The sequence below is a fragment of the Salvia splendens genome, chromosome 8 (assembly GCF_004379255.2).
Source record: "Salvia splendens isolate huo1 chromosome 8, SspV2, whole genome shotgun sequence".
NCBI classification, from domain to species: Eukaryota; Viridiplantae; Streptophyta; class Magnoliopsida; order Lamiales; family Lamiaceae; genus Salvia; species Salvia splendens.
This window is the reverse complement of record NC_056039.1, coordinates 29,040,429-29,101,376: the sequence shown is the minus strand read 5'-3', so window position 1 is coordinate 29,101,376 and position 60,948 is coordinate 29,040,429. Positions and strand designations below refer to the sequence as shown.

The 60,948-nt window shown below is 37.2% G+C and overlaps 5 protein-coding genes and 1 long non-coding RNA gene across 6 annotated transcripts; 4 read left to right on the top strand and 2 right to left on the bottom strand.

Annotated features, from left to right (window-relative positions):
• The first annotated feature begins 1,282 nt into the window (after positions 1 to 1,282).
• On the top strand, positions 1,283 to 2,161 carry LOC121744028. The gene has a single exon (XM_042137472.1). The coding sequence runs from the start codon at positions 1,425 to 1,427 to the stop codon at positions 1,869 to 1,871; it is 447 nt and encodes a 148-aa protein (XP_041993406.1). The 5' UTR covers positions 1,283 to 1,424; the 3' UTR covers positions 1,872 to 2,161.
• A 15,088-nt stretch (positions 2,162 to 17,249) lies between these two features.
• Positions 17,250 to 17,795, bottom strand: LOC121746037. Its single transcript, XM_042139972.1, has one exon. It carries the CDS (start codon positions 17,793 to 17,795, stop codon positions 17,250 to 17,252), a length of 546 nt encoding a protein of 181 aa, XP_041995906.1.
• Positions 17,796 to 22,454: 4,659 nt separating this feature from the next.
• LOC121745412 (autophagy-related protein 8C-like) lies at positions 22,455 to 24,751 on the top strand. The gene is made up of 6 exons (XM_042139304.1): positions 22,455 to 22,614; positions 22,798 to 22,859; positions 23,443 to 23,498; positions 23,589 to 23,641; positions 24,338 to 24,456; positions 24,530 to 24,751. The coding sequence occupies exons 2-6, from the start codon at positions 22,823 to 22,825 to the stop codon at positions 24,631 to 24,633; spliced, it is 369 nt and encodes a 122-aa protein (XP_041995238.1). The 5' UTR covers positions 22,455 to 22,614; positions 22,798 to 22,822; the 3' UTR covers positions 24,634 to 24,751.
• A 1,192-nt stretch (positions 24,752 to 25,943) lies between these two features.
• LOC121744342 lies at positions 25,944 to 28,193 on the bottom strand. The gene is made up of 3 exons (XR_006038568.1): positions 27,974 to 28,193; positions 26,779 to 26,845; positions 25,944 to 26,147 (listed from the first exon to the last, which is right to left on the bottom strand). It is a non-coding gene; the product is annotated as an uncharacterized LOC121744342 (long non-coding RNA).
• Positions 28,194 to 35,149: 6,956 nt separating this feature from the next.
• Positions 35,150 to 41,803, top strand: LOC121743178 (arogenate dehydratase/prephenate dehydratase 1, chloroplastic-like). Its single transcript, XM_042136405.1, has 11 exons — positions 35,150 to 35,790; positions 36,335 to 36,393; positions 36,473 to 36,565; positions 36,645 to 36,845; positions 37,064 to 37,144; positions 37,209 to 37,304; positions 40,521 to 40,598; positions 40,667 to 40,756; positions 40,835 to 40,902; positions 41,273 to 41,354; positions 41,499 to 41,803. The coding sequence occupies exons 1-11, from the start codon at positions 35,484 to 35,486 to the stop codon at positions 41,550 to 41,552; spliced, it is 1,209 nt and encodes a 402-aa protein (XP_041992339.1). The 5' UTR covers positions 35,150 to 35,483; the 3' UTR covers positions 41,553 to 41,803.
• Positions 41,804 to 50,001: 8,198 nt separating this feature from the next.
• On the top strand, positions 50,002 to 52,511 carry LOC121745534 (5'-adenylylsulfate reductase 3, chloroplastic-like). The gene is made up of 4 exons (XM_042139482.1): positions 50,002 to 50,129; positions 50,230 to 50,385; positions 50,469 to 50,613; positions 51,046 to 52,511. Exons 1-4 carry the CDS (start codon positions 50,072 to 50,074, stop codon positions 52,067 to 52,069), a joined length of 1,383 nt encoding a protein of 460 aa, XP_041995416.1. The 5' UTR covers positions 50,002 to 50,071; the 3' UTR covers positions 52,070 to 52,511.
• Positions 52,512 to 60,948: the final 8,437 nt, after the last annotated feature.

Here is a 60,948-nt window from a genome sequence, read left to right as displayed (position 1 = left end):
AGTGAAATAAATTGGTGTAATAGAAATGAAACAAGATACTCACTCTGTACCTGAAAAGTATAAACTATTTTCTTTTTAGTCCGTTTCTGAAAAGTACTCCCTCTGTCCCAAAGAAGATGACCCCTTCTTCGGGCGGCACGGGATTTTATACAACTTTTTTTGTGTGTTTAGTGAAGAGATTAAAGTAAGAGAAAGTGAATAAAGTAGAGATAAAAGTGTTTCTATTTTTAGTAATGAGTCATCTTGGTTGAGACAAATTAAAAAGGAAAGTGAGTCATCTTCGGTGGCACGAAGAGAGTATGAACTTTCTAATTTTAGAAACTCTCTTATCTCTAGTGAAGTGAGACCATCTCTACTGACAATACTATAATTATTTTTTCTTTCTATATCCCTATTACTTTACCAATTATACATTAAAACTCGATACGAATCAAATGTTTAATATTTTTTCAGAGGAACTAAGGGAGTATTTATCTTAAAATGATAATACTACATAAACTTGACTCACTTGGAGTAGTACTACATATAAATTTGAGTCACAATTAAATTAAAAACCTCAAATCTCAATGTGCAATTGCATTAGCACCTTCTCCTATGCATTCTTTATAAAGTTTTCTTTTACAATCTGGATTTCTCAGCTGCAGATCTTGATTCATTAAGTTCGGATAAGCTGTTTGGGGGCAACGCCCAATAGTGTTCTTCCATCTTGCCCAATCAAGTCCCTCTTGTTGAAACTTGTGTAGAAGCCATATTTATGATTTTACACGTATATATATGTAGAGGGTACACCCTTACAATCGATGTAGAAAACCCTAATTCAGAATTCTGACATTTTTGCGGTTTTGCCTTTTATTTTTACTAAAAGTGGAAAATAATGGAATCTACGTATCTTGAAGAGGTTACTTTTCCTTTTGGGTTGTTTCATTTTTATTTTGGTTCTGTGGGCGTTTTGAACTTTATCTATAACAAAAAAACCAAACCTCTTAAATTCAATGTACTCGTGAGTGACTTCTCATGTGAAAATCCCTAGTTTTGTTAATCCATTTATTTTCTAGTTTTGATTATGTCATGTGTATCCCTCTAGAATTTGTCTTTTTCCCTTCTCCTGCTGCATCAAACTCGTGTTTTCACTCCTTGATATATAAAACTCGTGTTTTCACTCCTTGATATATGTAAATTTTGATTTGGGGTTTTGTGGTGGTCCAATTAAATTATAAAAAAAACAAAATAGAAACCCCATTTTTGCACTCCATAATTAATATTGTGGAGTAGTAATTTCAATTTGGAAAACCTCCATTTAAAACTAACCATTAACCAACTACTATATATACCACGCACACGCGCGCATTTACTAAGTAAGCTCTTTTGTTAAACGTCCACTTCAATCAAATTTGAAGCCCTCCTCCTCTCCCTCTCTTGTTGCGATGGCGGATTTTCACGGCGGCGCCGGCGGAGGCATGGCGGCGGAGGATTACCAAGAAGAGGAGATGTGGGCCATGATGAAGGCAAGAGATCAAGGCCCCAAAACAAGAAAGAATTCGCCCGCCTCATCCACGTGGCACTTGACCGCCGCCTCCTCCGGCGGCGCTTCTTCGGCGCCCCTCTCCATCCCCGACTGGTCCAGAATCTTGAAGAAGAAGCCCAAGAAGGGTGGTGCTGGTGCACACAGCCACCACGGTGATGTCATCGACACCGATGATGGCGACGGCGACGATGAGATGCTTCCGCCGCATGAGTATCTGGCAAGGAGGGTGGCGTCGACGCAGATCGCTTCCTTCTCCATGTGTGAAGGAGTGGGAAGAACTCTCAAAGGGAGAGATCTCCGCAACCTCAGAAACGCGATTTTGACGAAAACGGGTTTCCTTGAATAGTAGAGTTGCTATTACTAATCGCCGTTTTTCTACTTCTTGAGTACAAGTGGGAAAAGGGTCCCAATATGGGTTTGGTTTATGAAAATAAAAGGGGAGGGATTTTGCGAGGTAGCAATGTTTTGGACGTCGGAGTTTGCCTTTTTGGGGGGATTTTCGTAGCTAGTGCCTAGTACTAGTATAAAATTGAAACAAGAAAAATGTTCAAAGTGGCAGGGCCTAAGATTTTGTACGGCAAATTTGCATTTTTGGAAAAAATACAATATTAGTAGTAGTACTATTGATTTGTGTAATCTGGGTCCAATTACAAGAATACAATATTATTGATTTGTATAATCTGGGTCCAACAATATGAATACTATAGCTTATCTTAATTTCTAAATTCCGTGTCATGCATTTAATTATTCCAATAAATTCGACACTAACATTTGTCACGCTTTTGCTCCTTTGTAAACAAATGACAAATCTATCTAGAGTTGTTACTGTATTATTTTTGTACGCACGAATAACCTGAGATACAATATTAATCGACACGTATAGAGCTAAAAATTGATCTCGACGGTATGATGGTATGGACTATTTTTTTTGGAGCACTAATAAAAAACATTTTGGCAAATTCAAAAGGAAAAAATTTCAGATGCACAGTGGAAATACTATGCAATACACTCCCGTTACGAATCATGATTAAATATAGAACCTACTCTTGGATAGTTACTTGATTGATTTGATGTAGTAATACTGTTTATAGAGCATCAGCATCCACAACCGTGCTCTTACCAACGAGCACGGTTGTGGGCCCAGCCCCACTTTTTCTGCCTGCTCTTAGACAAGGGCACAACACCCACAGTCGTGCTCTTCCGCAAGGACGAACACAAGAGTCCCACCATTCTATTATTCAATTTAAATAAAAACATTTCAACAATATTAAAATTCATTAAAAAAATCGAAATAATATTACAAATTACAAATAAAATAAAAATTACATAATTAAAATCCTAAAAAATAAAAATTACATAATTAAAATCCTAAAAATTAAAAATTACATACTTAAACTCCTACAAATTAAAAATTACATAATTAAACTCCTAAAAATTAGAAATTACATAATTAAAGGCTAAAAATACCCTCGTGGAAGACTATTCATACGACGGCATTACCCCCAATTGTTTTTGGAGACCCAATATCATGACCTCATGCGATCGAAGTTGCGCGGGGGCCATAGTTGACCTATCGGCCATATTGAGTTGGACCAAAATCGCCCACAACGAGTTGGTGGGGGGTGGAGGTGGCGCATAGGGAACGGGAACGGGAACGTGAGAGGGTTCGGGAGCATCGCCGGATGGAGTCGCGGCGCGACGGCGGTTGGCCGCCGCCTTCTTCCTTCCTTGCGGTCGGCGTTGGGAACCGCTCGGGCCGGCGTCGGGGCTACCCAAGTTAGCTCTGGCAAGTTGGCTAGCCACGTCTTCGGAGCCGGCGTCGGATAGGGATACCGACCTCGACCGTTTGGAGGAGCCGCTAGAGGAGGATGTTACGCATCCCCTATACTTCAGATGCGACCGCGTCTCCTGCCAAATGTTGAGGTACTTGAACGGCTTGTAGTTCATGGATTGATAGGTCGACAAGGCTGAACTGATGATGTCGACCTCATTCCGGCTGCTCCCCGCGGACCGCTCTTCCTGGAGGTAATACCCCTGGAACTTTTGGATTTCTTCGTTGGCTCTGTATATGGTGTTGCGCACCATACTCTCGTTGTGCTTGATTGTTCCCGTCGGTCGGTTTTCATTGTACCGGTGACAGATGCGCCACCAATAATGATTGCCGGATTAGTTCGTGCCAACCTCCGGATCTTCGGAGATTGACAAGAATGCCTTAAACAATTTCTCCATCTCCGCCGGAGTGTACGGTGTGCGGACACCGCGAGTAGGAGGAGTCGGAGTTTGAGAGGGGTCGCTCGACCTCACTCTAGGCTCGGGTGTCCACCCGTATTGCCATTCGGGGGCATCTTGGTCGTCGATCGGGTAAGGCCGGTAGCCACCCGGAACTCCCGAACATTGGGTTTGAGGAGGAGCCGAATATTCCGTTTCCGGACTAGGAAACGGTTGTGAACCGAACCAATCGGGGTTCCAATTGAGATACTTGAACGGTTTGTAGTTCATGGATTGATAGGTTGACAAGGCGGAACTGATGATGTCGACCTCGTTCCGGCTGCTCCTCGAGGACCGCTCTTCCTGGAGGTAATACCCCTGGAACTTTTGGATTTATTCGTTGGCTCTGTATATGGTGTTGCGCACCATACTCTCGTTGCGCTTGATTGTTCCCGTCGGTCGGTTTTCATTGTACCGGTGACAGATGCGCCACCAATAATGATCGTCGGATTAGTTCGTGCCAACGTCCGGATCTTCGGAGATTGACAAGAATGCCTTGAACAATTTCTCCATCTCCGCCGGAGTGTACGGTGTGCAGACACCGCGAGTAGGAGGAGTCGGAGTTTGGGAGGGGTCGCTCGACCTCACTCTAGGCTCGGGTGTCCACCCGTATTGCCATTCGGGGGCATCTTGGTCGTCGATCGGGTAAGGCCGGTAGCCACCCGAAACTCCCGAACGTTGGGTTTGAGGAGGAGCCGAATATTCCGTTTTCGGACTAGGAAACGGTTGTGAACCGAACCAACCGTGGGAGCCCGGGGGGTGATCGCCGTGGCCGGACATTGTTATATTGTAGGAGTGGAAGAAAGATTGAGAATGAAGATGAGAGAATGTAGATGAGAATGAAAATGAGAGAATGTAGATGAGAATTGTGTAGTGTGGTGTGAATTTTTGGGTGTTAAAGTGGGGGTATTTATAGATGAAAATGTGTATTTTTGGGGGGAAAAGAAAAAAAAATTAAAAGTGGGTAGAAAATGGATATATTTTTTTCGGGAAGTGGGAAAATATTTTTTTATTTTTAATCGGTTTTTTAATTAAAAATGAATTTTTTTATAAAAAAATCAAAATTGCCAACGGCTAAGCCGTTGGCCAATCCGCGCCTGGCACGTCACCTGCTCGCTGGCACGGACGTGCTAGATGCATCGAGCAGCGCCGTGCCAGCGGCGCGAGCGCAGTGGCGGACAGCGTCTCCGTGCCGCTGGCACGGATGTACGGACGCCGTCCTGCTCATCGTTGTGCATGCTCTGTGAGAGCCTATAGATTATTCAATAAAATTGTCATTAGATTGTACATTTGTCCTCCTACTACACATGGTAATTAATATTGTAAATTTTGCTATGTAAAGAGTGCAATAATAAATTAATTTGAAGCAAAAATTTTCAAGCCATGGGGTATGAGAGTCGATTGAACTTGTAGATAATAAAAGGGATTGGGAAAAAAGAGTTAAAAGGGATTTAGATAGAACCCGTAGAAAGAAAAAAAAAGTGCTAAAAAGAGAGAAAAAGAAAGATTGATTAAAATAGTGGGATCCCATTAATAAAGAAAAATCGAAGTTTTTGGTGGAAATAGGAATAAAAGAAAGCCGCATAATGTAATTCAATGTGCGATCGTTTTATAACACATCACCATGTGTTGTGTTTCACCTCAAGCAAAGAATCCACGTTCGGGTCTGGATCCTTTGCTACATTGGCGGACACACATGGGACTAAGGAGGGGCTTAAACCCTTCCCAAACTAATTGTTTTATTATTTTAGCTATATTATACATAATTTTGTTAGTATTTTATGTTAAATGATGGCAAAAGCTCCTATAAAAGCAACAAAATATAAAAAATTAATCTCCTCCAAAATTTTGAATATATAGCATTTATTGTAATAATATTCTGTGTCCGCCCTGCTTTGCTATAAAGGGGACAAAGCAGATCGTGCTTGATAGAAATGCCTATGTTTTGTTTAAATTAGAGTGTTTTCTTAATTTCTTATAATTCTTCTCTCCACAAAAACTTCTCACTATTTTAATTTTCCAATTTTTTTCTTTTATTCTTACGCTTGTTCTTTTATCTTTCTATATAATTTTATCTTTAATCCATTTTGTCCATGTTTTCCTCTCCTTTTTTATCTTCAGATCATATCATTGTCTCGTTCCTCATCTCTTGTTCCCTATCTCTTTAACAAATTTACTTCGAACATAATTTATTGAATAAATTTTCATCAAACTAAATTCGTTTTAACACTCTTTTTCTCTCTACAAAAGCACAACAAAAGTGGTATACTTTTAGTTCTCCTACTTTGTACAACTTAGTGATAATTGTATATATATTAAATAATTTACGAAAATCATTAAGTTTCTGTGGAAAATGAAATAAAAGAAGCTGCATTAATTTGATTCAAAGCCGCATGGCCCGCATTAGAACTATCATCATTATTTAAATTATTCGATGTTGATTGGTTTCCATCTCCCTTATGATGACTCGAACCTCTAATCTAATGAATGGAGGATAAACATTTTACTAATTTAGTTGCATTTCATTGTTTTATTTCTAGAAAAAATGTGATGCTAAATTGGGGCACACACATAAAATTTTGGTGATATCGATGAATAGAAATATAAACATCATGCATATAAACATGTATTAGTGTCACTATATGAATGGCTAAACGATGTAATTTTTGAACTTAAACGGAAAGATACAAAATAAAATAAAATAAATTTTTATAAAGTATGAGACAAACTAAAAATGTCATGTTTTTCTCAATATTATAGATAATAACATGGTTACTTTAAGGCACGGTAAAAGTTCAAACTCGATCCTAATCACAACTTTATTTGGGTAGTTTGAACCACCTCCATGGTATGAGCAAATAAATAAAGTGGCTACCTATGCTTAAACATATTTAACAAATATTATTGAAACACTCCATCTAATATATATACTCATCTCATAAAAAGAATATTAATGAAAAAAAATTCAGTTAATTAACTTATTGCAATATAAGACGGGCCCAATAGGCCCGTAAATGCACAGCTTCTAAGGCCGGCCCGCCCAATCCGGTGTCTATTGAGATAGCTCCATAAAAAATATGGAGGGATTCTCAGTGTTGAGTCTTGAGCGAAGGATTTGAAGATTAATGATACTACTCCTACTATTTTAGTAAACGGAGGATTTGAAGATTAATCATGTAGTCATCTTTATGTGAATATGTTGTGGTATTTGGTTGCTATGAAAGAGTTGTGCAAATTTTCCCTAAATCTGTTAAATGATGTGTTGAAGAGAAGATGATGTTGGATATAGCCATGATTCTTTCATTACTTTTGTGAAACTCTGCAGCTACTGCTTGTTTTCTGCTTGCGAGTGTTGCTTTAACTAGATGTCGTCCTATCTTTCTGCTGCACAGTTCCTTGCTCTCTCCCTGTATCTACAATGTTATACTATGTGTGTCAGTTTGTGTGTTTACCGCAAAAGGTCAAAACATGAGCCAAATTGACATAATGTTGTAATGGAATTGTTAAATACTGGAGTACTAGATATGAAACTGGAAAATCTCAGGTGAAATTTTTTTGTTGGTTCACTTCCAAATGAATTCAAAGCATGAACTTTTACCCCCTTCCCAGATGATCTCTTTATTGATGGAATACATTTTTCCTGTCTTTTAGTAATAATTAGAACTGCTTTCGCTTGACTAAGTTGGCTGGCTATTTGGAGCCTGATAAGCCAACAAACTTGCTTCTTATGCGAATCATGCGATAAGTTTCTTCGTTTCTCTCTGGAAAGAGCATCAAACTTTTTTGCTAGCAAAGAGGCTCAATGAGGAGCATCATTTCTTGAATTAATTCGAGCAATGTTATTTGTTTTGCGTCTTAGGATAAGGTTGTGTAAAGAACACTTGTTCTACTATAGTAAATGAAAGCTTCAAGTTTAGTGTTTTTAATCTGTTGCAAATATGTTTTCTGATATTTATTATCTAGTTTGAGAATCTTTAGCCATGGACATGAAACATTAAATATATCAATCTATGGTTAACTAAATATCTGTATGCAACTAATTCTTATGCCAATGAATCCTTGTTGGTCATGGAGAGATCTGATGAATGATTGCTTACTCATTCAATTACATACATGTACAACCTGCAAGTACCAACTCAGAATAATTATCCATTAGGTCATGGAAGTAAATTGTGAGCAATGTTGTGAAGATATAACTGTGCTCTCTAGTGTTTATTTTGGATAAGGCTATTCTTTTCAAATACTACTAGTTTATTTGTACTCCAAGACCTTATCCTATGTTTTTCTAGATATTTGATTTGAAGCATGACTAAGCTGAAAATGACAATTTGCAAAGTAGGAGTAATTATTTATCATTGTGTATTTCATCTTGGGTACATGATGATGCAGTGTTGAAGTTGAGCCTGAAGAGATTAATTCCGTGTCTCTCATTAGGTGGAGCTCGAGTCTCTCGCATATTACCTACTAAGTTAAGTATGTATTTTTCTTCGCCTTCTAATCTGATTCTGCTATAATTTTGAACTAAATATTATCCCTTGCTAGGAACAACATGCATGCGATTCGACTTGTTGTTCCATACATTATCATTTAAATCATCTGCAAACTTCAGCCAGCAGCTTCTGGTTACTCTTAGTCTATACATGATTTGCTTAATTGTGAAGCTTTTTAGAAAGAGAATGAAAAATGTGAACCAACTTGTTTGCTCCTTTGAAATGGCATTAATGATGATACCAAAAAGTAGGCACTCTTGCACCTACCACAAGCACTTCGTCAGAAAAGTAGGAAGCCTTTAGGCAGTGCTCAGTAAATGCAATTCTTCTGCTCTTCTTCCTTTACATATATTGGGAGATAAACTTTTCTTGAACTACCATGCATTGTGATTATGAATCTTGGAGAATAGTTGGTAAGAGAAGAATAATGTAACAATATCATCACTGTAATAAGTTTGGGGTAATATGACTTTGCCTTGTTTGACAAAACTAATGTCCTAATGGGGGCAAAACATAATACAGTATATTTGATGAAACAACATTAACAGAACATGTCCAAGTACAGAATTGGATGATAGTTAGCATCTATCCAGTATTTCTGGTAAAAACACACATAAAAGTAGCATAATTATCTATCTAGCTGTATGATTGCATTGACTGACATTCACCTTATAAGTTTGCATTTTCTCTCTTTTTTGGCCAATGACCACATTTCAACATGAGTTACCTGTTAAATTGCAGCTCTTATTTGCCAAAAATATAGATATTGTTGCCAAAAAAAACATTTCAACATGGAGTTTTTACCTGTTATTGGGATTGCATGGAAGGGGAAGAGAGTGATAGGAAGTACTACTAGCATAATACGCATACGTGATATTGGCACGGCTCAATCAAATAACCGAGCTCTAAGCATATTGAGCGCGGCTTTCAAATTGAACCGCACCAATATCTCGTATCATTAGTATACCACTCACTCTACCAACCCTTCACATTGCAACATGAGATAGATAATATAGAGATGAGAGGAAAGATCAGTGAAGGAGTTTGAATTGTGATTCTCCAAGAGAAATACAAGGCGATATATAAATAAGAGAGAGAGAGAGAGGGATGGAACTTGGAAGTTGGAAGCAACAAGGCATTGAATTTGCCAACAACCCAACAACAAAAAGGAGAGTATATTTACTCAAAAGCTATGTAACGATGAAAAAGGTCACTGCAGCAAATCTGGAGCCTTCAATATGCATTTATGAGGTCGGGGTAAAGGCGTGTTAACACCATCACTACCTGCATTTTGTTTTCTTTTTTTGAATTTCAAACCCGATACATTTTTTGATTTATTCATACATTCATTCATTTCTTTATTTCTTTATCCTATCGAAGAAATTATATCCATGACACTCTTCTTTATCCGTCGTTGTCAAATGTGCATTGATGATCCAGCTTCTAATTTCTTTTGTGGCCTTTTCTTGTTTGTTCTTTTTGTTTTTTTATTGGGATTTCGGTGATCTATTAATTTGTATTTATGAATCGTCAAGTATTTTGGTGAAATGATTGTCGTATTAGGAGTGCTGTAACTATAACTATAAATACCACTGGACTATTAATTCCTTTATTTATGGACCATTTTTTCCATCATTAATTCAACAGTAAATTGTCCTTATGTGCTTCATGCTTCCTATTCTTCCTTTTACATTAAATAAAGTTGCAATCTGTTGTAATTAAAAAAAAAAAAAAGAATCTTCGCCTTTCATCACATTTAGTAATTAATGGTAAATCTATACTCATATATTGCAAATTGTAATGTTAAAGAAACCAAAGAGGCCAACTTCGGCCCTAACTAGATGATTGTGATTAATATATTCTAAATTAATTAATGATGGATGTACCGTACATCCGGATGTATAAGAGTTTAAAATATGATCTTGTAATAGAAGTTTGAATTAACATCATGAATATGGGGGGGTCTCATTGTCGAGTTTCATCAACTCATTTCTTCATGTTTCCTACATTTCTCTTTTACTTTAGGTTGGTGCGTGGTTACAGAATGTGGGAAATTATGAGTGGAATTAAGGATAAGAGACAAAATAAATCTTATAATAGAGCTTTGTGCTCCAAAGAAGCCACCACCAGCCCATGCCCGAATCCCATGCACATTATACTGTTGGGGGAAAGGGCTACAGCCTACAAAAATTGAAACTATATTCAGCTCAAAAAGGTTTCAACAAGTAAAAATAAAACCACATATAGATAATTACTTGCATTGAAAAATAACCACAATTTAGAAGTGTTCTTTTTGTGGATAATTTTAAAGTTTGTAAAAAATACCCAGAATTTGATCAAAGTTCGTGGTTTCAGGGACCAATATTCCTAAAAATATATTGAATGCACTGGCAGATCTAGGGGGTGACTAATTTCCTCTTATCCAGACCCCTCCGTTTGCCCCGATGTTGCCCCGAAGGTCAAAAAAATAGTCATTTCCGCCTTAAACCAATATATTCCGCCCCCTCCGTTTACGATTCCTGAGTTCGCCAATTATTGAATGCAATATGCATATTTCTTCTTTTGCACGTTTTTGTGAGTGCATGTGATATATATTTGTGACATGAGCCAACACTTTAAAGGTTATAGACTTAGAGTAATATATGCTCTTCCAGTGTGTTTAGAGTAATACTTTTTTTTTGTTTTTTTTATCATATATCTACATGAGTTGAGTTGTGATCATGTTATATAATTGTATTTACGCAAGCATGATACTAGAAAAATGTTATGGGTAGGAAAAAAGAAAGTTAGGAATGTAGAGTGTAGAAAGGAGAAATAATTGGTTGAGGAAGAGTCCATCTCTTCATGTTGGTAAGTAATCCATTAAAAACCATGCTGTGTTTTCAACGTACAACATTAAACATCCCCATGACTGTTTTCACGTGATTTTACTGACCCCCTCTTGTCCCTCACGCACCTCACCTAACTCATCTCTCTCTCTACACATTTACACATCAAAATTCAATACATACATATATGTAGCAACGAGATGCAACTTCTTATAAATATGGAGTCTTGATCCCCTGGCTCTTTGTCTATATATGTCGACGGCGACAACGGATGGTATCGACGTTTGTGCAGGGTGGTCCAGAATAACAGTGAACCATTATAGTAGTCGGCTTCACTACAATTGAATAGAGCGCCGATTATTGTAAATTGTAATGACCAAATTTAATTTGGGACCTTATAATAAAGGAAAGGAGGATGGCGTCTACCCTAGAATTAGGGTATGAATATGATTCTATTGATCGATAATAAATGTACAGAGATCATATGCTTATATAGGCTACACTATGATACAAGAAAGGTAAACCTAATTTACATTAATGGTGTCCTATCTTTGGTAAATATTCTCCATATTAATTACTCATTATGCTCTTGATTTCTTTCCTACACTCCCCCTCAAGTTAAGTAACGGGGTTTCCGATACTCAACTTGCCTAGTACTTCTCGGAATGACTTCGAGTTCACAGCCTTTGTCAGAATATCCGCCAATTGATCTTCAGATTTGACATATGACATCTCCACCACCTTAGCTTCAATATTTTCCTTGATGAAGTGCCTATCTACCTCCACATGTTTGGTTCGATCGTGTTGAACCGGATTCTCGGATATACTGATTGCTGCCTTGTTATCACAAAACAACCTACACGGTTGTATAGGTCGCAGGTCCAGCTCGGTCATAAGTTTCCTTAGCCAAAATATCTCTGTCAATCCACTCTTGATTCCTCAGAATTCTGGCTCTGCACTGGACAGTGCCACCACCTTTTGCTTCTTACTCCTCCATGCCACAAGATTTTCTCCCACAAAGGTAAAATATCCGACAGTTGATTTTATGTCATTTGGGTTGCCAGCCCAATCAGCATCAGTGAAACCATGAACTTCTATGTGACCATGTTTCTCAAACATAAGTCCATGTTCGACTGTTCCCTTCAAGTATCGACCTATTCGCAGAACCGCCTCCCAATGCTCCTCTTGAGGTGCATGCATAAACTGGCTTACTACTCCCACTGCATATGCTATTCCGGCCTCGTGTGAGATAGGCAGATCAATTTTCCGACTAACCTCTGGTATCTCCCCCTGTCTGTCTGTCTTGCGCCTTCCTTCAATTGTAGACCATGGTTTTGGATTATGGGGGTATCTGCTGGCTTGCAATCTATCGTCCCATCCTCCGCCAATAGATCTAATATATACTTCCTCTGACAGATGAAGATTCCCCTTTTTGATCGAAGCACCTCTATTCCCGGAAAGTACTTGAGCAATCCCAAATCCTTCATCTCAAAGTCTCTGAACAAGTTCTTTCTCAACTCGTTGATTTCCTCTTCATCATCTCCTGTAATGATCATGTCATCTACATATATAATCAGACATGTGATCTTACCGTCTTTCTTTTTGAGGAACATAGTGTGGTCTGAATTGCTCTGCTTATACCCATATTTCTTCATCACTTCAGTGAACCTTCTAAACCAGGCTCGTGGGGACTGTTTCAAGCCGTAAAGTGTCTTCTTCAATTGACAGACTTCACCGTTCTGGAATTGAGTGTATCCCTTCGCCACGAGTCGAGCTGTATATCGTTCTATCGTTCCGTCTGGCCTTCTCTTGATTGTAAACACCCATCTGCATCCAACAGTTCTTGCCCCTTCAGGCAGCTTGTTTTTCACCCACGTGTTATTCTTCATCGAAGCTCTCATTTCGGTGAGCATTGCCTCTTTCCAGTGTTTATGCCTCGTTGCCTCTTCGGTCGTTTGTGGGATCTCTTCTTCTTCATATAGCGCGGCCGCAAAAGCCCTTGTCATTTTAGATAGATTCCCTTGCACGAAGTTTGCCACTCCATATATGTTATTCTTCCCTATCTTCTCAGGGGAATATCTCTTTGGCGGTATCCCCCTTGTACTTCGGTGTGGGAGTATATACCGTCTAGTGTCTCCATCAATGCCATTCTCCTCTTCTTGAGGTTCTGTTTCAACTGGTTAGTGGAAATATGTATAGAAGACTGTTCTGTGTCAGAATTTACCTCGGATATCTTCGGATGAGGTGCTTTAGTTAGTGGTTGAGACGACTCTTGTGGTAAGACCTGCTCGGCAGTAGTGACAACTGGTTCTATTGGATCCTCAATCCAAGAGATTGACAATGGCACAACCCAACTTAGATAGTCACTAGTACTACCTGATCACTCTCCCCCTGGCTACTAAGGTGGGTTTGGTAAAAGAATTCGGTTTCCAAAAAATTGCAGTTCATAGTGGTGATGATCTTTTTGGTTTGGGGATCAAAACATCGATAGCCTTTCTGGTGTAACCCATACCCCACGAAGACACATTTGGTTGCACATGGGGACAGTTTGGTTCGTTCATGTATTGGAATATGAACATAGACGGTATACCCAACGACTTTTGGTGAGAGGTTCAGGTACTCGGGAATATTGGCAATTTTGGACAAGGTATCAAGGGGTGTTTTCATCCAAAGGATTTTTGTGGGGAGTCGGTTCAAGAGGTAGATAGAGGTAGCAACTGCTTCGGGCCAAAAGGATTTCGGAACTTTGGATTCAATCATCAAGGCTCGGGTCATTTCTAAGTTTGTTCGATTCTTCCTTTCGGCTACCCCATTTTGTTCGGGTGTATAGGGACAAGAAGTTTGGTGGATGATACCATTTTTGGTGCAAAATTGGGTCATGGCACTATTCACAAATTTCCTCCCATTATCAGATCGAAGGGTTTTAATAGTAGTGTGGAACTGTGTTTGGATAAGTTTGAAAAAGGATGTAAATCTGTCAAATACTTCGGACTTGTGTTTCAGAATATAAACCCATGTCATCCTAGTGCAGTCATCAACAAATATCACAAAATATTTAAAACCATTTCCACCCACGATCGGAGCAGGACCCCACACATCAGAATGTACTAAGGAAAACATAGAATTCATTCGAGTATTCGTAGGTGTAAACGACTGTCTGTGGCTCTTGGCCAAAACACAAGTTGCACAATAAAAATCAACAGGAATAGAAAGGTTTGGAAAAAGAAGTTTAAAGTAACCCGAGGATGGGTGTCATAGTCTTCGGTGCCAAAGCCAAGTTTCTTGTTTCGTGGACCTGTGAGCCAGCATCGCACTACCATGTTGAGCTATCTCGTAGTAGAGTCCTTGCTTCTCAGTGCCACGCCCAAGAATCCTCCTCGTCTGAATATCCTGCAAGATACAAAAATCAGGATGCATTAGGAGCGTGCAGTTCAATTCCTTCGTGACATGACTAATAGACATTAGCCGCTGAGACAAAGTAGGAACATATAGACAATTCTTGAGGCGAAGAGTGGGAGATATCTCAATAGTTCCTGACCCCACAACTGTAATTAGTTCCCCATTGGCATTTCTAATGTATGATTTATCAACTTCACAGCTTAGATCAACAAAATAATTTTTTTCTGGAGTCATAGTGTCGGTTGCCCCATAGTAAAAAAATCCATCCCCTCGTATGTATATCGGTCATTTTATCAACATGGAACGCAGCGGAAATTTTCTCTAGGGGTGCAAACGGATTTTTAGACACATAATCAAATAAAACTTGGGCTGATTTGCAATTTTTATGACAATAGGGCCTTATATGAGATTTTGACTTGCAGCTGGGGTAAATTTTGAATTTATACGGATCAGGGGGTTCATTTGTAATTCTACGGAGTGTATTATGTAATAATCGAAACTTATGTGGTGGCAATTCTAATTTGGGTAAATAACTAGGGTTTGGTATTTACCTCCATTTGCGCCGCCACCCCTTCCGTCTGATCCTCCCGTCGCCTCTGCTCGTCCGGCGAAATTGCCTGCCCCCCGTATGTTGCCGCCGCCAGGTTGGACCTCCGAGTTCACCGTCGGCCCATGTCCTCCATTTCCTCCATTAATTCCGGTACCGATTTACTTCGGTACTCCGTCTTCGTTCACTCCCACGGCTAATTTAGCCTGGGATTGGGGTGCTCTCGCCTTCTGCCTCTCTTCCCACCACTCTGGATATCCCAACCTCTTGAAACATGTCTCATACGTGTGTTTCTGCCTGCCACAGTGTGAACAACAGAGTTTTGACGTATCTTGGCGGTTCCCTAGTCGGCCGGTGGCTGCGGGTCGCGGTGGTCCGTGTCGCGGGGATGCGCGTTGGTTCTGGGCCGAGAACCCGCTCTCGATTCCCCAGATGATGTGTCTCCGGCGTAATTGCCGACGGTTTCGGTAGGGGGAGACGACGCCTGTGGCATGATATTCCGTCGAGCCGCCTCCGTCTTCACCCATCCATAGGCCGCCTCAACTGATAGGTAGGGGTCTTTGAAAGAGGGAAAAGATGAGACTATGACTCTGTGTGTGTGTGTCAACTGGCCAGGAGGGTACCTAGACCTAGCTGTGTCGTTGGGTCTGTGTCTATCTTCCCTATAAAAAAAAACATACCTCAACCCACTTCTACTGGCTAGTATAGTGGAGTAAGGGTCGAATCCCACAGAGATGGATGTAGGCGAGATACACTTGCGATGACATTCTGGGAGCGGTTGGTTAGCTACCACGCTTTTTTGGGGTTGAGTTTTACCTAGTCGGAAAATGAAATGGAACCTATACCCCTCTTGACCAGTAGGTCAGGGTGGGCTCTAAATGTTGCGTGCTAAAAGAAATTAAAGTGCGTGTGTAAATTAGGGTACGAGTGTGCATGTGAGAAGCTACTAGACGAAACTTACTAAAAATGGCTAGACAAAAGGTAAAGAGAATCAAAGGACATGCTGACAGACTGTCTTCTGGGTGTGCAGAAAAGCTGAAAAAGTGCAAGTACAAACGCAAAAAGCAACATAAATGTGCCATTCTTTGATTGTGACATTATCTTCTTCACCAAGCTAAACAAACAAGATCTAACAAACTCCATTGATGAATGATCAAGCTTGAAAATTCGTAAATGCAATATTTAACTTGAAATCGAGAACAAAAGCTAAGAAAACTGAGATCTACGCAAACTGGTCAGCGGGACAAGGTGACAGAAGCAAGCAGAAACGATTCCCATGCATTTTTTGAGGAACTTAACCCGATTAAAACTTGTAAACACTCCAAGAAAATATAGATCTAACTAAGCAAAGCAGATTCAAGCACTTAAACAACAGAAATCAACGTAAAACTACAAGATCTAGCTACTAGGCAGAAAGAAATAATAAGCAAGCTGAAACACAAAATAAAACCACAATAAGCTTCATTGCATTCAAGATTATCACCCAAAAGATGTTCCAACTAAGTAGCTAATGGAATCCAAGTCAAAGGCAAGCAAAAACAAGTACTTAAACTAAGAAATCTTAAAAACAAAACAAGTAAAAGATTGTTTGGCTCATCGGAAACTGAAACTGGAGGAATTTCTGGAACTACGGCGGCTGGAATGAATCAGGCATGATGCTCCTCGCTTGCAGGTGGCCGGAATCTTCAAGCTCGGCTGCTGGATTTAGATGGAACTAAGAGCTAGTGGAGCTATTCTCCTCAAAAGTGATGTAGTAGTGATGATAAGTCCTAAGTGAAGTGGTGTCAAAATTCCCCCATTTTCTTTATGTTCGGCTCCTATTTATAGGGTGGCTTGCCCTAATTTCTAGGGCTTTCTCTTCATATGGAATGACAATTTTGCCCTTCTTTAGATAGGTGATTATTCCAAGCAAGTCCTTCCTTCTCGTGTCCAGTTCTGTAGCATCCATCCTGACCAGTTTGCGTATTTTCTGCTCATACTAACCAGTTTGCACACTTTTCGCAGCTTTTTCACTCGAATTCCTTCTGAACCTTTTCTCCTAATTTAGTACTTCAACATGCACACTTTAACAACTATTTTGCAGATATTATCCAATAAAGCACCTTATACTGACCAGTAACCAAGGCCGAGAACGAGACTCATCAGTCTTCCTTGAGGATCTCTCGCTTGATGGAATCACACTCCCGATTCAATCAGGCCAGAAACTTGAACAACCTCTTTTCATTCGAATGTGTTCGGTATTGATTGACGCCCTTATCGCAACAAGTGATGGGCTGTTTCTGGCACCGGTCGATGTTAATCCATAGCCCGTTGATTCTCCGGTAATACGTCTCTAAGTCCAGATCTCCTTGTCTGATTGTGATTGCTTTCTCTTCCAGGTAATATATGAGGTACTTGTCCGCCTTGTTCTCAAACGTTATGACGAGGTTATCCCAAAGAGCTTTCGCCGTTAGGTGATGAGCAAAGTCGGCAATGATTTCATATTCGATATTATCGACGATCCATGAAAACATCACTAGATCGTCTTCCTCCCAGTCGTCATAACCCTTGCTCCTGGGTTCTGGGGGATAGTTTCTGATGTGCGAATATGCCCCTCGGCCTCCGATCTTGACTTTCATAAGCCTCGACCATAATGGGTAGTTCTTTCCATTGAGCTTGAATGCAACGGTGACATTCTTGCTGTTCTTCAGTTTCGCCGGTTGTTCTAGATCGGGTTTGACATCCTCTGTGTCTGACATATCTTCGATTTTGCAGGGTGGGATACTTTGGTTTGATTTAGGCCGAAGGGTCGAGATTGGTTTGGTCTAGGCCGAAAGGTCGGGATTGGTATATCAGGCTATGATGAAAATTTTCTGAGCCAACGAGCAACTCAAGCCTCTTGCTCTAATGCCATGTAGAATTAGGGTATGAATATGATTCTATTGATCAATAATAAATGTACAGAGATCATATGCTTATATAGGCTACACTATGATACCTAATTTACATTAATGGTGTCCTATCTTTGGTAAATATTCTCCATATCAATTACTCATTATGCTCCTGATTTCTTTCCTACTTCTACAAAATATATAAATGAAGATGGACCACTTGCTCACTTGTTCTCTTCCAACTAGGGGTGGGTAGGTACGGTATACCTTACCGAAACCATCATACCGTATATCTTACCGAAAATTCGATACGAGAAAAAAATCATACCTTTACCTTACCAAAATTTTCGGTATACCGAACTTCGGTATACCTTATTTTCGGTATGACAAATTTCAATATCGATGCCATACCTTATTTTCAGTATGTCATATCTAAATTCGGTATACCGTACTTTTGCGGTATACCAGAGTTTTACGGTATATCAGACTACAATACGACATACCAAAATATCATTATTTTGTAAATAATTCTAAATACAAACACAAATGAAAATAAAATTTCTAAAATACTTAGAAAACATGAAATTTAATCAAACACAAACATATTCAATAAAAAACTGCAACAATTAAACTCCACGCAATCACATAACAACGATATTTATTTGGAACTAATTTAACTAAAATCTTATATTTGTTTGACACTAATTGATTTAACGATATCAAGTTTTCCTAATTGAGTTTATTTGATTTTATATTTACATGATTACCCGACAACTATAATGAGGCGAGATTTGATTTCTACATGTAAATATTTATTTGTTTGGTAAAAGTATGAATTTACTTGATATAATTTGGCATATATTGATATCGGTATATACCGAAAATTATGGTATATACCATATTTTCGGTATATACCTAAAATTACGGTATATACCGTATTTTCGGTATACCTCGGTATATGAAAATTCATACTGTTACCGTACCGAAATAAATCGGTAAGGTATGATACCTTACCGAAAATTGCGGTATACCGAAAATCCGGTATTTTTGGTATTTTTCGATGCGGTAAGGGCGGTATTTCGGTATTTCGGTATTTTTACCCAGCCCTACTTCCAACTCCGGTTACTATTTATTATTCCTAAATACTATTTTATGGTAATTAAATTTAAATACTATTAACTTACGGTGTCGGTATGATCTTTGACACGTAATACAGAGTACTAAATATACGATAAAAACTTTCCAAGAATGCCATTATATATGTCAAAATTCTAGCATCGTATTGTCAATATGGATTTCATTTTAGTACACATCACAAAGTACCACCCTTGCTAACGTGTGCTGTGTGTTAAAGTTGAGTACCTAAATTTTAAATTTAAACTCGACTACATATTACAGTAATAATTAACATGAGTGCATGTGATAAAGTTGAGTACCTAAAGTATAAATTTATAACTCAACTACATATATTAATAACTAACATGAGTGTATGTGATAAAATTGAGTACCTAAAGTATAAATTTATAACTCAACTACATATTAACATGCATATATATCAATGTCAATGAGAGGGGAAATATAACTAGAAAATGAAGAGGTGGTCTCATATGAGCAATCGCCCACGATGAAAACCACCTCAATCAGTATTTATTACTTCATAAAAAATAATTAATTAATAAAGGAAGTAACTCAACGAAGCCAAAACAACTTCATTTGATCCATAGCATGCGTCAACATACACAATTTATTCGCCTAAAAGAACGTGTCAACATCAATTTGTAAAACACAAAATCAATGGCACAATCAATCTTTCCATTGTGGAATGTAACTACGGATTTAAAAAAAATTATGAGATTGGACACAGTGAAGAAGGTCATGTCGGCATTGGAAGACAAGTACAATGCAACAGTTATCACTACCAATGAATAGCAAACAAAGAATGAAAGTGAACCCCAACTCTAAGGACCGGAGCGGAGATGCTGCATCATGAGGTCAGCAGAAGATCCAAAGATCAAATTTAGTGGAGTTTTCTAGCCGACTGTGAACTTAGTCGATATTATTTGTCAGTAGTTTTCTTTTTAGTTCATCAATACTTGTCACACTTGCTATTTTTGGATCTCACATTTCATTAATTCATTTACACTCATTTTTATTACAAAATTAATACTATATAAAAATAGAACTCACATATCATAAATTTTTTTAATTCATTTTTTGTTATATTTTTTAAACTTGTACCAAGTTAAAATGTGCCTGATTAATGTCGGACGGGGGAGAGAGTATGATTCTATGTAGTACTAGTAGTGAAATGATTTCTTCATCAACCGAGGAAATAGGTTCATTTTATAAACTAAGAGCATCCACAGTGGGACGGATGTCCCGACGGACATCCCAAAAACACATCCTGCCACGTCATAAGGACATCCCACTGCACAATGGCGGACATCCCCAAGGACATCCCGACGGACATCCACAATAATAAAAATTCACAAATTCACCAAATTAAACAATTTACGAAATTAAAATTTTGACACGAATACGAAGAAAATGCAACCACTTTATTTAAAACAAAAAACACATAATTATTAAAAAAATACATAGTTAAAAAAAATAACCTCAAGCTTCGACAAATGCGGCCCCCGTCTCACTCCTCGTCGTCCATGCCACCAGTCCCGTCGTGCCGTGGCCGGTCCCGGCGTCACTCACGGGCAGGGATGGCATCCCCAAATCGCGACTCATACTGTCGATGACATCCTTCAACATCAACTTGTATAAGGGGTCAGTCGTTGCATACCACTTCTCCATGGTATGTATCAGGGTCTCATGTTGCTGTATGCGGGCGAGTGAGGGGAGCTCGGGATTGATCTGGAAAGGAGCTGCCGATTTGACCTCGGGGGACCCGTTGGCGCTTCCCTTAGCCATCCGCATCGCGGTCTTTTGCCCAACCGAGCGACGGCGTCGGGAAGACGATTGAGGGGTCGGGAACTCTGCCTCGGCGTTAGGGAGTTCGTGGGAACCGGCACTGCTGTTGTACTCCCCGGAGGCGTTGATCTTCGTCCGCTTCGGCCAGCCAGCTTAAACATCCGAACTAAACTTGGCGGAAGTCTGCACCACAAGATAGACCTCCCAATATTTGAATTCCCCGAAACCCAATTCACTGTCTGGGAACTGCTGGTGAGACAGAAGCTTCACATTATCGGCGGAGATGCCGCTGGTTGCCGTGCCGAGGTTGTTTTGATAGATGCCGGCAAATCGGCTGAGCTGCCTCCTTAGTCGCTCCCAGTGTTTCCGACATTGCTCTCCATCGTGAGGCTTCCCACCCGGCGGTTTGAATTTGAGGTAGCTTTGGCTAATGCGCCATCACATTCTGTTGATATGCTGGTTAGCCCCGACGCAGGGATCCTCGACTACACTGATCCAGGCCTTCGCCAGCTCGACACACTCCCTTATGCTCCCGATGGTCCTCTTTCTCCCGCCGGCTTCCTCCCCCTCCTCCTCGGCCCCCGCCCCACCCTCGTTCCCCGCACGCGAGGACGAGGTAGTGCCCTTGCCCTTCTTTCCCTTCCCCTTGCTTCCGCGTCCTCCCTGCCGCCGGTGGCATCTTAGTGGGAGACTCCCTGACCGGAGATAGCCCCAACTCCTCAAAAGAGAGTCTCAATGCCGGTGAACTGAGTCTCCAGAGGAGTACTCTAGGGGAAATCACTAGACAATAAATCCATGTAGGGGCGATAGACATTGTCCTCAAGTGATTGGGGGACCCCCTGCCTGCTCCCCCATGTAGCGGCAGGCATGCCCTGCATAATCCCGAGCATTTCGGGCATCATCCCCTTCATCGCGGCACTCATCCCGGGCATTTGGGGCATCATCCCCGTCATCGCGGCACTCATCCCGGGCATTTGGGGCATCATCTCACCCATCCCTGCACACCAAGGGGGTACATATTGTAGTACCCGAGCATCATCCCCGCCATTTGGGGTTGGGGCATCATCGACGCCATTCTGGGCATCATCCCGGACATCGGTGTACTTCCGCCGGCATTTCCCCCAACTCTAACGGGAAAAGTCACCGTTTGTGACTCGCTCGTGGTGGGGGAATCACTATCGTGGTGCTCTATTTATCTTCAAAAGAAATGAAAGTAGAGAAAGAGAAACTCGTTAAAACAAGTGGTGCGAATGAAATGAAGTTCAACGAGCCATATATATAGAGTTTTTTTTAAATAAAAAATAAAAAATAAAAATCGGGACGTCCGTCGTGGCACCGCAATGGCGGACGTCACGACGGACGTTGTCGGAAAGCAGTGGAACACCGGTGTCCGCAAGCGACGTCCGCGTCCGCCGGGTTTATGCCTAATGGTTGACGTCCCGCGCGCACGCCGGTCCAACGTCCGCTGGGATACCCGCCGCTGCGGATGCTCTAAGCCCTAAGGAATTGCAAATAGTCATACATTAAAATTTACAAAATGTTAGTATTAATATTAATAAAAAGAAAATATGAGAATTTGTTAATTATGATTTCGTATACGAATTGGGCACCTAATTCTGTATCCTTCTAAAATAAGTAGTGGAATAAGCTTCATCCCTCTGATCTCTGCTTCAGATTCTTTATCCCATATTCCTTGTTTCTACGTCCCAAATTATATCCCAGTCACCCTTTCAAGCTCCAATTACCGTTTGTTGTTGCGTCTTAGGTAAGTTTCCGAGTACCTCTCTGCTTGAATTTGTGTTTTAGTTGCCCTCTTCACGCAAAACTACAGCCCGTGATTGTTTTAAATATAGTTGTGTTTGCTGCTCTTTCGGGTTTTCGGTATTTGTGAAGTTAAGTAATTCCTTTCCCTGTTTCTTGATGTTGTTTACTTGTCTGAAATTCGCAGTTGGACAAAAAAATCAAATCTTGCGATGGCCAAGAGTTCTTTCAAACTAGAGCACCCTTTGGGTATGCTTTTTCCCCTTGACCTATTTTGATTGATTTAGGTTAATGGTCGCCCTTCTATTGACTGATATCTTTCCCAAACTGAAAAGTTTCTGTTTTGTTCATCTGACTGTGGTTAAATTTCTCCCTTTATTTGACTTTTCCCCTCTCTGACTCTGGTTAATTATGTATTGATTGAATAACAGTGGCTATCTGATTATAATTGGTTTTGTTTTTGGTTGAATACATCTTGATATACTGATAATCAAACTATAACAGTCAGATTGAAAGCTCTCCCTTAATTGCCTGACATACTTCCCGGGATGTAATGGATAGTGCAACACCACTTTCTGAATTAGAGTTCTTGAAGCATTTACTTTGCTGATGTGTCTATCTTTGATTGTAAGCAAGAGTTAACTGTATAAAATTACATAGTCATGAACAGCCGGCCGTTGTTCTGTAGGTATTGGATAGATTCAATCTAGTCAATTCATCAGCTTTGTTTTACATATTTCTACATGTATAATGTTTTTGCTTGCCCAGCATTTCATCAGAATACCTCCTTATTCATCAGTAATCATTCATGTTTTGGTATCCATTACTGCAGAGAAAAGACAGGCAGAATCTGCGCGTATCAGAGAGAAATATCCGGATAGAATTCCAGTGAGTTATAAACAATTTATTCTGTGGTTGAGGTCTAATTATTTGCTGTCTTTGTGTTTGTAATTCTTATTTCCTTTTGCTACGATAAAGGTCATTGTGGAGAAGGCAGAAAGAAGTGATGTACCTGACATTGATAAGAAGAAGTGAGAGCAGCAACTTTACTGTGGTGTAAAGAGCTCATTAATCTAATTTTCAATATATTCATCTTTGCAGAACTTGGCGTAGAGTATCATGTCTAATTATTGGTTACAGCTAAATAAGAACTACTAGTATAATTTGTAGATGCTTGTTGATTAAGAACCATAATGAGTAGTCACTTCTGGGACACAGAAGTGTGGATCCTCCCCTGTGTAAAAGGGAGAGGTCTCAAGCTCAATCCCTCCCCAGCAGCCAGAGAAAAGAAAAACAAAGGAAGATAAAGAATAATACCTACTCCTATAATCAGTAGGATTTTCTCTTTTTAGCTCGGATAAGGCTTAGTAGACTATCTGTGTTTATCTTTGCCTTACTTTTCAGTGTATGTAATCAGCAAACTTGGGATATATGCTAAGTTGATCTTAAGGATTAATTATGCGGTGTAAGGTCCTTGTTGGAATGACTGCTCATCTGGTGCATAAGCTTTAATGTGCTGAACACTGGTCTCTATAGAGATTGATTTTGATTCAGACATTTTTGGCTCGGTCCCATTTAGTGATACATACTGCTTAAATGTATGTTTTTAAACCTATATCTTTCTCGGGTTGCAGCAAAGCCTTAGTTTGTGGCTGTTAGGTTATGCGAATAATAGATTCTTATTTCTTACTAGAGTGCATCATCACCCTGGTTCATATGATTTACAGATATTTGGTTCCTGCTGATCTGACTGTGGGGCAGTTTGTTTATGTGGTTCGGAAGAGGATCAAACTGAGTGCTGAGAAAGCTATTTTCATCTTTGTCAAGGACGTGCTGCCTCCGACTGGTGAGTGGGCTCCTTATGATCAACTGTGTATTCGTATTTGTAGTTAGCTTACAATGTGGCTTCGTTGTTATAGCTTCGTTGTTATCAGAAATCTATGATGAATACAAGGACGAGGATGGGTTTCTCTACATGACTTATAGTGGTGAGAACACCTTTGGCTTTAATGAAGGGCAGTAAACATATGCTATTTCTTCTGATATCATTTCAATTGTAAATTTATCTTCAGTCCATTACTTCTAACTGCTATGTTCATCAAAACTTACCTGCACAATAAATCTCTGTTTATATTACTCCATTTAAACGAGCCATTTCATTGTGTATATAAGTGGGATCCACATTCCACTATCTTATTTAATTCACTTGTCTTTTCCCAAATCAAATTGGACTCCGATTGTGGGACGGAGGGAGTACTAGTCTAGCTTGACATAGAAATTTGACAGTAAAGCTTCAACAAGCGTGTCATATAAACAATTTTCATTTTGAATGTAAAAAACTCATGTCTCTAATTTCACCTCCTATTGGTATACTCATCCGGCTCATAAAAATATATGTACTTTCCATTTTCATCTCTTCCATAAAAAGTTGAGCATTTCCATTTATGAAAAGTTATCTTAATATATTACTCTAGGCATCAAGTTATTTACAACTTATACCACTATTGAAATACCAATAATAATGCAATAATAATGAGGGTCTCACTATTCACTAAGACAACTTTAACTACTATTTCCCTCATCTCTCTTACCAATTTTTTCTTAATTCCCGTGACATATCATATACTCATATTTTTATGGGACGTAGGGATTATTTCTATCTAAATTCAGACTTGCTTACTTTAATAATTCTAATGCTTTTGATTGTTTGACGAAGAACTGAATGATTTGTTAAGTTGTTAGAAGACTTATCTAAGAGATGAGTAATAATGTATTACTAGAAATAATTAACACCTTAGGTCAAATAATAAGGATGCTTGAGACTAAGTGTGAGATCAATAGATCATTTGAACTGTTGGTGTTACAAGCAGAATTGTTCCAGTGTGTTATCCATTGTTTGATTGCTTAGAGGTGGTTTATGGTTATATTTGAGATCATCCTAATACGACTTTTTTTTTAATTTCTTTTTTTAAAATTAACTCCTATATAAGGGAGGAAATCACAAATAAACTCCTATACTATAGATAGGAGGAAATTACAACTAATGTCAAGAGGGCACGAACTCGGCACCTCATGCAATAATGTCTAAGCTCTTTGGCGCTAGGACAAAGGCTCTGGACTCATCCTAATACGACTTGAATTATAATTGGATGTTGATTTTATAATTAAATTAATAGAACTGTCACGGCCGCACTTTGCTAAGGATAGCAAAGCTCGGAAATCATGACAATAAATGGGGAATAAGAGGGGAATAAAAAGGGAAACCAATTGTCAACCAAACATCCATTTCATTACAACAGGTATTAGGACTTCCAAGGAATTTGCATGGTCATACAGACTCGAAAAAGATTTCATTAACTAGTACTTCACATTCCTATCATAATTCTCACCAATAAGTCTATCACAAGACAAAGATAAAATGCACAGTGGAAGAAGGTTTGAACGCGGCAATATGTATGGAGACATATGTCTTCGAGGGTCCTAAAAAGATACGGAAATCACCAATCTCACTCAGCACCACTTCATCCACGGCTCAACCTGCACATTTAGAAATACATGCACGACTGAGTATGAAAGTACTGAGTGAACACTTTGCCAAAAGATACACATATACATAAAAGATTTATTGTCATGCCATCACAGTAACACTCGGGGTTTTATCTTAAAAGGCCCGAGTTTACTAAGTTTTTTGTGAGCTTAAAGTTCGACCGCAGTCTAAGTTCTTTCCATCAATCTGTCATATCTGTACATTCCTTTTTGTGCACACTACTCGAATAGGATTTTCAGTCCTATTGGAGTTCGTAATCATTCCATTCATTGCTGACCGGCCAACCCTCTCGATGACACACGGTCCGTTCCTTTTGTGCACACTACTCGAATAGGATTTTCAATCCTATTGGAGTTCGTAATCATTCCATTCATTTTGGCAAAGCCAAACAGATAGGCATCTCGATAAAACAAAAACATTTATGACATTGACAATACTTTGAAAGAAATGAAAGTGCGATTTTAAATAAACATCATTTCATAAATCATTCATAGCATTTAATAATTTCACCCACATAGTAGTGTAAGATAGAAAAGCCCATACACAATATCATTATCACTATAAAATAGATTTGAAACATAATTCACAAAGCCACGTTAATATATAGGTTAGAAAGTCCACCTCGATGCTTCCAAAAAAAGTCTCTGAGCAAAGATCCACTTCAATAAATTAAACTCCTCGAAAATTCCTTTTTGAAAGAATATTACGAGCTAATTAGTTAAAGAACATTAGTAAAGAATGAAATGCAATGATCCAACTGGGGGCATGAATCCTACGTTCTTATCTTGCTCGGACTACTTCAATTCTTCACAGAAATTTAACTTAGTGAATTAAATTTCTTGATCTAGTACCTTAGTGCTTTCTTGAAAGTTTGAAGGTTCAATTAATTAATCAGGGGATTAATTAAATTCATAGATTAATCAGGAAACACTTATTTTTTTTACTTCCATCCATTAATTTGTGTGAGTCCAAGACAAATAAATAAAACCCACAACATCTTCTTTTTCTTCCTCAAAAACGGCACACGCACACAGTCAAATTTTGAAAACAAGACGGGGGGCTGCCTCTTTTTTCTTCATCCACCTTCCTCACGTCAAATACCCTCTCCTCTCTGTCTCTCTCTATCTCTCTTCTCCGAGCTCATTGCCGTCGCCGTCCTCAGGTACGTCCCTCTTTCCTTTTTTTTTCCTCTTTCTCTTTTACACACTCTTACACACATACACACACTCGCGTTTACTCCGGTTAAAACAGGCACCGAGCTTGGCGTCGCGCAAGCCCAGCTGCTGCTGCGTTGCTGGGATGCCGCTGATTCGGGGTCAGCAAGCGCGGGTCGCGAGGCGTCGCCGGACAGCAGCGGTGAGGGCAGGGGCAGCGGCGTGCGGTCGTGTGTGGCTGCCGAGCGCAGCAGCTGCGCGGGTGTGGGTGGCTGCTTGAGACAACAGCAGCGGTGGTGGCTGCCGCCGAGTAACAACAGCAGCGGTGGCTGCCCCGGGTGACAGCAGCGGCAGCGGCGCTGTTCGATAGCTTGGTGCTCAACGATGCACTCTTAAAAGCCAAGTTCTTATTTATACTTCATCCCCGATTATGATTATTACTTTTATGGTTATCGCAAAGGTCATGATCTACTTGATTGAGTTTTGAGGATTTGAACGTGATGGTCTTCTCTAAATTTTCGCATGCTTGGTTGTTTCACTAGAAAATGCATTGAGATACCTAAGTTCAAGGTACTATGTTGAGCATGCTATTTCTTCTACCATGCTTGGCGAAAAAAGATACGAATGAGCTATGAATAACACTTGGTTTCAAGAGCATTTACCTTTGATGAAGAGTGGAATAAAGGGTGATATGTGAGAGAGCTTGATCCTCTTGTTCCTTGAACTCACTATTTGAATCTCACTTGCTCTCTTCTTTGATGATATGAACATGTTGGAGATTTGAGAAAGATGAATGGAGGTAGTGGAGTATTTATAGGCAAAGAGGGTGCATAGTTTTACATGAATAATTCCATAATTTATGAGAAGTGTTGTCCAAGAGCTAAGGACTTTTTGCTAAAAGGGGTAAGTTGTCACACCCATCATTCACACTACCATTTTTAGAAAGAATCTTATGTCTCGTCATCCAAAACAATGGCTAACAAGTACAACCGTCATTTGGGGTACGCGCGTCGTCGTTTGGGGAACATGCTTGAGGTGATGCGAATTTGTCAAAAGTCTTGTCTTGATTCGAGTAATGTGATTGTGATGAGACTAATATTTATATATCTTTTGTAGGTTCTGGAAGTGTGCGATGTAGCGATCGATATGAGCACAAAATGAAGGTGGAGGTCCGGGATGTGCACACCCGCCGAGACTTGGGGCGCTTCTCCTCATTTTGTTGTATTCTCGATATTTAAATTGTAATAGCGTAGGACTTTGCAAAGATCTATTTGAACTTGTGTTAAAAGAACTCATAGATTTTTATACCGCCTTTAGCAAAACTATTAAACGTCTTCTTTATGATTATCGAGATCGCGCACGTTTTAAAACTCAAACAAACGAGAATAACAGCTAATGCTGCGATACTGGATCGACTATGGTTCAAAAAGGGCGAGTGTTACAAGAACAGTCAACAAAATCAATACCCTAGAATTTCTTTCTTTAATTGGTCCATACTTAGTTTTCTATTTTCTCCGTCTCATAAAAATAATGAACATTTTTTCTTTTCCATCCATCCAATAAAAATATGAGTATTGCCATTTATGGAAAAATTGTCCCCAGCCCATTATCCATATACATCAATTTAGGTACAACTTATATGACTAGGGCCCATTATTACAAGTCATTAAACACTAATAATAATGTGAGTTCAATTATCCACGATCACTACTTTAACTACATTTCTCATTATTCTATCTTATTTTACCAATTGTGCATTAATTATCATGTCGTCCTAAATGCTCATATTTTTATGGGCGGAAGGAGTATTTATTATCTCTATTTATTTATGTTCAATTAGTTAAACAAACCTTCAGCTCATGTGGTCTAGATAGTGCATGAGATTTAAGTTGTAGTAGTACTTAGAAGCTAAATATTAGTCTTCGTCGATACGGTACATGTACATATATTTAGCTATACTGGAATAATATTGTCCACTTGTGATAATAAAAAATACTTCATTCGTCCCCAAAGAATATACACTTTGGATTAAACATGAATTTTAATGCAAAATTGAGAAAGTAAGAGAGATGTAGGGAGAAAAAGTAATTAAAGTATTATTAGTGGAGAATGAGTTCCACCTCATTAGAGTGAAAAATGTTTCCAAAATTAGAAAGTGCATATTCTTGTAGGACGGACTAAAAAGGAAAGAGTGCATATTCTTATGGGACGGGGGGATTATATCATAGAGACGGACACAATGGTGGTAGGGTTCACGGCCGGTGGTGAGTGAAATGGTGGGAAAAAAGAGAACATGGAGGAAAATGAGAGTGAAATAGAACTTAACTACTTTAGAGACGAATCAAATTAAAATTTGGATAAAATTTAAAAGTTTCTAAGTAACATTTATTTTTATTATACTCCACTAAACATTTAGCGATTTAGACCATTTTCAATGATTCTTTAAAATCCCGAAACCCGTCATATTGGATTTTTAAATAAATTAATTTTTGAGTTTACATTAAAATAAATTCAAATACTAATATTTTAAAATCTTATAAATAAAAAAAATGGATAGAAAATATTCTTTTAACTTCAAACTTAGTGTCAACGAGAGTAAATTCACTATTGGATATGATATTTACATTTTACATTAAAATAGACTTGAGTTTAATATGAATAATCGGATATACTCTTAGTTAGCAACAGAATCACATTGGGCCAAGCCCCAGACCCAGATCCAGACCCAGAGCGGGCCCTGCACTCCAGCGCTGCCTGATATCTGAATCTGAATATTGAAAAGGAAAGGAGAAGACAGACTTGGGCTTATAATTTGGGCCTATTTATTTTTAATTTTGGGCTATAATTAAATAATGATGCCCTTGACTGTTTCTATATATGTATACTTCCGTCTTTCTAGTTAAATTAAAAAATATGGCTTATATTTACAAACCTATATTTAGTCACATCTAATTAAAGTACTATCTACTAATTTTTCAGTTAATTTGAAGAGAAATTGTTTCTTATGGTAAATTGGGGATTTGAACTTTATTTAATCATTTGATTCAGAATTACTACAATTTTAGAAATTATGATATTCATATATGTATTACTTAGTCTGTTCCTGAAATGTATGAACTCTTTCCTTTTTTGTTCGTCCTTGAAAAGTATGAATTTTCTAATTTTAGAAATTTCTTTTTTTCTAATGAGGTGGGACTCACTATCTACTTATAATACTTAAAAAAATTCTTGCTATCTCTTTTACTTTACTAATTATGCATTAAAACCGGTGTTGAATCAAATGTTCATACTTTTTTGGGACGAAGGAAGTATAAGCGGAGTATGAGATATATGAATTTGATAATATAGATTTATTGAACTTTTATTATCATCTAAGATTTCATAAAAATTATAAAAGATATAAAATACTAGTACATAAAATAAAATATATTTATTATTATTATTTAAAATTTAGCACCGACTTAATCGGTTTTTTGGCTCTGTCACGTCTCTTATTTCAGTATAATAACACATTAATTTAATTAAAATTGAAGAGTACAATTGCATTAATAGTTTATCTAACCGCATAATATATAGGAAAGTTAATTATAAAGTCTATTAACTGGCTATAAAATTACCAAAAATTACCAAATTATAACTCGTGGATTTTATTGTAAACAAGAAATAATTATATGGACTATTTCACCCTTCCTAAAATCATATTTATTCAACAAATGGTTAATTTCTACGCATCTACAATATTTACTTCAACTTGTAAAGTAGTTCAAAATTTCAAAGATTATAACTACAACATCATCGTTGAACCTAAAGAATAATAGCAATTTTACTTTATTCAATAAAGTTTGTCCGATCTGCATCACTAAATTTTTTGTATGATTACATCAAGACAAAAATCTAATGTTTGAATTTAAATTCACATATAAATATTAATATTTCGTCTATAATTAATAATTGTATTTTGCATTTTGAATTGTCCACTTTTATAATAAAGCTATCTCTTTAATGAGACGGATTATCATTAAAGACTTATAAAACTGCAATTACTTTTTATCTATATTTATAAGTACTATTTTACTTTATTAATTTTGTACTATGCGTTAGAGATATTTGTAAATTTAGTCTATTTGTAAATGGGTGATGATTTAGAGACATAATGTCTCCAAGACATAATACCCCTATGTCAATTTGACATAAACCAAATTATTATATAGACTAACATACCCTTATTTTGAATTAAATAATAATTGAATAAATAAATATATATCAATTAATCATAAAAGGAAAGGCAATTCATATCAAATTACTATCTTTTAACTAAATATACATCAATAAAATTATTATCAAAAGTCAACTCATATCAAATTACACTCTTTAACTAAATAGTAAGTCATTTGCATCAAATTATTTTATTAGTATTAAATAATTATTAAAATTCTATGTCATAAAAATGACTACATGCATATACATACTTAATTTCTTAGTGTTATCGTCCAACGAAATAGTAATAGTCATTCTCATAAAATTATTTTATTAGTAGTATTAAATAATTGTTAAAATTCCAAGTCATTAAAATGACTGCATGCATATACATACTTAATTTCTTAGTGTTATCGTCCAACGAAATAGTAATCGTCATTCTCATCAAATTATTTTATTAGTAATATTAAATAATTGTTAAAATTCTAAGTCATTAAAATGACTACATGCATATACATATTTAATTTCTTAGTGTTATCGTCCAACGAAATAGTAATCGTCATTCGCATCAAATTATTTATTAGTATTAAATAATTATTAAAATTCTAAGTCATAAAAATAATTACATGTATATATGCACTTAATTTCTAATTGTTATTATCCAACAAAATAGTAATAGTCATTCTCATCAAATTATTTTATTAGTATTAAATAATTATTAAAATTCTAAATCGTAAAAATGATTAGATGCATATACATACTTAATTTGTTAGTGTTGTCGTCCAATAAAATAATAATAGTCATTCACATACAATAATTTTTTTCTATAAATAATGTGTAAAATTCTAAATTGTAAAATAGTAGTAGTATAAATATGTTATAGACTTAATTTCTACTAGTTATCATTTAGTGAAATGATAATAGTCATTTGCATCAAATTGTTTTATTAATTATTATTAAAATTTGAAGTCATAAAATGACTACATGTATATATACTTAAATTCTTAGTGTTATTACTCAGCGAAATAGGAATATTCATTCGCATCCAAGTATTTTGTTATTAAATAATCGTTAAAGTTCTAAATTGTAAAAGACTAGTATAACGAAATAGTAATAGTCATTCTCATCAAATTATTTTATTAGTATTAAATAATTATTTAAATTCTGAATCATAAAAATGACTACATGCATATACATACTTAGTTTTTTAGTGTTATCATCCAACGAAATAGTAATAGTTATGAACGTCCAATTTTTTTGTTATTAATAATGTTTAAAATTCTAAATTTAAAATACTTTTAGTAAATAGATGTATGTATATATACTTAATTTTTTACTTGTTATAATCTCATGAAAGAAAGGGTTGTGTATAAAAAATGAAAAAATTTAATTGTGAAATATGACTATTAAATTTATATAGCTAAATTATTTTAGCTTTAGAAATTATTACTTAATTAAATTATTTTGACACCATCTGACAATTTAATTCTAGTATACATATTTAAATTGTTGTTCCCTAACATTTTGTCCATTAATAAATTAAAACATGTATAAATTTCAAATCTTAATTTTGATGCTCTAAGAACTCAAGCAATTAAATTGATTTATTAATTTTATACATATAAATTATAGATTCAATAATGTTTTGTAATGATAAAATTAAGATTGAGTATTAAATTTATTAAGTACATATAAGTTTAGAATTTTAAAAATATAATTGTATAATGTACTATTTAAATAAAGTTTAAATTCATTATTTAAAATTATATTTTAAAATAAAATTCGTGACTTAGCATCATAGGAGTATTTAATACACTTCATACAATTTGAGTATAATTTGCTAAAATCAAGCCATTCAAATAAATACACACAACTTTCCTAATCAAGTAATTGTTATATATAAATAAATGTTTTTATATGCATAAGGGTAGTATGGTATATATACAAAACATTTATTTAAATAAAAATATAAAACAAGCTAAAATGACTACTTTAACCTCATTATGTCTTAGACATTATGTCTCCAAAACATTTTCCTTTGTAAATTTAGTCTATTTATTTTGCTATTTGCATATTTGCGGTTCACATACTTTTAAAATATCATATCACATCTTAGAACTTTGATATACTTCCTCCATTGACTATAAGAATTTTTAAAATACCACGAGCTTTAATACAAAATTAATAAAGTAAAAAAGGTATAGAAAGAAGTACTATGTTAGTGAAAAATAGGTCTCACTTCAATAGAAAAAAAAATATTCTAAAACAAAAAATTTATAATTGTGGGGAACGAACCAAAAGCAAATAGTTTTTATTTTTAGGGAATGGTGGGAGTAATACATATTGGAATGACTTTGTGCTATTTCATGACTTTTTCGATCTTTGTATATTGTTCTTCACTTCGGTAGATAATTTAGTCAATTTATAGCATTAAATGAAACATCATCTCTCTTCTGTATCCCACACACATAATTAAAATTAAATAGAAAATAAACCTAAACATGAAATATAAAATAAAGAGGACATATTCCTGACGAGTGAAATGGAGTTTGTGTTGCATCACTCTCACAACTACTTAGTTCGATAATCTCCTTACCAAAGTGACTAGTCATAGTCCCTACCAATGCTGCTCTAAATTGCTTTACTATATATATATATATATATATTCATATTTGCCGAGAGAAGGGAAAAGTCATCACTGTATTCTACAAACTAAACTCTTTCCGCCCTATAATCATATTAGTGTTGATGCAATTCTTTTAGCCATCGATATTAATTATATATATATATATATATATATATATATATATATATTCATATTTGCCGAGAGAAGGGAAAAGTCATCACTGTATTCTACAAACTAAACTCTTTCCGCCCTATAATCATATTAGTGTTGATGCAATTCTTTTAGCCATCGATATTAATTATATATATATATATATATTCATATTTGCCGAGAGAAGGGAAAAGTCATCACTGTATTCTACAAACTAAACTCTTTCCGCCCTATAATCATATTAGTGTTGATGCAATTCTTTTAGCCATCGATATTAATTATATATATATATATATTCATATTTGCCGAGAGAAGGGAAAAGTCATCACTGTATTCTACAAACTAAACTCTTTCCGCCCTATAATCATATTAGTGTTGATGCAATTCTTTTAGCCATCGAGATTAATGAATAAATATTTAGTAAGTTAAATGAAATGAGAATAAAATAGATTAATTAAAATAAGAAAATAAATAAGTAAAATAAAAGAGAAAATGAAGTGATTGAGATTGTGTGTTGGAATTTACTAAAAAAGGATTTAACTCAATTGTAATTTGACAAAAAATAAAAAAAACGACTCAACACTTATTATGTGTGTGTGAAAAAGAGAGAAAAAGCAAAATTGAGGAGATTAAGAGATAAGAAGAGAAAAAGTTTGATGAAAAAGATATTAAGATGATATCACAGTTAATACATAAATTGACTAAAATAACATTCAAGATAAAAAATTCAAAATTAAAAGTAAATGTATAAAAGTATTTCTGACTATAGTAAATGGAAGTTCACATATTTAAAAAAAAAGGAGGATGAAAACATACTACTCCTATTCAACTAGCAAAGCAGTTATAAGAATTAAATTAGAAATTTGTCCTTATATTATTGCAATAAATGTTATTTGGTGATAGTGACGAGGAAAAGATGCTCGAGTTTACGTTAGAGAAAGGAGTATCGCATTGGTGCAGTGTGGTGGAGTTGAAGAAGGAAGGGAGGGCAGCCGCCCCATCTTCTTCTCCCGCAGCCACGATTACCACATGCAGTGGTGAAGAAAACGTAAACCCGACATTTTTCCCAACTACCTCTCCTTGTCTCCTCTCTCCTTTTTCTGCAATTGCTCTTGACATTCCCCATTTTCTAAGTAAATCACTGCACCACTCATAAACTCAATCAACCACTCTCTTCCTTTTCTTTCTTTCCCTCTCCAATGACTCTCGCTTCCTGTGACTGTCTCATTCCGCATTCGGATTGCTACAGCATAAAAAAGTCACGGCCTTTCACACCCGCGCCTTTCTTGGGTTTTGGCGCTGATACCAAAAAAACACCCCCCAATTTTAAATTGGGATTTTCAGATTGTCGGCCCGCTTGCTTGAATTTCAAGATTCGGAGGGAATGGGCGCTGAGGGCAATCACTCCTGTGGGTGATGAGGTCCCTACAACGCAGCAAGTTGCTGAAGTGCCCACGGAGATTGCTCCTTCAACGCAGTTTCACACTAATTTTAACTTCCTCCCAAGTTAGTCAATTCCCATTTTTTACATTAATCATCTCGTGTTGCTGAATTTTCACTGTCTCTGGGTGAAAGATGAGTAAATCGAGAAATGTTGAGATTATTTAATTTTTTTACCGTTGTTAATTAATTACGGGGGAAGTATTTGATTCGGTGAAAATTTGAGTATTCAATTTTAATTTCATTAAATTTTGGGAAGTATGATTGGTATTGACAACGACGGATATTATATCTAAATTTGTAAAGTATGTGACGATAAAGATGGAATCTTGCTCGATTTGATTGGTGTCATTTTACCATGTGGTATTTCTAATACAAAGTCGAGTTTGTGAGTTTAAAAGTGTTAGAGATGAGCAGATGTTTTTGAATGTTTCCTTTCCGCCATGTCCACTCATACCGTTGTGATTCTAATTTGATTTCTTTCACGAGCATGCTTTAAAGGAGAATCGTGTTATATATTCTACCCTGCTGTATGCAACTTCACGTGTGGCCTAATTGAGTTTTCTTGTGCCCCTCTATTTGCAACTTGACGAAAGTGTTTTGATTGTAGAACCATTGTCAGCAACCACTCCTTCTAGTGATGGTGCAAACTATCGTGTTGCTTATCAGGTGCGTAACACGTAATTCTGCTATATGTATCGGTAACTTTGGCATGTTTTGCTAAGAGCAAGCTGCTTGCATTGTCCAGGGGATTCCAGGAGCGTATAGTGAGACTGCTGCGATTAAAGCATTCCCACAGAGTGTGACTGTCCCATGTAAAGAATTTGAGGCTGTCTTCGAGGTTAGATGTTTCTCAAAATACTTCTTCTCTGATATCATATATCTGCTCAAACCTTTGTATGGCTGACTTCCCTTTTCAGGCAGTTGAGAGGTGGTTGGTAGACAGAGCTGTGCTTCCAATTGAGAATTCTGTTGCAGGAAGCATCCATCGTAACTATGACTTGCTACTTCGTCATAGGCTTAGCATAGTTGGGGAAGTTCAGTTGAAGGTCAATCACTGTCTTCTTGGATTGCCTGGGGTTAGGAAGGAGGAGTTAACGCATGTCGTGAGCCATCCTCAGGTCATCTATGCCTTTCATGTCTTTTACATGCTTGCACGCCAAAGTGATTTGTATTGTGGATAAGTAATTAAATAATTCTCAATTTTAAGTACTCGGATCCTAATCATACCATCATGAGAATATTACTTTATCTATGTGCAAGATAAGATATTTATGGCACCATACCGATTGTTCTATTTAATTGAGCATAATGAATGACTAAAGTGTGGTGGTTATAGGCACTTGCGCAGTGTAAAATAATTCTGAATGAGTTGGGTGTTACCAAGGTCAACGCAGTTGATACAGCTGTTGCCGCTCAGGTAACTTATCCATAGTTTTGTGCTCTTTTGCAATTCAGTTTAGTCACATCAGCATGAAACACAGATGGTAGGCTCTGAAGGTCTGAGAGAGACAGGAGCAATCGCAAGTGCTCGAGCTGCGGCTATATATGGACTTGATGTTCTTGAAGAAGGAATACAGGTGAGGTTCTGAGTGATCCTGTATAAATGTAGTTTCAGTTTTTTAAATGCTTTGGCTCATGTTCCTGTTTTTTTTTTAACTGGTGGATGTTGCCTTAATCTTTGCTTTGCTATTTTGTTTGTTGTTTCCCAATCATGTTATACTTCCATTGTTTATTAAAGGATTCTTACAGAAGGCAACTTAGCTATAGGGTTGGACACCGTGTCTTGTATTTGCATGAATGTGAAGTGCTTTGTACGATTGTGCAATAAGACGTGACTCTATTGTTTGAACCTTCTACTGTAAATTCTGAAACATCATTCTGATGACTCCTTGAGATCTGCAGAAGCAGGCAGTATATAATTGAAATGAATAACAGAAGAGATTTCATTGACTGTTGCCTAATATTTCAAGATATGTAACTGAAACTCATAATAGATGCACTGTTGTTTACTATAAATGCAGAAAACTCGTGCACAGTTAAAATGAAGCGTTTTGGTATAGCTTTTTTGACATGATACCACTGCATACATTGTCTATGTAATCAGTGAAATTAGCTTTAGAGATTTCTCTTGGAACATGCATGTGAAAGTGTTAATGTAAAAGCTGCAATAGTTAATGTCAGTCTAGGAAACGGAACTCGGGGGTTCGGAATTTTCCTGTCATTGTATACCACTAAGATGTCATTCAATCAGTCACCTCTCTTTATTTCACAACTCCTACGTAACATAAATGTGACCATCACGGATCCTCAAAAAAGATCAAAGTAATCAAATTTGAGTTCAACTACTACAGAAGTTTTGTCTAACAATTCGACACCAATTTTTCCTTAAACAACAGTCTTCCTTATTCCAGCTGCAAGTCATATATTACTCTAGCCAGAATCCGATAACTATCACCCAAACTATGAGCAACTCTAGCATGGCCATAGATCAACTCAAAAACTATAGAGTTAGAATTGAATTCACATAAGCAAAATTCCGGTTTCAAGTATACTATTCTTCAACACAGTTAGTCATCAACATCTAATCATGCTCGTTCTCAACTTCTCACGGCTAACCTGATACAGATTTAGATTACAAATCCATGTAACGGCTGGAAATGGAAGAGTAGGTTGTTAATGGAGATAATAAATTGCAACGACGGTTATAGCTCATGGAGTAGTGGGCAACGGTTACTGCCAATGCAATCAATAACATTAAGCATTATCTTTGTATTATTTTGCAATTCCAAGTAGAAGAGTCCTATATAATGGTCGCTTAGATTAGAGAAAAGGATGTTATGTCTTGAATTTAGTAAAAGGGCAGTAATATACCGTAGGGCTTTGTTAAAGGAGTAATTTAGTAAGAGGATTATCTTTTGCGCAGGGTTCGTTCCCCTGCATCTCCACCAATTTGTTAGAGAAGAGAGGTGAGGAAGTCTGACAACGAACAATACGAACAAAAAATGTAGTTGATATATAAATTGAACAAAGTATAGTTGATATATAAATTAGAACAAAACTAAAGATAATCATCTTACAAGGCCATTCCTATAACGAGGCCCTATGGTATATTACCGTCCTTTTACTAAATTCAGAACTGAACATCCTTTTCTCTAATCGAAGCGACCATATATAGGACTCTTCTAACTTGGAATTGCGAAAGAAAGACAAAGATGATAATTAATACTCCTTTTGTCCCACACTTTCCTCTTTGGTATGTCTCAATAAATCATTTCTACAAATGGAGACACTACTTTCCTTTTGTTGGGCGGCACAAAATTTTATGCAATGTTGTTTGACGGTGAGAGTATTATTGATTGCATTGGCAATAACCGTTGCCCATTACTCCTTGATCGTTAACAACTTACTCTTCCACTTCCAACCGTTAGTGGTAATTTCGTAGCATGGATTTGTAATCTAAATGTGTATCATAACCCCACACCCTCCCTCGCCCGCAACTCATCAAACCAATGTTATTAAATATCTGCCATGGCGCCGTCGTGGCGCTATTGCATGGCAGGTTTTGAAGAAAACACATCGTCATGGAAGGATACGATAGAGAATGCAAAGAGATGGATATCACCTCATTCTAGCACCAATGCCAATACTCTTCTATCGTGTCAAGAGTTCAAAATTTCTTTAACTTCATAAGTCTTTAAAACAATTGCACCATTTGTGTCCCTAAACGAAACAAAAAATCTAAATGAAAATATCAATAAGCTTGAATTTGTTGTTGAAACATCGTGACTCTATCCATAGAAAAATAATTACTCCTTTTGTCTGCCACTAGAGTCCCGATTTAATATTTTAGTCCGTCTGTCATTAGGAGTCCCGGTTCACTTTTACTATAAATGGTAGGTAGAGCTCACATTCCACTCACATTTTTTTATAAAACTAATATATAAAAATGAGAGTCATATTCCTATCTTTTCAGCCAACTTTCTTTTATATTTCTTAAAACTCGTGCCAAACTCAAATGAGACTCCTAATGGCGGACGAAGGGAGTATTTGAAACGAGAAGGGTTAGGGTTGAGGCAGAGCTATCGTGGGGTCGGAGGCGGAGGTATCGTTGATTGGTGGATGAATTAATGGAGTTTTTCTGACAGCACCCATGACCAGTGGTGGGGTCCATTGACTCCGGCCGACCCCACCCATACATGTTACTCCACTAGTTAATGTCATAGGTAAACATGGTTTACCTTAAATGAGTGTGCTGAATTTGGGCCCTTTGATAGAAGTGAAATTCCTTAATTCGTCCTGCCTCCTTAGGAGATGAATATACTGATTCATCCTTTCCTCACCGGTCACCACGCCTTAGAACTCGTATACCTCCTCTACCGGCTATCATAGACATATTACGTTGATTTTAAAGCACGTGTTAGGATGCTTTTGTGACATTGTTTAACATTAGGTATCGGAATGTCACAATTTAAATGTTGGGGCAATATTTAATATTTTCCCCTTTTTAAGACAAATTTTCCAACTAAGTTTCAGATTTTTCATTTATTTCCCTAAAATTGCTTATTTTGTTTTAGTTTTACACAACTGACATGTTTGAAACAAATATCTCTACAGAACCTAGACCATTTAATAAACGTTTCCAAAATTGTATTTGTAAGGCTTCTTGTTTAGGCTGACAGCATTTGTTCCGTCTTACTTGTTTTGTTTGTTCATTTCGTCTGGCTAAATTAGAATAAACACTATAATTATGTGCAGCTTTTTATTTAATTCCGTTCATTGATCCAAAAAAACAGGATAATTCTGACAACGTGACCCGTTTTATGATACTTGCACGACAACCTATTATCCCAGGAACAGAGGGTTCCTACAAGGTAGTACTTTTTCTTTAATTAAGCACATGTCCTGCTACCTGTTATAAAGAGTATGTTTTTCCTTCCAGACTAGCATTGTCTTCACTCTGCAAGAAGGGCCAGGAGCTCTATTCAAGGCTTTAGCGGTGTTTGCTATGAGGAGCATTAATTTATCAAAGGTAATTGTAGAACCGATTTTAGCAGCTCCTTTCGGTTATACTTTAATGTTCACAGATAGTTTTAATTTGTTATTACAGATAGAGAGCCGCCCACAGAAAATGTGGCCATTGTGGGTCGTTGATGACTCAAACAAACAAGGTGCCAAGTAAGTGTGTTTGTGCATCCAAGTTTATTGTATGCCTTTGCAAATGAGAATCCATAGTGGATGTATTAATTGAGTTGATGCCATGGAAACATTAGCAGAAGATGACAATGTGATATCTGGCTTGTCATAAGATGCTTCTAATTTGGTGATTACTTTTATGAGCCTTATTTGCATTCTATATTCATATGTTGGAGAAACTCTTGATTGCATAAGATCAAATTGATCCTGTGGTTCTATTCGGTAAATTTTGAAAGATGACATAAGTTTCCGGCTGCTAAATATACTTGGATTATTTTACTTATTTGGTCCTCCAGGACATGCCGTACGTTACTATTTTCTTATGCTTATAAATGAGATAATCCACGTGCAGATACTTCGAGTACTTGTTTTACATCGACTTTGAAGCTTCGATGGCAGAGCATCGTGCCCAATATGCACTGGGTCATCTTCAGGTTTGCGTTCAACTTGTTATCCTTGTTATTTAGTTTGAAGTTTGAAGGTGAAGTAATAAAAAAGAGAAGAAAGAAAAGCTTGTGAGAGTATAATCTTGTTTTGTTGCAAGTTTTAAACCCACCCTTTCTGCCTCTTCGCTGCAGGAGTTTGCAAGGTATATTCGGGTACTTGGCTGTTATCTGAAGGAGACTTTGTGAATGAACGTGGCCAGCACCCTATCATTGCTAGATTTTGTTTATGATTGTACATAACCAGTAATCAGCCATGAAGACAAAGTTTCTGGATGCAAACAGGCATCCAATACCCCTTTTCTTATTATTCTCTTACATCAAAGGTATACATGTTTTAATGTGACATTCAAATGCAACTTTTTTTACTTTGTTACTTGTAAATGAACCACAGTTATTATAGTAAAGGGGTTTACTGCTATCCATGCCCGAGTTCAGTTTATACATGTTTTGGCATTGTTATATTTGCTGCTGCTGATCTGATAGGGTCCTTGATTCAACAAATATCCCCGAAGATCATCTCCAATATATCTTTAATGAATTTATTTGATAAAGAGTATCTTTTATTTTAGTTAGTTATCTTTAGTTATTTTCCATATCTTTTGTAATATTTTATTTTAATTATCTTTCTTGATTAATTCATTAAAGATATATTGAAGATGATCTTCGGCAATATTTGCTGAATCGAGGACCCTATCATGATCCATGTTCTGTAACATTCAAGACAGATGCAACATGTGGGGTTAAAAATTAAAATGAACGGAACTTTCAAAAAAACAAGCCAGTTTTCCAAATTTGTTTTTTGAGGTCATTTTAGTTCCAAGAATCAAGAAACCACATAATTCCAGTTGATGAGCCGTGCAATAAAATCCGAGCTGCATAGACTCGCCTGGAATAGAATTGAGGAAACTATACAGGCGTTTGAGTGTGAAGTTAGAAACAACGGAACCCATACCATGGGTGACTTTTCGAATTCAAAGAAATTATGCAGGGTGTGTGTTATGTGTGTGGGTAGGTGTGTGCAAGTATGTGCTGTGTGTGTGCAAGGGTGTGTTTTGTGTGTATATGTGTGTGTATTTGCAGCCGTGTGCAGGTGCGTGTGTGCAGGTTTGTGTGTATGTGCAGCCAGTGTGTGTGTGAGTGTGTGCAGGTGTGTGCATATTTGTGTGAGTGCAGGTGTGTGCATATGTGCGTGTGTTTGTGCAAATTCAGGTGTGTGTAGAGGTGTCATGTGGGCCAGGCCGGCCCATGCCCGGTGACAAGTAAGCCCAGTCCATCCCATATCTGGAGCGGTCCGGGCCGAGCTAGGGTTTTGGTATATATAATAGGCCCAGCCCAAGCACAGGCCCAGTTGGTTAACGGGCCGGACTGGGCTAGGCCAAGTATGCTAAATAATAGAAAGACTAAATAGAATTATACAATACGTATTGCATGCATAATCAATTATGGAACTATGAAAAAAATAATAATAATTGTGGAACTATGATATGGTATGGGATTAAGGAACTAATCAACAAATAACACGGATTACATTTATAAATAAGTGTTCCCTTCCCATATTAAATAATCCCACGATTCCCACAAAATTAGAAGTTATGATATACTAGTACTATTATATGCAAATCCAGTTCTTATTAAGAACCGCATAACTATACTAAATTAGAGTTTTTAGATCTATTTTTCTTATGAATGAGATGCGCAAATGTATAATTTTTTTTCGCCTTCATCACAGCCTATTTTGCTTCGGCCAAGGGAAAATAAGTCATAACATATTAGGAGGATTTAATTTTATTCAATAATATATATTACTTCATTCTAGTAGGTATTATTTGATTTCAATAGGATTATTACTTCATTCCAGTACGTACATGTGGTTTCGCCGTCGCATACCGTTCTTTCTCTCTTAAATGTCTATCACCACCGTCGCAGTGTTGACAACAAAATGGAATGATAGCCTAATTGATGGTGTAATAAGCACATGGAATGATGTACACTAGTTGAATTGAATATGTGTAGAAGCATTTGAAGTCCTACTGAAATGAAGTAAATAATACCTTATCCAATGAAGTAATAATGTTTATTAATGAAGTAATAAAGCTACTGGAATGAATAGTATTTTTAAAAGTGAATAAAATAAAAACTCAATTCAATGAATTCGAATGAAGCATGTGTTGAATCATTTCAAAACCTATTAAAAGTAAAAGTAAAAAATACTATAGTTTCAAGGTACTACGTATCGAAATGAAGTAATAAACCTATTACAATGAAGTAAAATGAGCTTGTAATGAAGACCAAAATAATTTACACATCAGCGAATCTCATAAAAAAAACTAAATCTAATGACTTTAATTTGATATATAGTTCAGTCTTTAAAATTAGTTCGGCATTGATCACAACTCTATGATATAGTACTACCATAATTATGGAATTATTTTAAATAGAAATAAATCAATTAATAACTACTATTTATAGTGATGCAAATAAATCAATGATTAATATCTACAATTATGAAAATCAATGTAATTGGAAATCAAATTTGTTATAAGTTTTGATTTAGGTTAAGTAATTGAATTAATTGATTATTTAAAATAATATTATTAATAAAAATCTATGATTATCTTTAAAATATAAATATAAAATAACATGCTATCTAATAATTAATTAATAGAAAAGATATGAATATGTAGAAATAATATCTAATTATCCATATGCATATACATGTAAGACAATAAAAGGCATAATACATATGTATACATACATGCACATAAATATCTAATCAATCACTATTGAACTATTCTTGATAACAACTAATCTCTGCAATTATGCAAATCAAAATAATTAATTCTAAGATACACCTTTTTAAAAGGGAAAAGTATTTAACAATTAATATCTATAATAATAAAAATCAAATTTAAGGATCAACGTAATTAATCTAATAATAAATAAAATAAAAGAATATTTATGTATAATATAATATGCAAAACATAAATATATTCAAAGAATGAACAATATATAGCACTCTGTCCATCCCACTTAATATGACACACATTCCTTTTTAATTTGTCCCAAATAAGATGACACATTACTATTTTAGATAACTTTTTCTCTCTGATTAATACACCCAACATTTTTTCTCTCTTCAATTAAATATTCAACTATCTTTCTCTCTCCATTTAATATTTACAATCACCTTTTCTCTATTCAATTAAACACATTAACCAATAACTCTTAAAATCCTGTGCCGACTAAGAAATGTGTCATTTTAGCCGGGACGGAGGGAGTATAAAACTGAGATGCTGTCTGGCCTGGGCTGGAACTGGGCCATTCCTGGGCTTGGGCCCGAGCTGGTCCTAGGTTTGTAAAAAAGCCCAATTGGAGCCCATTTAACCTGCTTAGCTCAGCCCAAGCCCGTTCCATTTCATTGGTGCGCCGGGTCAGCTCGACCCCTTTGACATCTCTAGTTGTGTGTATATGTGTCCAATTGATGATAACCCACTTTCCTTTTTAATTTGTCCCAACCAAGATGACCAATTACTAAAAGTGTAAACACCTTTTATCTCTACTTTTTTTCATCTCTCTTACTTTATTCTCTCCTATTAAAACACAAAATAAAACTGCATAAAATTTCATGCCACCCAAGGAAGGTGTCATCTTCCTTGGGACGAAGGGTGTACTATATATGTAAATGACTCAACTATGAAGGAACTTTCTAAAACGGAAAAATGACTAATTATGAGGGAACAGAGGGAGTAGTACTACTTGACTATTTTGTTATTTTATAATTGTGTACTACTCCCCTCATTCGTGAAATGTTGTCCATATTTGATTGAGTAAGGGTTTTATGAAATGTGAAGAAAAATAAGCGAAAAAAAATTTAATGGAATGTGAATGTCGCATTTAGATATTAGTTTTATTATAGAATATGAGTTGTAATGAGTTAGAAATTGAAGTAAAAAAGAAAAATAAAGTGGGTAATATTTGACTGACGAAGAAAAAGTGTGAAAATGTAGTACTCCTATTACTATTAAATATAGTAGGTGCTCTTTTCCAATTTGACACTGCTGGATGAAATGTAGAGTTGTCACTAGACGTCACCACGGTTCGGGAACCGGCGGTTCACGGTTCGGAACCGCCGGTTCCGGTTCAAAAAATAAGTGAACCTGAACCGGCCCGGCCAAGGTTCAGCGGTTCCGGTTCCTGAACCGTGAACCGCCGGTTCAAATGAACCGCCGGAACCGCCGTTGCATGTCCGGTTCCGGGCCGGTTCATCCGGTTCGGCGGTTCAAAATTTTTTTTATACATTGTGAATTTGTAATTCAAGTAAAAAATGTAAATATATTTGTATAAATAAAATTAGAATAAAGCGATGTACAAATGCAATTTTATTGATACAAATTACAACTAAAAATTTACAAATTACAACTTTAAAACTACAAATTACAACTTAAAATTTACAAATTACAACTTAAAATTTACAAATTACAACTTAAAAATTATAAATTACAAAAGACTTAAAGTCTTGATTACAATTTACAAATTACATATTCGAAACAAAGAGGGAAAAAAATAAAGGAAAAGGACTTGAGCTCAACTTAAATTTAAAATTTAAGTTGAGATGTCTACGTATCCTCAATGCTCAATTGCATTTTGGAATCAAAGTCCACGTAGTTCTCTTATCTTGCTTACCTATTTAGCTTGATCGTAGGAATTGGCGGCACACCTACTCTTCTTCGTCGGGGAAGTAGTCTTGGTCGGGTTGTACTACTTGATTGTTCCAATCCGGTTCTTGGTCTCTAATTTCGGCGGAGCATCAATCATCAAGTAACATGGTGGCTTCCATGTTTTGCCCGGTGAGTCTACTTCTTATGTCGTCCAAGACGTTGCCTCCAACACTAAAGGCGGACTCGACGGCAACAGTGGAAGCCGGAACCGAAAAGATCTCCTTGGCCATTGATGCAAGGATGGGAAAATCTTTCTCGTGTGATCCCCACCAATCTAGGACGTCGATTTGTTAGGGAACGGGACCTCCTTCTTCCTCATTGAATGAAAAGTGTGAGTCAAAATATAAGTCTAACTCACTTGTCGAATTTGCCGTCCTTCCTCCGCTGCTGAAGCCATATAGGTCCGCCAATTGGGATTGGGCGTCGGGGTCATCAACTTGGAAGAAGCCAAAGTTATGTGTTTGACGGGGGGTCTAGGTCTCACTTGGTGGGTACGGTTGTACTTGGCTTCGTAATCGTGAAAGAGAGCCCGCAAGTCGAACTCAAAACTTCTTTGGAAGCTTGGGAGGTGGGGGAGGTTTATTTGGAATGTTTGGGCTAGGTTTATGTAGTTGTCGTCCTCGTCAGTTTGCAAAGCTCGGAGTGGTTCAAGATCAATAGAAGCCAAATTGTTGTAATAAAATTATAAAATTTTGAAAGTACCAACTAGTTTCCACTTTGGATCCAAAACTTTGGCAAGCAAAAAAACCGTGGGGGTCTCGTTGAAATACTTGAGCCATTTTTCAACCATATAATATAAAACACACATTAACTCAAGATTGTTGGTGGAATTTTTCATTGCAGTTTTAAAACTAAGTGATATGATCATGCAATGTTCTAAAACACGAACGGATGTGCAATAATACACACCCCGATAACTCAATAGTGGCATTTCGAAAACCTTTGAATAACTTAAACAAGCTCATGCATTGATCCCAACAAGAAGATGTTAGATATAAATCATCAACAGGGTAAGTTCTATAAAAATCAACTAAATATTCTATATGCTCCAATGTAGAATGCAACATATCATATGTAGAGTTCCATCTAGTAGACACGTCTAAAGTAAAAGTTGTGTACCTTATTTTCTTCGTGTGGCAATACTTCTTCCACGCCTTGCCAATTTGAGGCTTCCAGTGGATCAAAGATACAGCTGTAGTAATAGGTTGAATATGTCTTTGCCATAAAGACAAAGCATCTTGTATACATAAGTTTAAAATATGACAAATACATCGTTGGTGAAAATACTTACCACTTATCGCCGGGGAGCAAGCCGCAATTAAATCGGATATACTTGCGGTGTTAGCGGTTGCGTTATCAAAACCAACCGAAATTATCTTGTTGCATAACTCATACTCATTCAAAACTTGAATAATTAAAGATGCAATTGCTTGTGCGGTGTGTGAGGAAAGAAATTGTCTAAAACCAATTAAACGTTTATTTAAAGACCAACTATTGTCTATAAAATGACATGAAATTCCTATGTAAGAATTTCGTTGGAAAGAATCCGTCCACACATCGGAGCAAATATTAACTTTGTGCCCCAAGGTGGATAGAAATTTTCCAACCTCTCTTTTTTTGTCAAAAAACTGACGGTTGTTAGATCTTTGCGCAGAGGGGGGAATTCTCTTTGTAGCAACATTAAAAGAGGTTTGCATAGTAACTTCATATTTTTTGTCATTAAAAAAATTGAACGGCAAATGTTTCATTTCCGCCCATCTTACCATAGCATCGGTAACATTTTTCGGATTATATTTAAATAGCGGCGTACCTGTTTGAGACGATGAGCCGGCGGGGAAGTTTATTTGGCTTTGGGACTTAGAATGCCCATATTCCACGGGGTGTTTTGCCTTCAAATGGCGATGGAGAGTACCATATCCCCCACCGATAACAAATGGATAGACTTTATCACAATAGTTGCAATATGCTTTGAACTCACTTGTCTCAACGATAGTGGTTGGATCATTAGGATTTGAAATTACCACCGGGACCTTCTTGAAATGTTTGGTGTAAATCTCGGATTTCAACTTGGGAGGCATCTTTTTCTTTTGTCGTCCTCCTCCTCATCATTGTCGCCAACTTGGCCGGTGCTAGAAGGGGGAAATTGATGCGATCCATCATCGCCTTCGTCCGACGATAGATTCACATCGTACTCGAAACGCGAAGCCGAATGTGAATGCCCCCTTGGTGGTCGTCGTCGGCGAGGGCAAGTAACAAGGCCGCATTTCGATCTTCTTCCTCCTACGAAAATTATACAACTAAGTAAAAATACTAACACAAAAAAAAAACACATAGACACATAGATGTTGAAAAATGAAATTATGAATTTAATAAAAATGAATTAACAAAAAATTAAAACATATTATAACTTACTTGAGCTCGAAGAGCGGCTAGCCTTCCCACCTCCTCCGCAACTTATGCTCTAGAAGGGGCACGTCGACGACGAGTATCACTTTGATCTTGGGCAATTCCCTTGCCCCGATCACCACCACGACGAGATGAAGACATGATATAACTATTTATGGAAATTGAAAGTGGAGAATAGAGAGTAGTGTGATTGTGTGAAGATGATAACGTGAACAACGTGAGTAAATTATGAGCGCAAATAACGTAAACAACTTGAGAGAATGAGGATGGAGAATAGAGAAATTGAGATTGAGAGAGAAATTCTTATTAACACAAGAATGAGGTGAGTAGAAATGAAGAGGAGGGGGGGTATTTATAGGGGAAAATTGTGATTAAAAAAAATTTAATTTTTGAAAATAACGGCCGAACCGCCGGTTTACCGCCGGAACCGCCGGTTTTCAGTGGAAACCGGCGGTTTTTCGTCAATTTCAAATTTTTAAAAACCACGGCGGAACCGCCGGAACCGGCGGTTTCCGTCAACGGTTTCTGCCCAAACCGGCGGCCGCGGGAGCGGTTTCTGAAAAGGCTAGGAAGTAGGCCTGAAAAGGTGTCGGGAGTTGTCGGGAACCGCCGAACCGGCGGTTCGGAACCGCCGGTTACGGTTCTTCAAAATTCACAAACCTGAACCGGCCCGTCGGAACCGGCGGTTCCGGCCCTGGTTCGGAACCGCCGGTGACGGTTCCGGGCCGGTTCGTCCGGTTCGGTTCAATTTGGAGACCTCTAGTTGTCACATTTTAGGTGTGTTTTCTTTTTATCTCCATTGAAATAAATATTAGTTTAATATTCCATCGATCCATTACAATAATTAACTTGTCCTTACAATATACGCCTACAATTACAATATTCTTACTATTTATTAAAGAAAATGTACTATTATGATATACTGAAATGAACCTGACTCAGACTTTAGTCAATTACTAGTATTTTCTATGTATTTTCATGTATATGTCATTACTCATTAGAACTCTCATTTATTGGTGTATGTTATTACTCATTAGAACTCTCATTTATTGATGGCACGAATTTTAAAAAATATAAAAAAAATAGAGAAAAAATAAATAGAATATAAGTCACACTTATATATATTAGTTTTAAATGAAATGTGTATGAAATGAGATAGTGGAATGTGGAATACGATTGCCATTTATAGTAAAAGTGCACAGGGACTCGGGACTTCTATTTTGAATGGACTAAAATGAAAAAATGAGATTCCTATTCGCAGATGAAGGGAGTATTTACAATTAACGAAAATGAAAGTTAAGATTATACTTCTATCAGGTAGCCTGGATTAATTAAAAATGGTAAATGATAAATGATAAATGGCCAGTAATAAAGTCAATCTACGCCTCTCTCGGCCATATGACGAACGTGCTGACTCGAATCAGCTTCGATCCTAGAATACGTCCACATTCAATGAACCTGCATCCGCCTCCATCGTTTTTACCTCCTATATAAACACCACCATTTTCATCGCACTCCAAACAAATATTTTTTGCAATTACCCAGGCAACCATAATACAATCACGTCAACCAGATACGAAAATGGCATTTGCTGTCACATCTTCAGCTTCTTTATCTTCTTCAATTGACCAACCTAAAGGTAACACGTTTAAATTTTAATTCTACTCTTTTCGCTCCCAAGTCCCAATTCACCTGTTTTTAGCATAACTTGCTGCTAACACTTTGATCCTTCTCTACAGCCGCTCATTTCAGCGCATTTCAGGCTTTCGATAGGCTCAATTCAGCAACAACGGCCGTGAATTTCTCAAGGAGGCGTTGGTCCGTGACGCCCTTGAATGCCGAACCCAAGCGGAATGACTCAATTGTATCCGCTGCTGCAACCGTGTCCGCTTCTGGTACGTTGAGATGTTTTCCTGCAATGTTTCTGCGTGCGAAATGCTTTTAGAGTTTTGATTTGACGAATTTGCGCTTTGAATAGGTCTATTGAATGTAGAGGAGGTTGCCGGAAATGTGGAGGAAGAGGACTATGTAGAATTGGCGAAGGAGCTCGAGAATTCTTCGCCGCTCGAGATTATGGATAAGGCCCTTGAGAAATTCGGAAATGATATCGCAATTGCCTTTAGGTAATTAATTCACAAAATTATAAATTGCCTGTCGTTTCCTGCATACCCAAGCTGATCCATATACTGGTATACCTTTATTTAATTGAGCTGTTAATTTGATGGGTTTAAACTGTATTTTCTGATAACTATTCAATTATCAACTGTTTTCACCTGAGCTTTGCAATTTTCTTGGAAATGTTAAAGCCTGTGTGAGTACTTTCAGATGTTACTTAAAACTGTAGTTAGTATTGAATTCTACCTATTGTGGTTGTTAGCTGCTCTTTATTCCTGATTTTGGTGATAGATGCAAAAATTGTGACTTGATAGCTCTACTTGTTCTCGATTCATTAACAATTGTGCTGTGTGCATTTGCTCTTTATATTTTGTGTTTGGAAGTTCTTCATATGACATGTCTGGCAGAACCTGATGAGATTAAATTTGCTGAATTTGTAGTGGTGCAGAAGATGTTGCTTTGCTCGAATATGCCCGTTTAACTGGACGGCCATTCAGGGTGTTCAGCTTGGATACGGGGAGGTTGAATCCTGAGACGTACAAATTCTTTGATGAAGTTGAGAAACACTATGGCATCCGCATTGAGTACATGTTTCCTGATGCTGCTGAAGTTCAAGATTTGGTCAGGAGCAAGGGTCTCTTCTCATTCTACGAAGACGGGCACCAGGAATGCTGCCGTGTGAGGAAGGTTAGACCCCTGAGGAGGGCCCTTAAGGGACTGCGCGCGTGGATTACAGGCCAGCGCAAGGATCAGTCCCCAGGAACCCGGTCAGAAATCCCCGTGGTCCAGGTTGATCCTGTTTTTGAAGGGCTGGAAGGTGGGGTTGGCAGCTTGGTGAAGTGGAATCCAGTGGCAAACGCCAAGGGCGACAACGTATGGAGTTTCCTCCGTACCATGGATGTTCCTGTGAATTCCCTGCATGCCAAAGGGTACATCTCAATTGGATGTGAGCCGTGCACAAGGGCGGTGCTGCCTGGCCAGCACGAGAGAGAAGGGCGGTGGTGGTGGGAGGATGCCAAGGCCAAGGAGTGCGGGCTGCATAAGGGCAACATCAAGGAGGAGAATGTGAATGGTGGTTTGCAAACTAATGGAACTGCGACCCATGGTGATCTTTTCGAGAGCAAGAGTGTGGTGAAGCTGAGCAGGCGTGGGATCGAGAATCTGGTGAAATTGGAGAAGCGGAGTGAGGCGTGGGTGGTGGTGGTGTATGCCCCGTGGTGCAGATTCTGCCAGGCGATGGAGGAGTCGTACGTGGAGTTGGCGGAGAAGCTTGGAGGTTCGGGGGTGAAGGTAGCCAAGTTCAGGGGTGATGGAGAAGAGAAAGCATTCGCGCAGGAGCAACTGCAGTTGGGGAGTTTCCCAACGGTGCTGTTATTCCCTAAACATGGTTCGCGTCCAGTAAAATATCCATCAGAGAAGAGGGATGTCGACTCCTTGCTGTCTTTTGTCAATGCCCTTGAGTAACACGAGTTCTTCAAGTGTGTGTATATTTTGAGAGAGAAAGAGAGAGGGCATGGCTTAGGGTGGTTCATGAGCTTCTCCAGAAAATAGCACCATGAGTCCCTGGTAGAATACTAGAATAGTTACTACTCCAAACAATTAGAGTATTGATTTTGAAGGCTCATTTTTGCATGTTGTGTGATTAAGCGAGCTGCGTGAAGGCCAATTATGCAATCACCTTACACTTTACAGAGTGACAGATTCATTTAAAATAAACACGTGATAAGTTGTAGGTAGATTAGTTTTCGGCACGATCTACTTCGGCCCAAATTATTTTAGTCAACATTATACTTTGCATACTCTACTGGGTCAAATTACCTTAGATATTATTGCATGAGGTGCATTCGAGCTCTCTTGAGATCAGTTGTAATTTTCTCCTATCTATAGTATAGTAGTTTATTTGTAATTTCCGCCCTTATCTAGGAATTAATTTTTTTAAAAAAAATAAAATAAAAAATTACTTGATAAGAAGAATCGAGCCAATTATTAGGTCATTGAACCTTTTTTCCTTTAATTATTCCTTATTACGGGGAGTATATTTCAACTAGACTAATAATTGTGTTTGTATTTTGAATCACTCCACAAATAATACCCCCCTTAGAAAAATACTACTCCATCCCCAAGGAATAAGGTCATTTAGATCCGTCTCACAAAAATGAGTTATTTAGAATTGACATGGATTTTAATGTGAAATTGATAAAGTAGAGAAAAAGTAGTTGAAATTGTATAGTGGATTGTAAGCTAAAGTAAAAGAGAAAGGAGAAAATGATTAACACAAAAGAATATGAACTATTTTTATGGGAGTGAGGCGGACAAATACCATGAACACTGCTTGAGCACTTGGATTCATTTCCGACAAATTTATAGATAGATAAAAAAGGAGTGAAGTGTGAAAAATATGTATATTTATAAAAAAATTACGTACACTCATCCTAAATGAGATGTATTCATTTTTTATACGTTCCAACCTAAATGAGACGTTTTCTTTTTTGACAATAATTAACTTACTCCTCTCTCGTGCTTTACCTTACCACTTTATTTTTTCTTTCACTTTCTTACTTTATATTTTCTTTTACTTTATTTTCCTATTAATAATTTAATTCACTAAACACCACTATCTAAATTCTTGTACCGAAATAGATAAAGACGTCTCACTTAGATCAGGACAAAAAGAGTATTAAAATAAAAAAATATCAATTTTTAATTAAAAATCATGTTTCAAGCGCACTGGCTAATTAGTAACAAGTATTGGCGGAGTGGCGGGTGGCCTAAGGGGTGGCAATGCAGCTATGCCACCCACCTGCAACGGTTGCATTGCAAATGCTCCTATACAAATTTTATATAGTATGATGCTATTGTGTTGGAAATACATGTTTTAAATTTAATACTTCCTCCGTTCCACAAAAATATGTGCATTTCATTTTTGGAAAGTAATATCAATTTAATAATGTAGGTTCCACTATCCACTAACTATACTTTAACTATCATTTCCCCCCTCTGTCTTACTTTACCATATCATTCTCATCATCTCTCTTACTTTACTAATTTTTTCTTATTTCCCATGTCATTTCATCTGCCCATATTTTTATAGGACAGAGGGAGTAAAATATAATTAGATTTTTTTATCAAACCTCTAGTTATAGGCAGAACTGGGTAATTATATCTCAATCGATATCATTCATCTCAAGACCATCTAACTCTTATGACAATCAACAAATATTAATATAATCAAACTAGTATATATAGGCAATAATTTTTCCTAGTTTTGTTAATCTTGATTGAAATATTTAAGATTTTATGTTACAAAATCAGTGTGCTGATGGTGATTCCAGGACTCTTGAACCTTCTTCAAGCATTTAGACAATTCCATGTTATATAAAAATAAGAGCACTATATAAAATGAATCAACATGATTGGCATGATGGTTCTACACCTCGTTCTGTAAGTACGAGATTAGGAATTATATCGCCATCTTCTTTAAGTATGGGGTTAGGGATTAGATCACTATTATGTGAATGGAACAAATTTGAATCAATTGTGTATATTTATTTGAATAAGTATCATACAATGGTTCATACATTTATAGGTTTAGAATTATTCTCATATGAAAAACTAATTTCTGCCTAATTTACAGGGATTGTATTCTATCTAAGGGAGGAGATCAATTAGGAATCAATCCCAATATTCTCGTGATATCTTCCAACACTCCCCTTCAAGTTAAGTAACGGGGTTGCCAATACTTAACTTGCCCAATACCTCTCTGAACGACTTCGAGTTAACAGCCTTAGTCAATATATCTGCCAATTGATCTTCTGACTTGACATAAGGAAACTCGACAATCTTAGCTTCAAGATTCTCCTTTATGAAGTGTCGGTCCACCTCCACATGCTTGGTTCTGTCATGTTGCACTGGATTTTCTGAAATACTAATCGCAGCTTTATTATCACAAAATAATCTGCAAGGTTGCGGCGACTGAAGATCGAGCTCTGTCGTGAGTCTCTTCAACCACATTATCTCTGTGAGACCACTCTTAATCCCTCTAAAATCTGCAAGATTTTTCCTAGTTTTGTTAATCTTGATTGAAATATTTAAGATTTTCTGTTACAAAATCAGTGTGTTGATGGTGATTGCAGGCCTCTTGAACCGTATTCAAGCATTTAGACAATTCCATGTTATATAAAAATAAGAGCACAATATAAAATGAATCAACATGATTGGCATGAGGGTTTTACACCTCGTTCTGTAAGTAGGAGATTAGGAATTATATCGTCTTCATCTTTAAGTATGGGGTTAGGGATTAGATCACTATTATGTGAATGGAACAAATTTGAATCAATTGTGTATATTTACTTGAATAAGTATCATACAATGGTTATTCATTTATAGGTTTAGAATTATTCTCATATGGAAAACTAATTTCTGCCTAATTTACAGGGATTGTATTCTATCTAAGGGAGAAGATCAATTAGGAATCAATCCCAATATTCGTGATATCTTCCAACACTCCCCTTCAAGTTAAGTAACGGGGTTGCCAATGCTTAACTTGCCCAATACCTCTCTGAACGACTTCGAGTTAACAGCCTTAGTCAATATATCTGCCAATTGATCTTCTAACTTGACATAAGGAAACTCGACAATCTTAGCTTCGAGATTCTCCTTTAAGAAGTGTCGATCCACCTCCACATGCTTGGTTCTGTCATGTTGCAATGGGTTTTCTGAAATACTAATCGCAGCTTTATCATCACAAAACAATCTGCAAGGTTGCGGCGACTGAAGATCGAGCTCTGTCATGAGTCTCTTCAACCGCATTATCTCCGTGAGACCACTCTTAATCCCTCTAAAATTTGCAAGATTTTTCCTAGTTTTGTTAATCTTGATTGAAATATTTAAGATTTTCTGTTATAAAGTCAGTGTCTTGATGGTGATTCCAGGCCTCTTGAACCTTATTCAAACATTTAGACAATTCCATGTTATATAAAAATAAGAGCACTATATAAAATGAATCAAAATGATTGGCATGATGGTCTACACCTCGTTCTGTAAGTACGAGATTAGGAATTATATCGTCTTCTTCTTTAAGTATGAGGTTAGGGATTATATCACTATGGATTTCATGTTTTCTGTTCAGCTGCTTCTGATGTTTGATTGTTGGTATTTACTATTTTGGGTGCTTTTCGCAACTGCTGTTTGAATCAGAGTGGAGACCGGGTTGATCGAAGTTGGATTGTTGTTGAATTGGTTGAATCGGAGTTGAGGAGTATGAGTTTGACGTATTGGAGTGTTTCCTCTGTTGATCTGAGTAGAATTGTTAAAAGGAGTTGTGGATCTGAGTCGTGACATTCTGAATTTTGCATGGTTATGGATAATTGTTATTTTCTGCTAGTTCTGCTCGGCCTAGTAGTTTAGATCTAGTCGTTCGTGTTCTATCATACTGTTTGCAGCAGGTTATGTGATTGCTCTGTTTCGTATGCTTGATACTCTGTTTTCAGCTCTGTTATTTCAATTGTTGGAGAAGATGAAGGTAGAAGTTAGTTAGTAGTCGGATCTGTCTTTAGTGTTGTTTACTTTTTGCAGCTTTTCCATCATTCTACTTAATTTGGGAAAATGGTCCCCACTGCATATTCACGCTTTGTTAGCCGTTTTAGGAAACCAGCTTACCCGGTCAAGTAGCTTAGTTGTTGCGTTTCTTTAGTTAAATCATCCTTTCTGTTACCCATGCATGCATACGTTCTCTTTCTGTTCTTAGGTCCAGTAGATGGAGTAATCTGATTATGATTTCCTAAGTCTAGTAGTTTAATTTCTCAACCCACTTGTTGCGTGGCAGCAGCCAAACCCCTTCCAAAACATCTTGAATGCAGTTTCGTAGCACATCCGTCCTCGTGAGATCGATCATTTACTTCTCTATACCAGCCAATAGTATAGTGGGTTGAGGTTTTGAAGCGGAAAAAGCGTATCCAACGACCATTTCTGATAGATTCATGATCTCCTAGACCCTGTGATCTAGTGAATCATCTGGACCTTCTGGATTGAGAAACATCAATTGCACACGCTCTTTTTAGCTACTTCAGGCTTCTTATAATTTCGCATAGAGTGGGGCAGTATGCATAATTCAGGTAAAATATTGGGTGCAAGACATAAATCTAAAAAATTACTAGGGTTTGATATGTCATCAAACCCTTTACCTCCTGAGTAGCTGCCGCCACCCCATTTATGTGATTTTGTCCCGCTGGCTCTCTCCACAAAATTTCTGACGCGGATGCCGCTGATTCCGCCGCCGCCGCCGCCACTCCCGGTGCATGCTTCCTGATTTGGAGGGTTGTACGGTTGATTTCCCCATCCGATTCCACCTTCGTGGCTGGGAATCACGCCTTGATTTTGCTGTTGTCCCGTCTCGGTTATGCCGATGGCGGCCAACCTCGCCTGGGCTCGAGCTTTCTGCCTTTCGTCCCACCACTCCGGGTATCCCACCCGGAGAAAACAACTCTCCTTTGTGTGTTTGTTCTTGCCGCAGTGAGAGCATCACAATTTACTCTTGTCTGGCTTCCCTCCGGCTTGGTGAGTGGTGGCTCCGGCAGGTGGAGGACGCTGCGGTCCACTCCGGTTGGTCGGTCTATCTCTCTGGGCTCCGAATCCATACCCAATTTTCCCCGATAATGTATCGGCGCTCCCTACGCCAGTGGCATCTCCGGTGGGTGATGAGGATGCCGGTGACATGATCTTGCATCGAATCGCCTCCTTCTTCACCCACGCGTAGGACTCTTCGACTGAGGGGTACGGCTCGATTTTGAGGATGTCTTGCCGAATTGCATCATACTCCGGGTTTAATCCGGTGAGGAATTTGAATAGCCTCTTCTCACTTGTGAAGTCTCTGAACTGTTTGATCCCCTTATCACAGCAAGTCACCGGCTGCTTTTGGCTCCTGTCGACATTAATCCATAATCCATGGATTCGACGGTAATATGTCTCAAGATCTAAGTTCCCCTGTCTGATTCCTATCACTTTGTCTTCCAGGTCTTAGATGTGGTACGAATCCGCCTTGCTTTCGAATGTAATTCGAAGGTTGTCCCACAAAGCTTTGGACGTTTGGTGGTGAGCAAAATCGGCAATAATATCGTGTTCGATATTGTCGATTATCCATGAGAAAACCACGAGATCGGTTTCCTCCCGATCTCGGTATCCCTTGTTGTCTGGTTCTGGTGGTTCATCGATTATGTGGGAGTATCCTCTCCATAGCATGTAGTTCTTCCCGTTTAGTTTGAACGCCACGGTAACGTTCTTGCTTGACCTCAATCTCGAGGGTTCGGTTGTTGATTTTCATCATCTGTGTCTGACATTTTGTGTGTATAGGAATGGATTTATGTGTCTAACATTTCCTGCTCTGACGCCATGAAGAAACAATTTGGGGATCGAATTGTGTATATTTACTTGAATAAGTATCATACAATGGTTCATATATTGATAGGTCTAGAATTATTCTCATATGGAAAACTAATTTATGCCTAATTTACAGGGATTGTGTTCTATCTAAGGAAGGAGATCAATTAGGAATCAATCCCAATATTCTCGTGATATCTTCCAACAAAATGAAATCATTTCGTCAGTTCCCTGCTACTTAGTGTGTTACCATTGCGACAAGGGATTAGTCCTCAGCTGAAGACCGATCTCTCTTTGCTAATGGGCGGATCCATTAGAAATTCGTGGAGTCAAATATAATTTTAATGAAGTTTTTAGACTCTCACGAGCCGTGAGATGTTCGGCTCATGAGCCCACCTTAGGCTGAATCAATCCCGCCACTAATCGCCTTAATTGTTACTACATGTTCTAGTTCAAATGGTTTAATTATTAAACAAAAAGAAGAAATTTCGCCACTAATTGCAATCACATGCTTTTTCACCTCTCTACATCTAATCAAGGCTTAACTTGGTCGACCTCGTTTTGTAAATCCTCCACGATTTATATATGAAGGCTGGACAAGTCTAATATTAATGCATGCCATATATTTGACGTAGAGTTAATGTAGCAATTCATGTGACCCACTGTCATGTCTATTTTATTTTAATGATCGTGCAATGTCGTGACCATCTCTTGAGGTATACACACATGAAGATTGGTGGACTATTCTGTTTATTTATGATGAAAAATGGTACCCTATTGCTTTCTTTATGATGATGTTGTAATGGTAAACAAATGAACTAGTGTTGTAAGTCAATGACTCTAAAAAGTCGAGACGATTAACTAATACTATACCCATCTAAGTCAAAAAAAAAAAAAAAATTGCAACTAATTAACATAATTAAAATTCTTTATTATTTCCTCACATTGTTGAATGTGACACTTGAAATAACACAAGTGTAACAAAAAATTATTGAAGAATAAAAAACGCTTTGTAATCATATTTTTTGTTAATTACATTGTTTGAATGATGTACTCCTATGTCTTTATATTTTCTGATGAGATGAAGTTATGTCCGTAGACAAGCTACAACATATTTTTTGGAATGTGTGAAATTTTTTAAAAGTTATTATTCCCCATCCACTAAATATTGTTCACATTCGACTCAATGACGTGAGTTTTAAATATAAGTACTCGACTATCATAAAAGTTCAAATTTCTCATTTGGGTGTGGCCACCGTATTAAAAAAAAGTATCGCTGTATTTGATAGCTAATCAATAATTTAGTATCCCATAATGTACGTGGGTTTTAAATCTAAATCAGATCGACCTTTTCGTTAATCCTAGTAGCATTGGCATGCCGAAATTTATGTGGACTTTCTTTCCTTCAATTATTGAACAAGAGTGAGAAGTGATATTTGATGGCTAACACTAAACATGTTATATAGGTATTTAAAAGTCGACCTAGTCTAGGTTTGAAAACATAAAAATATACTCATGTACTAATATATTGAGTATTATTTACTCCTTTCGTCCGTCATTAGGAGCCTCATTTCTTGGCGGCACGGGTTTTAAGAAATGTTAAGAAAAATTAGTGGAAAAAAGTTAGTGGAATATGAGTCTCACTTGTGTATATTAGTTTTAAATGAAATGTGAGTGGAATGAGTTAGTGGAATGTGTGACCCTAATACCATTAATGGTAAAAGTGAACCGGGACTCCTATTTGCTGACGGACTAAAATGGAAAACGAGACTCCTATTCGCGGATGGAGGGAGTATTTGTTACTATGATATCGATGTTGTAAATGAGTTGTAGTTCTAAAAATCACTCCCTCCGTCCCATTTTGGTACATTGACTTTACCATTTTTAGGTATTCCATTTTAGGAGTTCTGGTTGAAATATTCCATAAATGCTAATAGGCCGCATATTCCATTAATATTTTTCCACTCATATTTTATTATAAAACTAATAAATATGTATAAAAGTAGGACTACATTCCATTATATTTTTTTCACTAACTTTCCTTTATACTAATAAGTGTCCACATTTGACTCCGCACGAATTTTAAGAAATGTAAAGGAAAGTGGGTTGAAAAAGTTAGTGGAGTAAGGGTCTCACTTTATATATTAGTTTTATAATGAAATGTGTGTGGAATGAGTTAGTGTAATGTGAGGTCTACTTACCATTTATAGTAAAAGTGAAAGTGGACTGTTATTGTGGGACAGACTAAAATTGGCAAAAATGGACTCTTATTATAGGACGGATGTAGTATTTCTTAAAAATGAAACATTTTCTAAAATAGAATTTACTTTTTCTTCTCTTCATTAGTCATAGAACAATACTATATAAAATCAGATGCCAAAATCAAATATTTCTTAAAGTACTAGTACTAGTTTTTAGGGAGGATTAACAAATAAATAGTGGGGTTGCGTAAATAAAAAATACTCCCTATTAGTACAAGGTGAAATTGATCGGGTAAGGGTACGCATGCACAAATCGAACCGGACCGGCGGTTAACCGCCGGTTCATAAACCAGAACCGGCGCGGCAGTTTCGAACCGCCGGACGGTTCGACAGTTCACACGGTCCGGTTCAGGTTCAACGAAATGCAAAACCGGAACCGCTGGTTCTGAACCGCCAGTTCAACGGTTAAACCAGCGATTCAACCGAAATTTAAATATAAAAATATATTATTTATTTATAAATAAATGAATACAAGAAATTCATAATAGCTCATATATATTTGATGGGTTTGCGAATTTATGAAACCATTTTAGGTTGTTTCTCTTTTATAGAGACATCCTTGAATTTTTTTGTTTCACTTTCAATGTGAGACAAAATATGTTGAAGTTTCTTTTATAACTACATGTTTAGATCATTCATTCATCTTTTTCCAATGTGGGATACAAAACTTTCTTTTATTTTCTACTTTTCTTTATTTTTTACTGCATT

Bases quoted from the DNA above. Each gene is read 5' to 3' on its own strand.
- LOC121744028 (XM_042137472.1), top strand. From the start codon at position 1,425: ATGGCGGATTTTCACGGCGGCGCCGGCGGAGGCATGGCGGCGGAGGAT.
- LOC121746037 (XM_042139972.1), bottom strand. From the start codon at position 17,795: ATGTCAGACACAGAGGATGTCAAACCCGATCTAGAACAACCGGCGAAA.
- LOC121745412 (XM_042139304.1), top strand. From the start codon at position 22,823: ATGGCCAAGAGTTCTTTCAAACTAGAGCACCCTTTGG. The intron at 23,642-24,337 runs GTGAGAGCAGCA...TATGATTTACAG, and splicing joins CCTGACATTGATAAGAAGAA to ATATTTGGTTCCTGCTGATC. The intron at 24,457-24,529 runs GTGAGTGGGCTC...TCGTTGTTATAG, and splicing joins GGACGTGCTGCCTCCGACTG to CTTCGTTGTTATCAGAAATC.
- LOC121743178 (XM_042136405.1), top strand. From the start codon at position 35,484: ATGACTCTCGCTTCCTGTGACTGTCTCATTCCGCATTCGGATTGCTAC. The intron at 36,394-36,472 runs GTGCGTAACACG...TGCATTGTCCAG, and splicing joins ACTATCGTGTTGCTTATCAG to GGGATTCCAGGAGCGTATAG. The intron at 36,846-37,063 runs GTCATCTATGCC...TGGTGGTTATAG, and splicing joins ATGTCGTGAGCCATCCTCAG to GCACTTGCGCAGTGTAAAAT.
- LOC121745534 (XM_042139482.1), top strand. From the start codon at position 50,072: ATGGCATTTGCTGTCACATCTTCAGCTTCTTTATCTTCTTCAATTGAC. The intron at 50,130-50,229 runs GTAACACGTTTA...CCTTCTCTACAG, and splicing joins TTCAATTGACCAACCTAAAG to CCGCTCATTTCAGCGCATTT. The intron at 50,614-51,045 runs GTAATTAATTCA...CTGAATTTGTAG, and splicing joins GATATCGCAATTGCCTTTAG to TGGTGCAGAAGATGTTGCTT.